This window comes from Oryza sativa, chromosome 12 (assembly GCF_034140825.1).
Source record: "Oryza sativa Japonica Group chromosome 12, ASM3414082v1".
In the NCBI taxonomy this organism is placed as follows: Eukaryota; Viridiplantae; Streptophyta; class Magnoliopsida; order Poales; family Poaceae; genus Oryza; species Oryza sativa.
This window is the reverse complement of record NC_089046.1, coordinates 20596899-20668090: the sequence shown is the minus strand read 5'-3', so window position 1 is coordinate 20668090 and position 71192 is coordinate 20596899. Positions and strand designations below refer to the sequence as shown.

The window sequence follows — 71192 nt, the reverse complement described above, 5'->3', positions numbered from 1 at the left end:
ATTAATTTGGAAAGAGCCAACTTGATTGGGGCGGATTTGGAGGAGGAACGGCGCTAGGTTTGCACGGGAGAGAGAAGAGGCCGTGCGGGAGGAGGAAGACGACCGGCGCATGGGCCCCACGCGGCCAGGCGCGCGGTCGGCGCACGCACGTGCGCGGCACGGGCGGGAGGGCGCCGCTCAGCTTGGGCCCGGAGGCGGCCCAGGAGGAGAGGAGGGAGAGGCAGGCCCGGGAGAGAGAGGGGAGGAGAGGGAGCTGGGCCGGGAGGGGGAGGGAAGAGGTGGGCCGGGAGGAGGAGGAGAGGCCCGGGAGAGGAGGGAAAGGGAGGGAGGAGAGGGAGACTTTGGGCTGGGCTTGGCCCAAAGGAGGAAGGAGGATTATTTTTAAGTTTTTCTTTTTAATAAACTTTGATCATAGTTGTTGTTGCTTAATAAATATTTCCGGTACTCTAAAAATTCAAGTAAAATTTGAGGGCTCATTTTAGACCAGGGAGAATTTAACAAAAATTCTCCGGGCCACATTCGAAATTTTCTTGTACGTATTTTAGTGTTTGCCAATTTCTTTTCGAATTTTAATTAATTCTATTATTCCTTTTAGAAAATGATTTTTATTTCGGGATGAATTTATCAGGACGTGACAGCTTGATTATTCGTCGCATAAGATTTAATAGTATAAGCAAACTCAAAGCATGCCTCCCGAGGCAAAATTATAACTAAGCCGATACCACAACCATGAGCACAAACCAACCCATCAAAAAGTAAAGTCCATGGCACAATCTCAACCGAGCCGATTGAATCATCACGATAGTCAACTATGAAATCGGCTATAGCTTGCCCTTTGACTGCCTTCGGCGATCCATACCGAAGATCGAATTCAGTTAATGAAAATATCCATTTTCCAACCCTTCCTTTCAAAATTGGAGCCGACAACATGTACTTAACCATATCGGCCTTACATATGACAGTGCATTCATTGGACAACAGATAATGCCTTAACCTCGTACATGAAAAATATAGGCATAGACATAACTTTTCCACAGAAGAATATCTAGTCTCTGCATCCAAGAGTCTACGACTTAAATAAAACACAACCCTTTCTTTTCCTTCAAGCTCCTGGATCAAAACCGAGCCGATTGACTTCTCACCGGCTGACAAATACAACCGAAAGGGAACTCCTTTCTGTGGAGAAATCAAAACCGGAGGAGAACTCAAATATTCCTTAATATTATCCAAAGCTTTTTGCCGCTCTACCCCCCAAGTAAATTGTTGATCGGCCTTTAATCGTAATAATGGCGTAAAAGGCTCTAATCTTCCAGACAAATTAGAAATAAACCTTCTAACGAAATTAATCTTGCCGATCATCTCTTGCAATTCTGTTTTATCCTTCGGAGGCTTAATTTTCTTGATCGCACTGATACTTCTTTGGGTAATTTTGATCTCCCTCTCATGAACAAGAAATCCCAAGAACTGACCAGCCGGCACACCAAAAGCACATTTTGTCGGATTCATCTTCAAGCCATATTTCCTGGTTCTCTCAAAAACCTTCCTCAAATCGGCTATGTGGTCCTCTATCTCTTTAGACTTAACAACCACATCATCAATATAGACCTCAACCAACCAGCCGATTAAATCATGATATATATAATTCATAGCTCTTTAATACGTTGCTCCAACACTTTTCAAGCCAAAAGTCATTACAACACACTCAAATAATCCGATTGCACCGGGACACCTAAAAGCGGTCTTATAAATGTCTTCTTCAACCATAAAAATTTGATTGTATCCAGCATTTCCATCCATAAAACTCAAAATCTTATGCCCTGACGCAGCGTCAACCAGTTGATCGGCCACTGGCATTGGATATTCGTCCTTTGGGGTAGCTTTATTCAAATCTCTAAAATCAATGCATACCCTAACCTTGCCGTTTTTCTTGATAATAGGAACTATACTAGAAATCCACTCAGCATATCGGCAAGGACGAATAAAACCAGCATCATATAAGCGTTGAATCTCAGCCTTAACAGGCTCCAGCATATCGGCTTTGCATCTTCTCGGCGGTTGCTGATTTAGTCTAACCCCGGGTTTGATAGGTAGCCGATGTTGAACAATCGATTGGCTGAGTCCTGGCATTTCATAATATTCCCAAGCAAAGCAATCTCTAAATTCTTTTAAGAGCTCTATCAACTTGGTTCTGAATTCTGCACATAAATTTTTACTAATAAATGTTGGTCTTGGCCGATCGCCTGGACCTATATCAATTTCCTCCAGATCATCGGCCGACATAAAACCTTGACCTTGTTTGTCATCGAGATCATCTACTGTATCCTTGGTGTAGACGTTCGAACCCTCCACGACGCCCTCAAAATAATAGCTTGGGTTCTTCATCTTCAATTGGCTATATATCAGAATCGGATACTTTTAAAAAATCTCCATTCCAAACTTTTCCAGATAAACAATCAAGGCCATCCATCTCCCAAAGAGCTAAATCGGCACTAGCAACATTAACTGACCTGTCGGCTGGCACGATCTCTATGTTGTCGCCTTGCCATTGAATCAAACATTGGTGCATGGTTGAAGGAATACAACAATTAGCATGAATCCAATCTCTTCCAAGCAACAAGCTATAAGAACCCTTCCCATCGATGACAAAAAATGTTGTAGGGATCGTTTTACTGTCGACTGTCAGTTCCACGTTCAAAACCCCTTTGGTTTCTGATGGATTACCACCAAAGTCTTTAAGCACCATGTTCGTCTTGATGAGGTCTTCGGCGTTCCTACCCAATTCCCTGAATGTAGCATAAGGCATCAAGTTTACTGCAGCCCCACCATCGACCATCATCTTAGACATCGGCTTCCCATTGACATAACCGTTTATATACAATGGTTTAAGATGCCGATTCTCTATCCCCTCAGGCTTCTCGAACATTGCTCGCTCCGGTGACAAAACCAACTTAGCCGATTCCTCTTCTATCTCATCTACATCGGCTTGATCAATCCCGAATTCGGCTGGCAATGTAAAGACCATGTTAACTGGTGCTGTTACAACACTCTTCCCTTTTGCCAACCTTTTTGCCTCTTCGACTGCAACATCATCGGCTACAGGAACCTAGCTCTTAACACGCCATTCCTGTCTTGGCTTTGCTTTCTTTAGCCGATGGTTAATTTCCTATTCAACTTCTTGAAGCTGCTCCCTGTTTCTCAACCTTTGAACCCTTCTCTTCTGGTTCTTTGTGAAAATACCAGAAGGACACCATTGATTTGTCCTAACTACCTCATCCTTCTGACCGCGACCTTGATTCACTAGGCCCAATCTTTGATGAACAGACACTCTTTCCTGCCTTAGCCGATTATTCCCATTATATGACTGGCTTGAGCTCTCAATGATACCATTGCACCCAGGGCAGTTTTCGATGGACGGTAACCTCATCCCTTCATTCCAGCAGAATCTAAAGAACTCACAACCCCAATGAGGATCAAAACCATCATCGTGTTCTTCATAATGCTTCTCCTGCTGCTTGTCATACTTCCTCTGATATTTGTTGATCATCTTAGCCGAATTCACTTGAAAACCCTTTGCACGGACCCTATCAGCTGTATGTACCATATTAATAGGAAAAGGATTACCATCGACCTTCATTGGTTTCTTCGAATCATCAAACTTGATTTTTCCTCCCTCAATAGCCATTTGGATTTGCTGCCTGAAGACCTTGCAGTCATTAGTCGTATGAGACCCAGAATTATGCCACTTACAATACCTCTTCTTGCCCAACTCTTCAGCCGATGGGATTGTATGTCCGGTAGGAAATTGAATCTGTTTTTCTTGAAGTAGCAAATCAAATATCTTATCAGCCTTGGTTATGTCAAAGTCATACCTTTCCTCTTTTCCTGAGCCCTTCACCCATTGGCATGGTATAACCTTTTTATTCCTGACCCACTCGGCTGCAGCTATTTTGGAATCATCATCCTCATCATCCGATCCATACATATAAGGATAGACATGATTAATCTTCCTAGAGTTCTTCCTAGCATCCGTGAACCTTTGTTCATGCAAAGCCACCTTCTGTGTAAGATGTAACAAGCTTTCGAAATCTTCAGATGAGAATTTTTCCCTGATCGGAGAAATCAACCCTTGAAAAGCCAAATCGGCTAGCTGGGCATCAGTCAAACTCAAGCTGTAACATTTATTCCTCATTTCCCTGAACCTTTGAATATACTCATGCACCAGCTCATCATGCTTTTGCTTGATTGACGTGAGATCAGACAGCTTCATCTCATGAACCCCACTATAGAAATAACTGTGAAACTGCTTCTCTAAATCGGCCCAACTGTTAATCGACCCATGTGGCAGAGAAGAAAACCAAGTAAAAGCCGACCCAGCTAATGACAACCGGAATAACCTAACCCTCAAAGCATCTACAGCCGATGCCTCACCACACTGAGCTAAGAATCGGCTGATGTGCTCATAGGTTGATGTAGTATTCTGTCCTGAGAACTTTGAGAAGTCTGGTACTTTAAACCGGTTAGGTAAAGGAACTCTTTCAAACCATTCAGGATAAGGTTGTCGATACAAATTCCCAGTCTCTTTTGGTTTAAGCCCAAATTGCTCCCTCATTACATCAGCTATCACGTCGGCCCATGGTCGCTGCTGAGGTGTTTGTTGTGGTATAGGCTCAAACTGGTTGTAGAATTGAGGCGGCACCGATCCTGTCTGTTGGTACTGAACTTGGGGTGATGGAGGCTGATATTGATAACTCAAATTGCCCCCTTGGCAATTGTGAAGGTTCGGCTGAATACCACGCGCCAAATGCTCAGGAATAACTTGAGCCACCACCGAACCATCCGGTTGCATATGATGAACCAAGTGTTCCGGGACCGCCTGATTTGCAGTGTACTGCACAGGCTGGACACCAGGCATTGCAAACCCAGCCGATGCGTTCATTGAGGCTTGCTACTGAATCGGCTGAATGACCTGCTGTCTCAACGGTGTCTGTTGAATCGGCTGTAAAGCCGGTTGCTTTGGTGGCGTCTGCTGAACTGGTTGCACGGCCTGCTGAATTGGGGATGCTTGTTGAATAGGCTGCACAACCTGTTGCCTAGACGGTGTTTGCTGAATCGGCTGCTGCTGAGCCGAATTAATAGCATTCTGAGGAGGTAGAAACATAGATGCAACCTGGTCTTGTGTTAGCTGAATCACATTCGGTCCAGGATACTGTGATTGCTCTCTTACCAATAATTGAGGATTGATTAATTGGCCTGGAGCCGACGACGGCGCTGCAGGTGCTGGAGCTGATGCTGGCGCCGTTGGCTGAGCTGATGATGCAACAGGAGGAACTCCCTGAGTAAGTGGATGAACATCGGTGATCAAAGTTCGATAATTTGGAAAAGTACCCCCTTGCAAGTAAGCTGGGCCTGCAGCTTGATGTTCAGCTATTGAGCCATCGGCTACCGATTTCATCATATTTGACAAGGTATTAGTCAACACTCCAGATTGATTAATCAAAGCACAATACACAGCATAGTCAACTCGATCTTGAAAGTTATTGAAAAAATCTTGGAATGCATTGTCATTCTGATTAAGATTTCCCCCTTGCGGTCCCTGAGTGCCGTCACCTTGAACCCCATGGTCCCCTTGAGGGTCGTCGCCTTGATCTCCTGGAGAGCCATTAGTAGCACCTTTGTTACTCGGCTGGGCTGATCCGTCTGGAATTTGTTTCTTTTCTCCCTCTTTAGATGAACCGATCCCAAAATCCTCAGGAACCACCTTCAACTTGTACTTCTGAAAAAATGTGCCCTTGCGAGTTTGCATGAATGAACTTAAAAATTGATCTCGTGCTTGCTGCATCATTGCATTGAAGTATTTCTTCTGTTCATGAGTGAACTTCTCCGGATCGATGGGTACAACGTTTCCTTCATGGACGTCAATCAGACCGAATTTCTGGGTCTTTTCCTTACCACTACCCGGGCTGGCCGACGACGGAGACAGTGGTGGTTTCTCAGCCATGAAGGAAGCTGTTCTTCTGACTTCTAATCAGCCCCACCGGGCGTGCCAAAAGCGTGTTGATGGAAAACACGAGGCCTGGGAGATCTGCTTAACTCCAATGCAGGTCCAAAACTCACCTTCGGATGTACGAGCGTGCCAGTTGATTTGATCCTACAATCAACAAGAAACAAAGATAAATAAACCATGATTAAATCCATAAATGATAGCCGATCGGCTAGATGCCGATGACATATCATTTATCTTTGAACCGATGTCATATGTGAATCGATCGGCAATTGTTAAGGAAACAAGACGGAACTAAATCTGCTCGATCGGCTGTAGATATCAATGATATATAATCCGTATATTGACATATACTTAAATCAAGTGATTAGGATAGATCGGTCACCTTGCCGAGACAGTATAAATCACTTAGATTGAAATATATATTAATAATGAGATTATACATATTCATAGCATAGCCGATCAAATAGATCTATCATGTATCGGCTAATTCTCCGATACTACTTTATATTAAGATATTAAAGCAAATAAAATATACTAAACAGAGATCTAATATACTTAAATGCCACAAGATCTTAACATGAAGGGCAGATCTAACATATTAATTGAGCATATAGAGCAAGAGCAACTAGATCAGATAAGATCGGCTGAAACTCCGATACTACCCTAATCGGCAACCAGTAGGCAGGCTAGAGATTGAAATTCTAAACACGACTTAATAGATCAAACTCAACTGATACAGCATTAAGTATGAAAAGAAGGACAATATCTAGACAATCAAGCCGCTGGATGTTTTATAGAGTGGTGGATATCTCATATAATCTAAGCCAACATCATTATTTAACCTAATCGGCTGTCTTCTGCTAGCAGATGTTAGCTGATTGTAGGTTAGATGACGATATTGTCAAAGATTATGTAAGATATATGATAACTTGACGGATTACATAAACAAGATTAGAGTATCATAAAGATAGAAGCACTAATCTCGAGAACCGATGCAGGTTTTACAGGTTTTACCTCTTGTTGAAGATCGAAACCGATGCAGCTCAACCCGAAAGCAAGAACTCGTCGAAATAAAACTAAAGCAAAAAGGGTGGCGATGCGCCGAAATTGTATTGAACGTGTGTGTGTTCCTCATTACATTGGGCTCGGGGACTATTTATACCCGAGAATTACAAGATATATCCATATTGGACACGACTCTTATCTCTAACAAACTCTAAGATACCATAAGTCTTTGCGGCAGACTTTTGCCCACATTTATCTCTAAGGAATTTACATAAAATATCCTAATTAATAGATATAATTGCCTTCCCAGGACTCTATCCTTGTGTGGCAATCATCTTGAAGCACATCAACTCGAACCCAATGTCGCACACGGGTCGTATTGTCGGAATCGGTTGTATCACTTAACCAGTCCAACTCAGACTTAGCCGATCCCAGTCGTAGCCGATCCGGACTCCAACCGATCCTTACTCTATTTCTGCAACAATCCTCATCTTCGATTCCGCTTCGATCCCATCTTTATCTCCGATACTGATATTACCAAATTTGGTCGTTAACACATTGTCGACAACTCGCAAGGGTGACCTCAGTGTTACAGAATATATCACCAAGATGAAATCTCTCGCCGATGAGATGTCCTACGCCGGAAAACTGCTTGACGATGAAGAGATGATGTCATATATTCTTGCCGGACTCGACGATGACTACGAGCCTGTTGTTTCCAATCTGGTTGGCAAGGCGGAAGCTGTTTCAGTCGCCGAGATTTACTCTCAACATCTGAGCTTCGAAGGCAGGGCGAAGCTACGGCAACAGGCGAGCGGCTCTTCTGTCAACAGCGCCAAACGTGGAGGAAAAAGCGGCGATGGTTTCAACAGCAACTTTGTCGAAACTAGATTTCGGCAATAATAAAAGGGGGTGGCTATCAAGCTGGAAAAGTGTATGGGTTTGGAGACAAAAGATTTATACAGGTTCAGGCCTTCTTATAAAAGAAGTAATACCCTACTCCTGTCCGGGGATGAATCCGCCGAGTGTATTATTAATTGTATGATTCGGGAAAAATCAACATCTGCCCCTAGAGGCGCTCCGGACCCCCCTTATATACGGGAAGGAGTCCGGATTACAAAAGATAATCTATATTCCTAACGGAATATGAAGATAGAGGTAAAATACAGTCGTAACCGACTAAGTCTCAGGGTGTTTCCTTGATACACAAGTTAAGAAACAAACCCGAGATACAGATAAGATATTCTATCTACATTAGGTATCTTGTACCCAGTTCGAATACCGTCGCCGTGTAGATATGGGATACCCATAATCTCCACAGTAGCCCCCGAGTCCTTTGCAGTCGACCATCGTAGCCTTCCCAAAGATGATAATCCGAGTACTTCAAACTCTTCAAGCCAAAACCTGCCGAGTGGACTGTAAAGGGCGAAAAGATAAAGAATATGGTGCATCGAATAGATGCACCTAATTAGGTGTAGCCCCCAACTATGTGATTAGTTAACAAACTAAACATATAGTTGAAAGACAAAATAATAACACAATTGTGCATTATATGACAAAAGCGTACGCGGCGCCTAAATAGGCATGCTAGCCGACTGCTTTTTAGCCGCAATAAAAGAAATCCGAGTGGTTTACACTCTAAAAGGTTCACGAATGAACACACTCGACAGGCATCCGAATATAAAAACTCTAAAGATTACCCATCAAGTATTATAAAGATCATGGTAATAATAAGTCGAATAGCCTAGGCCATGACTATTTACCATGAAAACAGGCATATAACACGCCAAGGAGATGACTATAATAAAAACAAGTCATTCCTAGTTAACCCAAACAGCTTTTGTAGCCTAAAAAAGCTCGCAAAAACAGCATAACGCCTTTCTGTCGGGCACCTTTTTAATTTGCATTGCAATAATTCCAAAGAATTATATGACCGCATAAAAAGGATTTCATCAGCATTGGGCAACACTGTTGTGTGCATAATATCGCCAAAGCAAAATATGCCTAAGTCCCTAAGGAACACAATGGGCCACGCTGTTAAAAGTATTGGGCTAAAGTACTGTTCAGGCCTAGGCCCATTAGCACCTCCGATACCCTTAACTGAAAAATCCGATATCCAAGCGACGCTTCGTCTTCCCCGCCGGAACTCTCGCCATTTTCCCCACTCCCTGCTACAGTGCAAAGCTGCGCCGGCGAACTAGGGTTCACAACTCCGGCCAAATCCACCTCCGAAAAGTGCATCAAAATCCTTCCCGTGATCCACCGCCTCAATCCCTCACCTCTCCCAAGCCATCCCTCGAATCAAATCAGCACATTTGAGTGAAACCGATGGCGGAAGAGAGAGAAAGCTTCGAAGGCCAATGGGCGTCATCCGACGTAACGGAGGAGGATCTTAAGGAGATGGTGGCGCACGGCGTTCTCCCTGCCAAGGAGATCATCGGGTGGCGACCAGCGCACGGTGAGGCTTTCCCGTCTCCGGATACTCATGAGATTGTGGTCTTCTCGCATTTCTTCTACGGCGGCTTTGCTCTTCCGACCTCAAAATTTTTCCGCGGGATCTTGAATTTCTATGGAATCAGCTTGCATCACCTAAACCCGAATTCCATAGTGCATATCGCCAATTTCGTCCATGCTTGTGAAGCCTTTTTGGGGATCAAACCTCACTTTGCCCTATTCCGCCGGATCTTCTTCCTCAAGCCCCAACCAAACAAGAACAAACCGTGTGTAGTCGGGGGGGCAGGATTCCAACTAAGGGGAACTCTGAGCCAAAAATATTTCTCGATGCCCTTCAAGACTTCGAACAAAGGATGGCATGCAAACTGGTTCTATGTTCAGAATCCCGAGCCTGCTCTCCCCGGGTACTCTTGTCTTCCTCCAGTGTACCAAGATACTTGGAACTCTCTTCCAATCGGAGATGAAGCAGTACAAGCCTTGGAGTTGTTGGATCGTATGTTAAATCTTAAAGAACAAGGCTTACAGGGAGAGCAGATCACTCGGCACTTCATCAAATGCCGACTGGCGCCAATCAAGGAAAGATCCCGCACAGCATTCGAGTTCGACGGCAAACATGATCCTAACCGTGAAGAACCAGATTCCCTGGATTTCAAAATCATGAAGGAGAGGATGTATAAAATCTTCTCAAATGCAATTGTAGTCAGCTACTCTCATCAACTGCCAGTTGTGCCATATAATGCATTCAATCCGCCTCCACAGGTATGTATCAGAAACCCTCAAACTGTGATCAGAACATAATTTTATCTTCATGCTGAGTTGACTAACTATGGAAGCATCTTGTTCAGGAATATGCATTGATGAAGTCAGATCCACCAGTCACTCAGCGCCGGTCTCCTCGCCAACACACCGCTCAGGGAGGTGGAGGGCCAACGATCAGACCAGATCCGCAACCTCAGACCTCCAAATTGACTGGTCAAACAGGTCCTCGCAAGAGAAAGCTGGTACTTGATGATGATGAAGGCGACGATGATAAATCTGGGGATAAGGGCTCGCCTAATAAACCCCCAAAGCGCACCATGCCCAGGAAAAAACTAGCTGGCCGTGCAATGCCAAAGATCAGAACATCTTCCAGGTATTAGATCTCTCGGTATGATTTCCGCTTCGGCATGTTTTCCGATGAAGATAATGCTAAATACTGAAAGAACACTCTGCAGGAAACCATCTGATATAGATCCATCTGGAAAAGACCCCGATCCTGGCATGACAGAGCAAAATATATCCAAGGACCCCGAGCCGACTGTTGAAAACCAGCCGACCACTGAAAGCCAGCCGACTGGTGCCCATGCTTCGGGCGATAGGGCCGATCCGAGTGACCTGCCGCCGACTGGAAACCAGTCGGCAACAACTGAAACGGCAACAACTCAAGAGCCCCCGACTGGAAACCAGTCGGACGCAGGCCCTGATCAAGAGATCCCCGAAGTAGAAGCGCAGACGACGACTTCGCAAGGACCAGAGGCTGGTAATGACTCGATAGCTGGGTCTTCAGGTAAAGAACAAAGATCACCTCACGCTCAGCTAGGTACATCTTCAGGTTAGTTGTCTTCTCAAACAATGGCGATTTAAATAACCTCAGTGTATCCGTCTAATGACTTGGAAACACATCAGGACCGTCAGGTGATGACGGAGAAGAAATCCCTCGCATAAAGGCGACCGACGACTCTCGTCCTCCTATCTTGATCAAATGGTAGGACGAGAACTCACAAGCCGCCGGCATAGTCATAAACCGTCAAAAAGAAGATGAAGAAGTGTGCCAGCTGAAGAAAGCGCTCGGAGAAGCCACTCGTATTGTAAATGTAAGTCTTCCGAGTGACGGCCTTCGGTAACTTTATTTTCTTTTTAGCAGAACTGAACCACGATCCATCATGCAGAGAATCCATCTTCGCAATGAGGCCAAGACTACAACTTTGGAAAAGCTGGTTCCTCATTTGGGAACCCTAGAAGCAGTTAGGGACCAGCTGCATGAGGCCAAGGAGTGCGCCAAAAAGACAGAGAAAGAGTTAAGGGACCGAATCGCCCAGCTCCAGGATGCAAACTTCGAACTAAGTGGTTCATCAAAAGGTAATCATCCAGATCCATTCCATTGATTTATGCTGTCATAATTGCATCCTCAACCATCTGGATTTCAAACAGCGCAAGCCGCCAGGGTGGAACAGATGGCGGAGCAAATTGAAGCCCTGGAGAGAGACAAGACAGAGCTGGCTGCGCAAAGGGACTCAGCCTTGAAGGAAGTCGAAGGTAACGCCAGCTAACAATCTGAGCTTCTCTCCTTATAATGCAACAGATGCTCATCATAAATGTGTTTTGCAGATCGCAAGATCAAATCTCAAGCTCAGTTTGACGTCCTGGTTGGTAAGATCAAGAGGCTTGAAGGAGCAAGGGATGACGTCGCCAATGCCGCTGCACCAATTATCCAAGCCATGTTCCTCAATAATGGTGGTCCGAGTGCACTCGACGCAACCGAAATATTTGACAAGCTGAGTGTTGCTCCGGAAGTATATTTCAAGAATATCAAGAAAGCTGGAAGTATGGGAGCTGGCATGGCCTTGGCGATGACAAAATCCTTGTACCCGAGAATTGAAGTCGACACCATTGATGGATTTGCAGACGGGACAAGTGAAGAAGCTGCCCTTGATCTTATCAGCAGTGCGCAAAATGCGGCTGACAAAATTGCGAGTGATGTTGTGGAGCAATTTCGCAACAACGACCTCCAGCCGAGTAATGAAGACTCTGATGATGAAAGGACTGATTCTGACTGAGTTTGAATGTAATACATGGAGGCTCAATTTGTACAATACTGGTGTATTTATGCTGTGCTTGATGATTCTTGCGAAGTTTTTGATTTCTTAAAAGTTTTTGCTAAGCTTTGTTGAGCCTAAAACCCAAAGAAGCTATTAAAAACTTTCAGTCCTCGCAAACTAAGTAGAAAAACCAAACAAGGCAATGATAAACCAAGTAAGCAAACTGAATTGATAAAAAATCACACTCCATTATTATGATGATAGCCCCCGACTGACAACTTCAAGGAAAAAACTTGATGTTTGACAGTCAAAAATAGGGAAATACAGTGATAAAGTTAAGCGTAGAAACGACGAAGATGTTCAATGTTCCAAGAGTTGTCGACGAGAGTGCCGTCTTCGCGCTTGAGTCGATATGAACCTGGCCGGGTAACTTCAGAGATAATAAATGGCCCTTCCCATAGAGGAGATAACTTGTGCCGATCTCGTGTGGTTTGAATTTTCCGTAAAACCAGGTCGCCGACTAGAAAGGCACGAGATCGAACATTGCGATTATGATAACGTCGCAACCCTTGTAAATACCGAGCTGACTGAATCAAAGCTGCTTCGCGGGCCTCTTCCAGTCGGTGCAAGTCGTCCACTCGGTCTTCTTCATAGCGTTCTTCACGGAAATTACGGAAGCGCAAAGATTCGAACTCGACTTCACTCGGCAACATTGCTTCTGCCCCGTAGACAAGGAAAAAAGGTGACTGGCCTGTGGCCCGACTGGGGGTAGTACGCAAAGACCAAAGTACTGATGGTAACTGTGACACCCATTTGCCGGCATAGGGTTTAAGCCGGTCAAAAACTCGAGCTTTAATCCCCTGAAGTATCATGCCGTTGGCCCTCTCCACCTGTCCATTGCTCATTGGGTGCGCTACTGAGGCATAACAAATCTTTATTCCAAAATCTTCACAAAAGTCTTTGAAAACTCCGCCGGTGAATTGTGTGCCATTATCAGTGATTATCCGATTGGGCACTCCAAATCTATGCACGATGTTGATGAAGAAATCTCGAGCATTATCTGCTGTAATCGTGACAACAGGCTTAGCTTCGATCCACTTGGAAAATTTGTCAATGGCCACGAAGAGGTGCGTATAACCGCCGACTGCCTTTTTAAACGGGCCAACCATGTCGAGCCCCCAAACCGCAAACGGCCAAGACAGCGGGATAGTTTGCAACTCTTGAGCTGGTAAGTGAATTTGTCTGGCAAAAAATTGGCAACCTTCACATGTGCGCACAATTTTGTCGGCGTCGGACACTGCAGTAGGCCAGAAAAAACCCTGCCGGTAAGCTTTGCCGACAATGGTGCGCGCAGCAGCATGGTTTCCGCATATCCCAGAATGTATGTCTTTCAGCAATTGTCTCCCTTCCTCTAAAGATACGCAGCGTTGCAAAATTCCTGAAGGGCTTTTCTTGTATAACTCAGCTTCATGCATAACATAAAGTTTGCTCCGCCTTGAAATCCGCTCGGCTTCATCTTTATCTTGAGGGAGCTCTTGAGAAGTTAAAAATCGTATGAAGGGCTCTCGCCAGTCGGCTTCAACCATAGCGATATCATGAGTGCCCGCAACTTGAGCGGTATCTTTGTGAGGTACCGTCGGCGTATAAAGGTGTTCGACGAAAACATCAGAGGGCGCCGCCTCACGCTTGGATCCAAAGTTGGCAAGCCTGTCGGCGGCTTCATTGTTGTGTCGAAGAACGTGACTAAGCTCGAGTCCATCGAACTTGTCTTCCAACTTGCGTACCTCTTGTCGATATGCCATCATATTGTCGTCAATGCAGGACCACTCTTTCATAACTTGGTTGACAACCAACTGTGAATCACCTCGAACAATTAGACGCTTTATCCCTAGGGAAATTGCGATCCGTAGCCCATGAAGGAGCGCCTCATACTCGGCGACGTTGTGGGACGCCGAAAAATGTATCCAAAGCACATAACTTAGTCTTTCCCCAGTCGGGGAAATTAAAACCACTCCAGCTCCAGTGCCCGAAAGTCTTTTTGACCCGTCAAAATGCATGGTCCAGTGCTCTATTTTCTCCACGGGGGTATCCTCCTGGCACTCGGTCCACTCGGCGACAAAATCAGCTAACGCTTGAGACTTGATTGAAGTGCGGGGCTTGAATGATATGTCCAAAGACATCAACTCCAAAGCCCATTTAGCAATCCGCCCATTTGCTTCGCGGTTGTGCAGTACATCGCCGAGTGGAAATGATGTGACCACCGTTACCGAGTGACCTTGAAAGTAATGAGACAGCTTCCTGGTAGTAATTAAAATACCATATAACAGCTTCTGAACCTGAGGGTACCTTGTTTTGGAGTCGGCCAGGACCTCGCTGACGAAATAGATTGGTCGCTGAACTTTCTGGACATGACCTTCTTCCTCACGCTCGACAACCAAGACTGTGCTCACGACCTGGGAGGTGGCTGATACATACAGCAACAACGGCTCCTGCGGGTGTGGTGAAGCTAAGACCGGTGGCTTGGTGAGGAGTTGTTTGAAATCTTCGAAGGCCTTCTGTGCTTCGGGTCCCCATTGGAAATTATCTGTTTTCTTCAGTAGCTTGAAGAAGGGCATCCCCCGCTCGCCAAGTCTTGAAACGAATCGGCTGAGCGCCGCCATGCATCCAGTCAGCTTCTGAACATCTTTCTGGGTGCTTGGCGGTTTCATGTTGAGGATAGCAGTAACTTTCTCCGGGTTGGCTTGGATGCCCCTATGAGACACCATAAAGCCAAGCAGCTTCCCTGACGGTACTCCGAAGGTGCACTTTTCAGGGTTCAATTTCATCCTGAAGGCGCGGATGCTCGCGAAGGTTTCTTCTAGATCCAAGATCAGGTCATCCTTTTGCTTGGTCTTGACGACTACATCATCCACATAGGCTTCAACGTTGCGGCCGATCTGTGTTGAGAAGCATCTCTGAATCATGCGTTGATAAGTTGCCCCTGCGTTTTTTAGTCCGAACGGCATGGTGACGTAGCAGTATGCCCCAAAGGGCGTGATGAATGAAGTCTTCAAGCAGTCGGATTCCTTCAGTCGGATCTGATGATACCCCGAGTAGCAATCCAGAAAACTGAGAAGCTCGCAGCCGGCGGTTGAGTCAACTACCTGGTCAATGCGAGGCAACCCGAAGGGATCTTTAGGGCAAGACTTGTTGAGGTCAGTGTAATCAACACACATGCGCCATTGCCCTGTTTTCTTCCGAACTAGAACCGGGTTTGCCAGCCAGTCGGGATGAAGGACTTCTTTGATGAAGCCTGCTGCTAACAGCTTGGTCAATTCCTCCTTGATCGCGTCCTTCCTGTCTTGTGCAAATCGGCGGAGTCGTTGTTTAATAGGCTTGGCGTCTTCTTTGACATGTAAGGAGTGCTCAATCACCTCTCTGGGAATACCGGGCATATCCGAAGGTTTCCACGCAAAGATATCTTTATTATTTTGAAGAAAGGTGATGAGCGCGCTTTCCTATTTACAATCTAACTCGGCGCCTATTACAGCAGTTTTGGTAGGATCAGAAGGATCTAAGGGAATCTTTTTAGTCTGGGCTTCGGTTTCCCCACTTTTTGAAATCTTGGCAGCGGGCACTTCTCCTTCGCTCACCGTGGTTGCAGCCAGTCGGATTTCCTCTCGGGCAGACGCCATCTCGCGGGTTTGGGCCATGTCGCAACTCTCCTTGTCGCATGTGACAGCTTGCTTGATGTCGCTCCGTAGGGTTAGGACTCCTCGGGGACCAGGCATCTTCATCATCATGTATGTGTAGTGCGGGACGGCCATGAACTTGGCTAACGCCGGGCGTCCGAGTATGGCATGGTATGCTGTCTCGAAATCGGCAACTTCAAAGCTGATATTCTCTGTGCGGAAGTTTTCCCGAGTACCAAAAGTGACCGGGAGAGTGATCTGGCCGAGTGGAGTTGCGGATAATCCTGGAATTACTCCATGAAAAGGCGCATTGCTTGGTTTTAACTCGGAGCGAGGGATCTGCATATCATCCAAAGTCTTGGCGAAGAGGATATTGAGTGCACTGCCGCCATCAATGAGGGTTCTGCGAAGCTTGACGTTACGGACCACTGGGTCTAGTACCAGGGGGTACCGCCCCGGGTGGACCACTCGGTCAGGATGATCCGAGCGGTCAAACCTGATTGCGATCTCTGACCATCGAAGATATTGGGGCGTGTCGGGCTGAACAGCATTGATCTCCCGTTCGGTCAGCTTTTGCTTCCTTTTAGACTCATAAGCCAGGGGGCCGCCAAAGATATGGTTGAGCTCCTTGCGGTGGTCTTGAAATCCAGCCGGGGTGTCGCCGTCGTCCTTCTTCCTTGACGTGCTTTGTTCCTTGTCGGAGTTCTTCCGGGTAGACTTGGTGTACTGCTCCGCGAACTGCTTGTAGATGAAGCATTCTTTGGCCACGTGGTTGGAATTTGGATGATGCGGGCATTGGGAGTTCATGATCTTGTCGAAGGTGTTGACGCGCGAACGCTGTCGAGAAGAGTGAGTAGCGGTTGCAACAAGTTCCTCAGGCTTACGCTTGCGGTCCTTATGATTGTTACTTCCACCTCCTCCCGTAGCCGGCGTATTTTTCGGCTTCCAACTGGGGCCCGACTGCTTTGATGCGGTGACGGCGTCTTCAGCTTTGGCGTACTCGTTGGCTTTTTCAAACATGAGCTTGACTGTTCTGGGAGGTTTGCGCCCAAATTTGCCGACCAATTCTTCGTGGCGAATCCCTTTGGTGAATGCGGCGATGATGACGTCGTCAGTGATGTCGGAGATCTTGTTACGTTGTTCAGAAAATCGTCGGATATACTCTCGAAGGGATTCTCCGGATTTCTGGATAACGTTGTAAAGATCATATTGTGTGCCAGGACGCTCGAAGGTGCCTTGGAAGTTGGCGATGAAGTGGTCGCGTAATTCGGCCCAAGATCCGATCGTACCACGGGGCAGTCCATGGAGCCAAGATCGGGCGGAATCTGCTAAAGCCACCGGTAGATAGTTCGCCATGGCCTTGTTATCTCCTCCTGCTGCGCGGATTGCGAGACCGTAGACGGTAAGCCACGATTCTGGATTAGTGGTACCGTCGTACTTCTCTATTCCAGTCGGTTTGAAGCCGGCTGGCCAATCCACTCGACGCAGGTCGTCGGTGAAGGCTGCAACTCCGTCAAGGTCGTCGTCGCGGCGATCCGGCGAGTGATGGTAGCCTCGAGCTGCTCGGCGCTGTATGATTGTGTCGCGAAGATCGATGGGGCGGCGACGAGGTGGTGAGCGAGGCCGTTCCACTCGGCGCTCCCTATGAAGTTCGGGAGGCGAGTGAACAGACCGCTCGTCGTGGCCCCTGCTCCTGCGATTGGATCCTGCTCCAGTGATGCTGAGGCTTGGATGACGGTAGTCATGAGATCGGAAGTGGGGGACCCGGCTGCCAGTCGGCGTGTGGACGCTTTCGGAGTTAACTGGGACCGTTGCCGCAATCATGGTCTTCGTCTGATTCAAGATGTTGACGACGTGGTCGGATTGATTGAGCTCGTTTTGGTTGAGGAGGGTGTCGAGAAGGGTGATCGCGGCAACCGCATTCTGTTGAGGGGTGCGGAAAACCGGTGTCCCTTCGACATCTTGCTGGCCGATGAGATCACGCGCTCGGCGCCCTGCTTCCAAAGCTCGCTGACGTCGATCTTCAGCCTCCTTCGCTGTCCGCTCACGGTCCTGCTGCTCGCGCCGTAGCCGTTCTTGTTCTTGTGCTTGATGCTCCTCCTCCAGTCGGCGTCGTTCTTCGGTCTCCCGGGCTTGGCGTTGCTCCTCCGTCTCATTATTGGCCATGAAAACGCCAAAGTAGAGAGGGGTGTAGTTGTCATCTAGGCTTCCGTCGAAGTCGTCGAAGTCGTTGAAGTCGTTGTATCGAGAACTAAATTCGTCGTACTCCACGATGTCAGTAGGACGTGAGTCGACGGTGGGAGAGCTGTTGTAGTCATCCAGCTGGTCCGTCGAAACCGTGCCGAGTGGTTGGAGGATGACGCCGACTTCCCTGAAGCTAGGCGAAATCGGTGTTGAAGCCGACTTCCGCCTAGGCCTACGGGATGAAGGCGCTGTCGTGGTGAAGACGGCCGCTAAATCGTCGGGGAGCTTCATCAGGACCGGTGGGTAAGCCCCATCATCTTGATCTGGTATCGTTGGAGAAGATGCGATCTCGGCCGAGTGGTTTGAAGCCGACTCGGTTGAGATGGTCTTGAAGTAGCTTTCAGCCGCGTTCGGGAATCCAAACGGGACCGAAAGCCGGTTCTCTCCCGACTGGTCTGATTCCGAGTCGAGGAGAGAAATCTTGCCGAAGTTGTTGGTGATGAAGTCGAGGCTGCCGAACCGAAACGTCTGCCCGGGTGGGAAGACGAGGTCGTCGATGCCGGAAAAAGGACCCATTGCACTGATCGGCGAAAAGCTTGACGCTACCCCTACCTGGCGCGCCAACTGTCGAAACTAGATTTCGGCAATAATAAAAGGGGGTGGCTATCAAGCTGGAAAAGTGTATGGGTTTGGAGACAAAAGATTTATACAGGTTCAGGCCTTCTTATAAAAGAAGTAATACCCTACTCCTGTCCGGGGATGAATCCGCCGAGTGTATTATTAATTGTATGATTCGGGAAAAATCAACATCTGCCCCTAGAGGCGCTCCGGACCCCCCTTATATACGGGAAGGAGTCCGGATTACAAAAGATAATCTATATTCCTAACGGAATATGAAGATAGAGGTAAAATACAGTCGTAACCGACTAAGTCTCAGGGTGTTTCCTTGATACACAAGTTAAGAAACAAACCCGAGATACAGATAAGATATTCTATCTACATTAGGTATCTTGTACCCAGTTCGAATACCGTCGCCGTGTAGATATGGGATACCCATAATCTCCACAAACTTCAACAACAACACCGGCTTCAACAACAATATCGCTAACGTATCTCGCGGGCGCGGTGGCGGCGGCCGTGGCGATCGCGGCGGTCGGGGCCGAGGAAACGGAGGCGCACGTGGCTTCAGCAACAGACCACGCCCCATCTGCCAACTCTGTGGAAAAACCGGTCATGTGGTGGCCGATTGTTGGCACAGGTACGTTGAAAATTTTGTTCCAGACTCCAGAATAGCTGCTGTGGCATCCTATGGTGTAGATACAAATTGGTACATGGACACGGGAGCTACAGATCATATCACAGGCAAGCTGGAAAAATTGACGACTCATGAAAAGTACAATGGCAAGGAACAAATTCATACGGCGAGCGGTGCAGGTATGGATATTAAGCATGTTGGTCATTCTATTATTCATACCCCTGTCCGCAATATTCATCTCAAAAATATCCTCCATGTTCGAAAAGTTAAAAAGAATCTCATATCTGCTCATCGCCTAGCTGTTGATAATAACGCTTTTGTTGAAGTTCACTCACGTTTCTTTGCTATCAAGGATCAGGTCACGAGGAATCTTCTTCTTAGATGGCCATGCCGCAATGGATTGTACCCTTTGCCAACATCTTCGTTTTCCTCATCCAAGCAAGTCCTCGGAGTCGTCAAGCCTACCTATTCGAGGTAGCACAGTCGTCTGGGTCACCCATCTCTAGCTATTGTTCAAAAGATTATTAGCAATAATAAACTCCCATGTTTAGGAGAGATTAATGAATTAGGAGTGTGTGATGCCTGTCAACAGGCCAAGGGTCATCAGCTTCCCTATCCCAAGTCCTCTAGTGTGTCAAGTCATCCTTTAGAGCTTGTGTTTTCAGATGTGTGGGGACCTGCTCCTGTGTCTGTTGAGAGTAGGAAGTATTATGTCAGTTTCATAGATGATTTCAGTAAATTTACTTGGATTTATCTCTTAAAGAACAAGTCTGAGGTGTTTTCCAAGTTTCATGAGTTTCAGCAGCGTGTTGAAAGGCTGTTTAACCGAAAGATTATTTCTATGCAAACTGACTGGGGAGGAGAGTATGAGAAATTACACTCCTTCTTTACCAAGATTGGTATTTCACATCATGTCTCTTGTCCCTACGCTCACCAACAAAATGGTTCCGCAGAACGCAAGCATAGACACATTGTAGAGGTTGGGTTAGCTCTCCTAGCTCATGCCTCAGTGCCGCTAAAGTTCTGGGATGAGGCTTTCCTAGCAGCAACATATCTCATAAATCGCCTTCCTAGCAAAGTTATTCAATACTCCGCCCCTTTAGAACGGCTCCTTGATCAAAAACCTAATTACTCTGCTTTGAGAACGTTTGGTTGTGCTTGTTGGCCAAATCTTCGTCCTTACAATAAGCGCAAGCTTGAGTTTCGCTCAAAACAATGCGTTTTTCTTGGTTATAGCAATATACATAAAGGTTTTAAGTGCCTCGATGTATCTACTGGCAGAGTTTATATTTCAAGGGATGTTGTCTTTGATGAGAATGTCTTTCCTTTCTCTAAATTGCATTCTAATGCTGGAGCTAGATTGAGATCAGAAATCTTACTTTTACCTTCTTCTTTGATTCCTAATGGGGTTGGATATAGTAATGATCACATGCTTAATACTCCTGAACGTTCTAATGGTGTGTCTGAGCATGTTACAGATCAGCATGAGCACTTGAATGATAATTCAGGAAATATGGAGAATATTGCTTCAGGGAATACAGAGGTTTTTGAAGAAAATGCAGAAGATCCAGACGGCACAGAAGATCCTGATCATGCATCAGTTATTCAGCCTAATGATGTAAAATTTAATAATGACTCTCTTGTACAGTACCATGCAGATGAGGACAGTTCTACTGCACATGATGGTGCTAGCTCTGCAGCTGCGTCACAGGGAGCAAGAAGGCCCGCCGACTGCCACATCGTCGGCACAGCATAGTGCGCAGCAGCACTCGCAGGCACAGCATAGTGTACAGCAGCACGGCAATGATGGCAATGATGGCGCAGAGCAGCAGCAGCAGATGGTACAGCGTCCAATGACTCGGTTGCAACGAGGTACAAGGAAAGAAAAGGTATATACCGATGGAACTGTTCGATATTCTTTTTTAGCTATGACTGGAGAGCCAAATAATCTAGCTGAAGCTTTAGCTGATAATAATTGGAAACATGCTATGGATGCTGAGTTTACTGCTCTTCTAGATAATAAAACTTGGCATCTTGTTCCGCCTAGTAGTGACAAAAATATTATAGACTGCAAATGGGTTTATAAAATTAAAAGGAAGTCTGATGGAAGTTTGGATCGCTATAAGGCTCGCTTAGTAGCTAAAGGATTTAAACAACGATATGGAATTGATTATGAGGATATGTTTAGTCCAGTTGTTAAAGCAGCAACTATTAGAACTATTTTATCTATCGTTGTATCTAGAGGTTGGTGTCTTCGTCAGCTTGATGTACAAAATGCTTTTCTTCATGGTTATTTGGAAGAGGAAGTTTATATGAGACAACCATCTGGATATGAAGATAAGAGTAAGCCTAGCTATGTTTGCAAGTTAGATAAGGCTATTTATGGATTGAAACAGGCTCCTCGTGCTTGGTATTCAAGGTTAAGCACAAAGTTGTGTAATCTTGGTTTTAAGGCATCTAAGGCTGATACTTCATTATTCTTTTATAGCAAGGGAGATGTTACAGTCTTTGTTATTCTTTTATAGCAAGGGAGATGTTACAGTCTTTGTGCTTATCTATGTTGATGATATAATTATTGCTAGTTCTACAGAAGGAGCAGTAACTGCATTGCTGACAGATTTGAGGCAAGAATTTGCACTCAAGGATCTAGGAAATCTTCATTATTTTCTGGGTATAGAGGTGAGTACAGTGGATGATGGTATACTCTTAAAGCAAGAAAAGTATGCCACGGATTTATTAAAAAAGGCAGGTATGTTGAATTGTAAGCCAGTCAATACTCCTATCTCTACCTCAGAAAAATTGTCAGCTCATAGTGGTACTGTTCTTGGTGAAAGTGATGCAACTAAATATAGAAGTATAGTTGGAGCTTTCCAGTATCTCACATTGACTAGACCCGATATTTCTTTTTCAGTGAATAAAATCTGTCAGTTTTTGCATAGTCCAACTGTTGAACATTGGATGGCAGTAAAGAGGATATTGAGATATATAAAATTTTCAGTTGATCTAGGTTTGAAAATAAACCGGTCTTCATCTATGTTGGTAAGTTATTTTTAATTGCTGATTGGGCAGGATCTGTGGATGATAGAAGGTCAACTGGAGGTGTGTTTCTGGGATCCAATTTAGTGTCTTGGAGTGCTAGGAAACAAGCAACAGTCTCGAGATCAAGTACAGAAGCAGAATATAAGGCAGTTGCTAATGCAACTGCAGAAGTTATGTGGATACAAACTTTACTTAAGGAAATTGGGATTAATGCACCTATGACAGCATGTCTATGGTGTGATAATCTTGGTGCAACGTATTTGTCAGTTAATCATGTTTTTCATGCCAGGACTAAACATATAGAAGTGGATTATCATTTTGTCAGAGAAAGAGTTGCTAGAAAACAACTGGTAATCAAGTTTATATCTTCAGGAGATCAAGTGGCTGATGGTTTCGCTAAGCCGCTTTCAGTTCAGCAGCTTAGAAATTTTAGGCACAATCTTAACTTAGATAAGTTATGATTGAGGGGGGAGTGTTAGAAGAGTTTGTGCATGCAATAATAGCATATATTGATAGGAGATAGAATCGGTTTCTATTTTCTTTCTTATTTCACAAGATATATTCTATCTCTGATTGTCCCAGTTTGTACACGCCACGATGAGGGCTTTTCTCATCTATATTAACACGTAACACGGCCTCGAGAGAGGTAGAACGCTTCTGCCAAATTACAAACACATGCATTTTCAGTACTCAAACATTGATTTGATAGTCTGAAATTACATCTTATATAAGTAAAACTTTGAGCTGAAATGTATCTTTCTAATCACCAGGTTTCAAGTCAAGAAAAAGTAATTCTTCCACAATTTTATGACTATTATCTTATTTGTTACTGTTGGGGCATTGATATCTTCCTTCATGTGCTGCTTCAGCAATTCCGGTCATTTTTGCATTTTGTATATCTATCGTAGCTTGCATCCTCACCAAAATTTGGTACGCTCTCTATTTTTCATGCCTTCATTGTTACGGGATATGCTGCATTTCATCAGTTCATTTTTACATAAGGGTGTGGAACTACGATCTGTAATTGCCTTCCTGTTCTTTTCCTTTTGGCATTGGTTCAGATTAGCAAAGTGCTGCAGTTAAGAAGCTCAAGAAAAGGTTCAGTTCTTCTCCTTCCAGTTCTTCTTTTGTTTTCGAAATTACTATCAGAAAAATATGCAAGTGCTCATGTAGCTCTCTCTCGAGTCTCGCCAAGAACGCTGCTCTCAAACTGATTAAATGTTTTCAGACATGACCGGTAACTGAAGAAAGGTGGAGATGTTCTTTTCCTTTTGGCATTGGTTCAGATTAGCAAAATGCTGCAGTTAAGAAGCTCAAGAAAAGGTTCAGTTCTTCTCCTTCCAGTTCTTCTTTTGTTTTCGAAATTGCTATATCAGAAAAAAAATGCACGTGCTCATGTAACTCTCTCTCGCCAAGAACATTGCTCTCAAACTGATTAAATATTTTCAGACATGACCAGTAACTGAAGAAAGGCGGAGAGAGGTTCTTCTTCTGTTTCTTGGTTCGCTCTCTCTGCCCACAGTGCAAGAGTGCCACCAATATCGGGCAACCCTCACCGTGTGACCTCGTCTCATCTCACAAACGGCATGATTCACGGGGTGGACCAGTCATTGGCTATAGGTTCACGGTGAACCCACGGCGGCAGATCCAGCACCACTACGGCAAGATCTGGTTAGTGTATGGAGGACCAAGCGTGGCTGCCCATCAGAGATGCTGCTCTGCTGCCTCTGCATCTGCGGTTTCCTCACCAATGCCGTGGCCCTCCAAGGTATGGATTTGCCGCTTTATTGGGCAACCTTGATTTTTAATTCCTCTACAATGAACTACAGAAGTTCAGGAGAAATAGTTGGTTTAATGAATGAGAAAGATAGGTTATTCCGATTTGCACCCACCTGGAGTAATTTGTTATCACCACCTAGATTTGTGCAGGGTGCACCCTTTTACTATTGTGCTCTTAAGTTTGGAAATCTTATTCAATCAATCAGTAAAAATCCTCAGGATTTTTTTTGAGTAAAAAAAATACATAAGATTTTGCCAGAATGGTTGATACTTGATAGCAAGTTGGTAGTTTTATAAGCTTTTTCTATGACTTCGTTTGGTTGATAATGAAGAGTTTGTTTTTAGTGATTCTTCCATTTCGGAATAAATACAAATCAACATGTTCCTGTACATGATTTTAACTGTGTCAAGAAAATATTCTCCTTTGTCAACCATTCAAAGTTACTGCATGTAACAGTTTCTACACCTCTGTAATTAGAGCAATATTGGCGAAAAGAGTAAATTGCACACACGGTGCATCAACTTGGCATATGGGTGTAATTTGGTGCATTAATTTGAGAAATAAGCGTTCTAGTAACAACATTAAATGTAAGTGCAATAGTATAAAAACTTTATAAGTGATCGTGTAAATGCAACAACTTGCAAGGTTGGTACGATTTTGATACAATAAATTAAGTTACGCGACATTTTAATTATTTGGAGCATTTTTTTTATATAAATTCAATTTTTAAGTACTTATTTTGACAATATACTTGCGTGGATTTGTATAAGCATATTTATTTATTTTTAAATAAATCGGATGTAGAAATTATTATATTTCGGTTGATATTTGAGAAGGTGAAGATAACAAAAAATTCTTAAAGATTATATTCAATATTATAAAGTAATATCCGTAGGATTATTATGTAATGGCATGTTGACATCGTGAAAAAAACTCACCTAGCATATGCATAGCCAAGTTGATGCACCAAAATACTAATTGTCAAGTTCTTGCACTAGAACGCACCCACTTGTCAAGTTATCACACTCGGACGTTCAATTCTTAAGTTCTTGCACTATATCGCATCCACCTGCCAAGTTGTTGCACCGTAGGTATAATTTACTCTTGGCGAAAATTAGGGTATTGCACAGTATAGGCAAGCTGCAAGATACACTGTACACTTGTTGTAATAATTTCCTATTGTTTTAGATTCAATGGATCCTTTCATGTTTTCATAGGGTTCCGTAGAATATACTCCGGACATGGCATGAGTGTGTGTTTTTACAGGATTCCATTTTACTTATTTATTTATGTTTTTACATAGTAGATATTTAGCCATTAATTTTGGGGAAGATTTGTGTTGAAAGCGTTATTCCACACAAATTTCAAAAATAATGTGTGTACAGAAATTTTGATGCATATTACTTCTATTGTAAGAGTTGGATATTAATACAATTCATCTAGCATAATGTAACTATTCATGTACAAGAATAACTGGTGCTTCGAACAGATGGTTATTTTGCAATTTGCTTGTCCTTCCATGCTTCTCTTTTTTCCCCTTTTTCATAAATGCATGATCCAATATTCCAAAGTAGTTGCTAACAGACCATCATTGTCATTGCTTACCAATACAAAGGAAACTAATGTTCTTACCAATACAAAGGAAACTAACCTTGTCATCAGTTTCTTTTAATATCTCTTAATATGATCTTTTCTGGACTATCACCACCACAAAGGAATTCCAAATGAAGCACTACTGATTTATACTATTTTTAATACAGCTTGATTGCTTCTTGTAATGCTTAAACAAACTTGGTAGAAAGCCCATTGAAACTAACAACCGAGATTCTGTTTTTTGCTTTACTGTTGACCTGTCGTTATTCTTGTATTCCTGGCACATAGGTCAGTGACATGTTTGCATAGCTTACAATTTTGCTTATATATGGTGGTGACACATTATGTCTTGTTCTATAATCTATAGAGATCACCCTGAGTTTGCAACTTTCAACCTTTAGCTTTATAATTATATGCAAAATTTGTAGTTGAAATTCACCATTGAGAGACTATTATTGTGGTTGATTTTTTTTTTACAACTTAGTTTTTCCTTCAGTTCATTGGGGGTAGTATGACGCGCCATCCTTCAGTTCATTGTAGGATGGTGAAAAAAAGGCCTAGATTCTGATGTTAGACAATCCATAATCAGATAAGGGAATTTGGTAGGAGTACAATTTACTCTGCAAGAAACAGAGATTTATGCTTGCTAATCCCTGTAGATCATTGAGCCATCACTTTCTTTTACAGCAGTAACTTCACTCAAGAAAATGTTTGCCTTTTACTGAGTTTTTTTGTCCTCGCAGTGCGACCATCGTCACTGTCGACATGCCCCGCAAGCGCATGGCTGAGGCCATCTGCATGCTCCATGAGCTCAAGCTGTTGTCCGTCTCTGGTACGGGATGGATATTGCTGGTCAAGGTAGGGCTGATGGTTAGGGAGGTTGGAGCCGAGACCGAGTTAAGTGTCTGTTCACGCATACCTCTAACTTGGTTTTGAAATTAAAAGTTTGATCTGAATGCTGATATTTTGGTAGTTGTTTTAGTAATCTACCTTGCTCCTTGTTGTCTTCTAAAGCTCCATAAGATGTAGATTGTAAAGGGCATTTTCCACCCCAAAAGCTAGCCATTGAGGTAAGGGGCTCCCCCACTAATATCTTAGGTCCTTTACCCTTCCACAACCAATGTAGGACTATTCAACAATCTCCCCCTTCCACAACCAATGTGAGACTATTCAACAATCTCCCCCTTCACACATTGGTGTCCCTCAACCCTTAACTGTATACGGGCCCTGCCCACGGTCCATCAGGTATACGAGCCCCGCAAGCACCCACGGTCCATCAGGTCTTCACACACTGTGTCCATCGGGCCAGAGATGTTAAACTAGCCAGGCTCTTATACCAATTATAGGATCGTAAAGGGTCTTTCCCACCTCAAAAGCTAGCCATTGAGGTAAGGGGCTCCCCCAATTATATCTTAGGACATTTGCCCTTCCACAACCAATGTGAAACTATTCAACATAAGATAGTATTATAAAGTTTATAAGAGTGTTGAACCAAAGGTCTTTCCAGTTTCCCTCATGACAAAGTACATATTTCTCCGTGGTTTATTCCACCGAGTATTAACTAACATTGTAAAGCCAAAGTTATAAATTAAAATGTACTCTTAGTTCTGAAACATAATGATATGTTTGGCTGTATGACGTAATTGAGTTTGAACCGTAATTGAGTTAACATATTAATATTAACTAGTTATGTTCTCAACCGTAATTGAGTTTGAACCGTAATTGGTTCTCATAATGACGTTCTGAAAATGTATCTACTCTATTCAAACTCAATTACGGTTGAGAATGTCATATGTTCTGGATCCAACCTTACCTACGCTTTCTTGTTTTGTTCATGCAGATTTCATCTGTGGCATACCTTCAGCAAATCTGGTGGTTTGAAGTGGTTGGAAAGATCGATTTCAGCTTCCCTGTGGGAACCTACAGCTTATACTTCAGGATTCATCTCGGAAAGTTCTACAAGCGATTTGGACGCCGAGTTTGAAGCACTGAGCATGTCCATGGTTGGGACAAGAAGCCTGTTCGCTTCCAGCTCTCCACCTCTGGTGGGCAGCACTCATTATCTCAGTGCTCTGCTCCCTGGGTGAGCCCGGGAGCTGGGTACTTTACCATGCTGGCGATTTTGTGGTCTCAAAGCCTGACCAAACAATCAAGCTGATGTTCTCGATGGTGTAGATTGATTGCACACACACAACAGGTGGTATTTGTGTCGACTCGACGTTCATATATCCAAAGGGCTTTCAGTAGGAGAGGATGGTCAGGTCTCAGAAATGTAGATGTTGAGAAGCAACTTACATTAGATTGTACACAAATGCAGCTTGCAGCCTAATTCTATTTTTAATTTGGGCTCATGTATGCGCGGCGAAAGGTGTGTAGGCTTCAACTTTGTGTGATCGGTAACATGAATGTTCTCATATAATTAGCGTCTCCTTTTGATTTTGTTGATGTCTTTCAGGCGGCGCGCAAAGGCATACCTGGGAATGGATTCCATGACATCGGCATTAATATGACATTGGTGAAGAATATAAATAATATGGTGACAAAATTTCGTGATGATTGGATATTTGGATGCGAACCTTTGATTTGGCACACACCTCTTAACTCCCTTCTCCTTGTATCTCTTTCATTCTGCACTTGAACACATCCTTTAGGAACCCATGCTATACTCTCTCCCTCAACTTTTCTACACTTTGTCCAACTGTTTCTTCTACTAATTTGATAAGCTATGTGAGTGTCTCGGTTGGCTACCATTGCCCACAGAGTTCTTCGGCGAATTCTGATTTGTTACTAACTCTGTCGGAGATGCCTCTCGCTTCATACTCACATGATGTAAATTTTCTAGTTGTTGCACACGTGTATGCCCCCGAGGTTCAATTATCTCCTTTTGAACCAAGGTTGTTTCTACACTCAGACGTGCGCTAGCAGCTAAGCCCTTTTCTTGACCTTTAGACTTCGGTACCTAGATTTGCTTCCTCATTGAACTACCTCCCACCTGTGCCGAAGACTTCTTCTTATTAGAGACCACCTAGACTAATTTATTTTATCCAAACGATCATCCTTGGCATGTGACTTTCTTGAAGTTGCAAAATGCAATCGGCCTTCATTAATAGCCGATTGTATTTTCTGACGAAAAATATTATAATCACTAGTACAATGATTGAACGAATTGTGCCACTTACAATAAATTTGTTCTTTTAAATCTGGAAGCGATGGCATGACATAGTGATCAATTAATTTGATCAAATCTTTTTTTAGCAAATCATCAAAAATATGATCGCACATAGTCCAATCAAAATTATACTTCTTTTTCTTTAACCGACACTTTTGTGGAGACGGTTTTAAAGCTAAGCAAGCGAATGATTCAGATTTAATGTCTACCCATTCGGCTACACAGTTGCTTATATTTCCCTTATTCAATGATTTAGAACTATCCACTTTATTAGCATCAACCTCATTAATATATTCTAATTTTAGTTTTGTGTCTCTAGCTCTAGATTGATTATAAGCAAACCATGTAGACATAAACTTTGGCAACGATGATATAGAAAATTTAAACACTTTATTATTTCCAACAAAAATATTAATCTCGCCAATTGATCCCTTAGAATTATTCATGATGACATTTCTAACGCATGAATTATTTGCAAATTTATGATCAAATTGGGAAATAAGTAAATTACTAGTTGCAAAAGGGCATGTAACCTAGTGGTTATAAGAGCCTCAGTAGTACCTAAGATCCTGGGTTCGACTCCCCATGGGAGCGAATTTTCTAGGATTTAACGGCGATGTGCTTTAAGTGGTAGGCGACGTAACCATCGACAGCGAGGTGCCTGTGGTTGTGAGTATCTGCGTTGTACTGTGTGATTAAAAAAAAGTAAATTACCAGTTAATATTACTTATCAGATGTGTTGGAGATGGAGGACGATTTCTTCACCTGAACGATGTCTTGCTTAGCCATCTTATGGCCATCCAACGTCTCCTCCTTGTCTGCGTTGTTTTGTGCTACATCGTCTTGATCCTTGTCAACTTCCTTGACATGAAATTCAGCTGGCAAAACAAAAGCTCCTATGTCTCCAGAGAAATCAAACATAGCTACCTCTATTTCATTAGCCGATAATTCTAAATTTATCGGCTTTTGTTGTTGAGCAAAAGTTAGTTTTGACCCTTGCTTAAAATATATGCATTGATTTCTCCTTCACATCTCTACAGTTTTTTCTATCTATCTTTATGATATGGAGGGCTCTCCATACGACATATGCAATGCGGGGATCTCAACACGTGCTTTCGGCAATGAACTATGAGAATTGCCGAAAGTCTGGGGAGATTCATGTGATGTACTATATGCAACAAAATCAGACGGAGTTGTATGTATACTTGTTGAATTTTCATTAATCTAGCCATAATTCATAGCGCATGAAGCCGAATTATAAGCGTTTTACACTATACAAGATGAACGATTAGCATGAAAAGAAAACTCCGATTGAGAAAATGCCGACGCTTCGGTGCCCAACGCGCGCGCGTGCGGATCGGGCGCCTCGCGTAGCGGTCCCACACGCCCCGCCACGCGTCCCTACAACAACACGCCACGTGTCCCCACCACACACTTCGTTGCAACGAATCTCCCACATATTATGGAAACCCTCTTTTAAAGGAATCTGTCTCATTTTTTATTTCATCAAAAATATTTCACCTAGTGTACTCATGATGTTTTACTATGTATAGATCAAATGTTGCAGTGAATTGAAACATTCTTTTGCAACAAATCACCCACATATATTATGAAAACCCTCCATTAAGGGAATTTGTCTCTTTTTTTTCCATCAAAAATGTTTTATCTAGTGTACACATAATATTTCACTATGTATATATTGCAATGAATTGAAACATTCTTTCGCTATTTACTGAAACATTATTTTTCTTATATAAGGTGAAATAGCGCCGATTTTTTGGCAAACCGTTGTTTCATAGGTTCTAGCAAAATATTTTTTCATCGGATTATATCCATGTGTGGTCTTGTTGTAAAGATTTAATTGCAATGGATTTAATAGTGCAATCGGATCATGATTTGGATAAATAACTTAAGAGAAAAAATAGTTTAAAGTTCGCTTAGAAAATTTTGTATGCATGCATGATGATGTGGGCACCCGATTTTTCTCAGAAAAAATCGGCCACCCGATCCATAGGTGAGTCCCATTATTTGGCATGGCATGTAATGAATTAATAGAATCAACTAGATAATACATACTGCCATGGCCATATGCCCATGCATGTCTTTCATCGGCAAAATTTATTGTGTAGTAATAGGTTCCAAAATAATTACCGATCAATTAAAAGGTGTGTGAACATATTGGATATCTTGAATTATTAAAATTTAAAGCTGCGACATGTTATTTTCATCATAATTCAAAGATCTCAAATAATTATTTGAGCAATCATTAACCGATGCAGATATCCATTGAAATTAGGTCTATCAACATCTATATGAGAATTCACAATACTCGAAAAATAATTTGAAGACACTGGCAAAGTGATTGTAGATTGTACCTCGCAATTAACATACAGTGGTGTCGCGCTCCGGTACACGTCGATGTATTTTCAGCACGGAAGCTTGACTCTTCCTGGTAAGATTTGCGTGTATACCTAAAAAACCAAATAGATAAACAAGCACATACAGATTGAGCGTGGCTTCTTTATACCTCGGTTAGCATGCGTAGAAGTGCTTTCCCAGTACTGCCAAACGATTTCACCACCAAACAAATACTCCCAACATCCCAAAATATAACAACTTTTAATCCTCAAGATTTATCCTAAAATATAACAAATTTTTCGTCAACATTCTCTTCCCAACTAATCACAATCCTCTAGGCCTCCACCATTCACTTATCTCACCTATCTCCACTACTCATCTAATCACAACCCACCACTATTTATTTTTATCTATTTTCTTAATAACTGTGTCCAGCTCTAAAACTTATTATACTCTGTAACGGAGGGAGTACAAAAATAAAAATAAATAGATAATCGGACTGATGGCTGGCCGACGCCGCCGAATAGATTAATTCGGCAGCCAACAAAGAGCGGATTAGATTGATTTCGGTCTAATCGCGTGACCGAAATTCTCTCCCTAGCGGAGTTGCTAAAATATGTTAACGCTTTTTAGGTCAACATAAGATCACCTAATAATTTAGGGTGTAATCAACAGAGTCGTCAAAATCGATAAATCAAAACCGGCTAGTGAAACTGATTTCGAGATTAATTCACTTTTGTGGAATTACATGACTAATTAGTAAAGAAGATAATATCTTACTTACATGACGACGAACGACTAGTTTCCGAGCAAACTATAAAAGGATAACCTTCTCGCTTTCATGACTAATTTATGGAAGGTTTTCAGGACAAACATACAAAGAGGTATCACACTCTCGCAGCGGCGGCGAACGATTTACAGCGAAAATCGACAAAGATGGACAAAATAAAAGAAAACTAAAAGCAATATGAAAAAACGATTCTATTATTGATTGATTGTTGATTGTGTTTTTACAATGAACCGGCCTTGTCTCTTATATAGGGATTGGTCTTGCCCTCTACAGGCCCTCCTCCACGTTCAACTCGGGATAGAAACCAAAGGAAACCCGAAACATGCCTTCCCAAGTAAGGAAAACTCGAGACCCGATGAAACATACTAGGGCTCGGACTCTGCCGGTCAGACCGGCCACACACCACCAGTCTAACCGGCCCACTAGAGGTGGTCTGATCGGCTGACACACGGCGGTCAGACTGGTCCTCTTAGAGAAAAACCGGCAGACTTCCAAATTTTGACAATTTTCCTTAATTTAATTTTATATGCCAAATTTGGGTGTAAACAATTACAACCTCATTTTGTGTGAAACATTTAATTTTTATCTTCATCTTCATCTTCAGAATATTCAAAAACCACCTCTGTCTGCTCTGATTTTTCTATCCGGTGACTGAGAGAGGGAGGAAGAATGTGAGTTCGCGAATTCGCTCTGCTTTGGTTTATCCGCTCTGTTTCTGTCTTTTTTTTTCCTTCCCTGTTCACTCGGCTTTATAATTTTTCTCTCTCTTTTTATATATTTTTAGAGGGATCATATATAGTCTCCATGTACTAAAATAATTGTTGATCAAAACACTAACAACTTGATACTCATTAATTGTATGTATACCTATAATTATTTGGTTTTGTTAAATAGGGGTGACTACTAATGCTATTTTTAAAAATAGAAAATACTACTACTTAAAATGACAGGAAGAGAAAAATAATAATAACTGATTTTAGTATAGCCAAAAACTTGCGGCCTGCTTCTAAGTGGAGCGCGCGCGCCGCACATGAGGCGGCCCAGCAGCGCGGCGCCCTGGGAATAGCGCTGGGCCGACGGGGGAGAAGCTAGGACCAGCCAATCTGATAAGATGTTCCCGATTGATCCCGACTTAGACAAAAATCCGACAACAAAAAATCTAAAAAGAAAATCATTTTGCCCATCTCCTTCCTCACTCTTGTGAAAAACGATGGTGGCGGCAGCGATTTCGGTGGAGCGAGGACGCCGAGGCACCCGTTAACAGCAAGCTAAGGCCACGCACATCTCCGATGGGCTGCGACGATGCACAGCACGAAGCCACGGCTGGCCGAGTCACTGAGAGCTCGTTCGCCGCCCGAGCCCGATCTGCTGCTCTGTTCTCCTCCGAACGTAACCAAGGCCGCGACGAGCCTCAACCCCAGGCGGCCCATTAGAGCCAGACTTGTGATGATAAAAGAAATATATCTTACATTAATTTTTTATGAAGGGAGCAATATTTTTCAACTCCACGCATTTTCCTTCCATATCAGCACACGACTATATTCCCACATTTCACTCATTTCCGTTAGACTTATCTACTTAAAAAAATATATCGATATTTTCTTTCAACACACAAAATTTTATCTACCCTATCGTCGACTACGTGTTGGTTATTCATGCCGCCAAGTTGACGACAGCTAGATGTGTTATCCCAATTATTATATTTGCGTGATTTACATGAATAAAGGAGCAACACCGGTTTCGACTAACAGGAGTAGGCCTATTACCTGCTAGATAAGGGGCCCGAACCTATATAAGGGTGTGTTCAGATCTCCCAGTTCCTAGCTCCCCACTCTCATTTTCCGCGCGTACGCTTTTTAAACTGCTAAATGGTATGTTTTTTGCAAAAAGTTTATATACGAAAGTTGCTTAAAAAAACATATTGATCCATTTTTGAAAAAAAAATAGCTAATACTTAATTAATCACGTGATAATGAACCGCTCCGTTTGACGTGCGAAGGAAATGAGTTCCCAACCGCCTCTTACGAACGCACCCTAAAAATTCTTGTTTCTGTCTCTTTTATTTCAATCTTGCATATGCCCTGGTACCATTATCTCTATACCATGCAAATACCGTAGTCGCGATCTCAAACAGTGATAAACCGTAGAAAAACACTGTAAGAAATTACATATATTGCTGGTTTAATATAAATTTTCAAACATGTGAATGTACTTTTAAAAAATATAATCAGCTTAGGAGAGAAAAGGAAAAAAAATGAGAGGATAAGCAGCATTGGTGATAGAGTATAGAAAATCACAGTAGGGAATTACATGTATTACTGGTTTAATACTAGTTTCAAACATATGGACATACTTTTCGAAAATATTAATAAGAGGAGGTGACAAAGTGTAGAAAAACACGGTAGAAAATTACATATATTGCTGGTTTAATATGAATTTCAAACACATGGATGTACTTTTATAAAAAATATAATATAATCAGCTTAGGAGAGGAAAAGAAAAATTTGGAGAGGATAAGGAGCACAAAACAGATGGGTGATAGGAATCGAACTCCCATCATAGCGGCCACAAGTTTCATTGGCTAACCAACTGAGAATGTCAATGGTTATGCCATAATGTGTTGCTACACAATAGGGATGTTTAGGTCAATAGTAGTAAAGTTTTGCCATGTCACATCGAGTTTTATATAGGATGTTATATTGGGTGTTCGGGCACTAATAAAAAACTAATTACAAAATCCGTCAGTAAATCGCGAGACGAATTTATTAAGCCAAATTAATCCATCATTAGCAAATATTTACTGTAGCACCACATTATTAAATTATGGAGGAATTAGGCATAAAAGATTCATCTCGCAAATTAGTTGCAATCTGTGCAATTAGTTATTTTTTAGTCTACATTTAATACTTCATACAAGTGTTTAAATGTTCGATGTGGCAGGGTGAAAAATTTTAAGGTAGGATCTAAACAGGGTCAATATGACTATTCAACGGTCAGTCAGGCCACGTCTATGGTAACAAATCGGAGTCGTTACACGTACGGACGAAAATTAATGGAACCAATTGCTCGTGTGGATAAAGCGGACGACAGACGAAATTTTTTATGGAAGCCCTTGCGTATTTTTTAGTTAGGTATTTCCAACCAAGCCGGTAGTAATATTTTACTTGGGACAAATAGAAGGAGGCGTGACAGGTCCGTGTGTAGAAATAAAACGAGAAAAGCGGACAAACGTACTATTTCTAGCGCTGCGCGCGTATTAGCGCTACCGAATATTTTTTTAATTATTGTCATTATTCTAAACTAACTCGGTTAGATAGGCCTTGTTTAGTTGAGGAAAATTTTTAGGTTTGGTTGTCACATCGGATATACGGACACACATAAAGTATTAAACGTAATCTAATAACATTTATTAAGCCTAATTAATACGTCATTAGCAAATGTTTACTGTAGAACCATATTGTCAAATCATGGCGCAATTAAGCTTAAAAGATTTGTCTCGCAATTTACATGTAATCTGTGTAATTGGTTTTTTTCACATTTAATACTCTATGCATGTGTCCAAACATTCGATGTGACAGTGTGGAAATTTTTTTGTTTTGGAAACTAAATAGGGCCTTACAGGAGAAGAAAAAATGCGCGCCGCCACTTGGTTAGTTACGGGAGAGGAGAAAATGCGCGTCGGCGTGTGCGCGTGCGGGGATCCGGTGGGGAAAAGAAAACAAAGGGCCTGTTTAGTTCACGAAAAGAAAATTTTTGGGTATCACATCGATGTTTGTCTGGATGTCAGAAGGGGTTCTCGGATACGAATGAAACAACTAATTTTATAACTCGCCTTGAAACAACGAGACGAATCTTGAGCCTAATTAAGCCGTTATTAGCACATGTGGGTTACTGTAGCACTTATGGCTAACCATGGACTATTTAGGCTCAAAAGATTTATCTCACGATTTTTCTTTCTAATTGTGCAATTAGTTTTTTTAATCTATATTTAATATATTTAATGCTCTATGTATGTGTCAAAAGATTTAATGTAATGTTTTTAGAAAAAAAATTTAGTAGCAACTAAACCAGGCCAAAAAAAAAGAGGAAAAGTGAAAACGCGTGGATCCAAAACGCGCGTGATTTCGGCTGTGTTCGTTTGGACGTTTTCCCGTCGCGCTACAGTGTTTTGCCCCCGCGCACGCTTTTTAAACTACTACACGGTGTATTTTTTTGCAAAAAGTTTCTATACAAAAGTTGCTTAAAAAAATCAAATTAATCCATTTTTGAAAAAAAATTAGCTAATACTTAATTAATCACGTGTTAATGAACCGTTCCGTTTTCCGTGTTACTGTAGCGCGCTGGGGAAAACGTCCAAACGAACACAGCCTTCGTTTGCTTGCGCGTAGCAATTAGCGAATCCCAGCGACTTTGACCATACATTTGTTTTCTACTTAATTGACCATACTCCAGTCCTACTCCGGTGCGTGCGTTCTCGTGTCCGGCACAGTAAGGTCAAAGTTGGTCCCTGGACAGGCATCTGCGCGGCACGCTCGGCCACGGAACGTCGGTCCTCTCGAGCTGAACGTTGGTAGACAGACTCGAAGTGGGTCTCCTATCTGTGGATCTGGCGTGCTTAAAAGTTAAAGTCCAAGTCAAAGCCATACGACGTGCCGTCACTCAGTCCAAGTCCACACCTACCGTGCTCTTGCGTTTACACTTGGCGTGCCGTTACTGGGTCCAACCGTCCAAGCACACACTACCGACCACCGCTGCTGTTTTACATCTCCTGAGCACATGACTGAGCGGCATACTGCTTGCTTCTTCTTTTTAATATAAATACATAGGAGTAGTGCCATGAACTAAACGGGGGCTCTCGCACACTGAAGATAATACACTCCCACAAACACTACGCACGCCTTGCTATTCCTGTATCGAGATGGTGAAAGCAAGTATGAAGCCTTATTTTGTCGCCATCATCGTTCAACTGATCTACACTGGCATGTTTGTGATATCCAAGGCTGCTTTCAACCACGGAATGAACACCTACATCTTCATCTTCTATCGCCAAGCAGTTGGCTCCCTCATCTTGCTGCCTGCAGCTCTTCTACAAAGGTATTCCCTCCGTCCAATTTAGGCTATGTTTATATTCAAGGTGAAAAGTTTTGACGTGTCACATCGGATATACGGACACATATTTGAAGTATTAAACGTAGACTAATAACAAAACAAATTACAGATTTCGCTTGTAAACTGTGTAAGCCTAATTAATCCGTCATTACAAATATTTACTTAGCACCACATTGTCAAATTATAGAGCAATTAGGCTTAAAAGATTCGTCTCGCAATTTACACGCAATCTATATAATTAGTTATTTTATTCATTTATATTTAATACTCCATGCATGTGTCCAAACATTCAATGTGACAGGGTGAAAAATTTTGCCAGGTGATCTAAACAGGCCCTTAAGTGCAACCATGATTTTCTGTGCACAACTTTGATCGTCCGTCTTATTTATTTTTTTTTAAAAAAAACTAAAAACATAAGTCATGTATAAAGTACTATTCATGTTTTATCATATCATAACACTAAAAATACTAATTATAAAAATTTTTAAATAAAACGAACGACCAAAATTGGGCACCATGGAGCACAAAATAAATTATATATATATATATATATATATATATATATATATATATATATATATATATATATATATATATATATATATATATATATATATATATCGCCACTTCGTTTAGTTTGCTATATTGTTTGATTTGCTGAGAAATAGAAGTCCGTTTGATTATATTTGTAGGAAAAGTGCACGACAGGTCATGACACTTGGGGTGCTCATAAAGCTCTTCTTTTGTGCCTTAATCGGGTATGCACTCATCTTTGCAATCTCTAATTTATTGATACAAAAACAAAACAAAAAAAACGATCGATTGTATACTCATGATATGTCAAGAGTTTAATTAGTCTCTGCTGGTTTACCTGCGGAAATTGCTTTTCAGGATTACGCTTGGGGTAAATCTGTACCATGTAAGCCTCAAGTTCACCTCTGCAACGGTGGCATCTGCAGTAGACAGCTCACTCCCAGCCATCACCTTCTTCTTGGCAGTGCTTTTGAGGTTTATCATCATCGATATCATAGTCCACCACCTCTTAAGAGCAAGTTTAATAGTAGAGCTCACTACTTACTATTAGTCATTGTGAAAGCTAACATGTATAATAGGTTAACTATAAGGTTATCTTTATTTTTTTCATCCGGTCTTTTTCTCTCCTATGAATTTAATGCATGTTTCTTGGAGCTTGTGTGCAGTTAGCTCTTACATGAGAGCCAACACTCCCCACTTTTGTTTATCCTTCTCTTCCACATAAGCATATAGCTTGCTTATAGCTCACTATTATTTTTGCTCTAAACGAGACATCATTAAAGCCTAACTTGAGAATGTACCATAAATAGATTCAAGTTAGTTGTGAAAACATTAATTATAAGATGTTTTGACATTAATCATAAATTTTGATATACATATTTAGATATACACTATATCGACACACATAATTTGAATGGATGGAGTAGTATATAATACCAGGATTGAAATGTTGCTTGCCAGGACGGAGTATGTGAAGCTGAGGAGCTCTTCAGGCATAGCCAAGGTCACTAGCGTAGCACTCTGCCTGGCTGGAGTCTTCACCATCGCCTTCTTCACCGGCCCATCCATAAGCCCTATCAACCATCACCGTGCCTTCGCCTCTGACGCAGGCTCTAAAAATGTAGTTCCGAGGGGTGTGTGGATCAAATGGACATTCCTTATGGTGATCGCCAACATGTGCTGGTCTTTGTGGATCATTTTTCAGGTTCGCATGCATATTTAGTTATTTAAAAAAAATCTGAGCTGTTCTTGCATGCTTGTCTGCATCGATCCACATCTGCAATTGCTGATGAATCGAGGTCTCCACTCCTTGTCTATTGACTGTGCAGGCAGCGGTGCAAAAGGAATATCCAGATAAAATGATTGTGACTTTGACTCAATGCTTGTTCAGCACGGTGCAGTCGTTTGTCGTCGCCGTGGTCGCAGAGCGCGACTTCTCCAAATGGAAGCTAAGATTCGACATCAGCTTGCTTGCCATCCTATACTCGGTAAGTTCTGTACATAAAATTTTCAGTCATCCTCTTCCACTAGCGTATTCACTATTGGCATGGTCTTCTGCACACGCATCTGACTATTAGACGACTGGTGGTTTGCTTCAGGGTGTTATGGTGACGGGAGTGTCCTACTACCTGCAAACGTGGTGCCTAGAGATGAGAGGCCCCATGTTCTTCGCCTCCTGGACGCCACTCTGTTTCGTGTTCACAATATTTTGCTCATCCTTCTTTCTTGGAGAGATTGTTCACCTCGGCAGGTAAGTTAAATCATATGTACTTGCTGTCAACTGATCAAAGGTGCAATATTCTAAAAACACTCTGAAATAAACAAACTTTCATTTTCCGCTCTTCCTTTATTGGCAGCATCTTGGGTGGAATTTTGCTGGTCGGAAGTCTTTACACCATGCTGTGGGGTAAGAGCAAAGAGGGCAATGAGACTGACGATGTCACCGATGACGATATTGAGAAATCTACACATATCTACCCCAGAGAGCAACAACATACTACAACAGATCAGGACAAAGAATCGACGTTGACAGGGTCGGCAGCTTTGCACGTCCAAGAACTATAATTTTTTTTGGCATGGCAGCCCTTTTATTTAGTCACCTTAAATTAGGTGACATCGGCCTATTTGAATTTGGCTCATGTGTTACTGTGTTATGAGATCGTGGAATTAATTCCACCTTAGTTGTTATGGGCGGGTTAGAGTAATCTATTGTAACACCCTAAAAATTTCGAGTTTGAAATACGGAAACAAAATTCGGAATAACCAAAAATCTTTTTCTAATTTCCTTCGTGCCGAAGTTTATTGGATCTGACTATCCGTTTTTGTTGTGCTTGGGACACAAGGACGGAAATCTAGGAATAAAATCTATTTTGAATTAAAATATTATTTATTAAGGAACCATGATTATGAAATAAGAAAGTATTTGTGAAAATAAATCATTTTCCTAAAAACCCTGTCTCTATAAATTGGAACCCCTTTTTGGGTATTTGTTTTATGAGTATTTATAATCACTAAATATTTAAAGGAAACCCCTTTAGGGATAATTCCCGGAGGAAGTTATTTTATCTAATATTAATCGATATCTGAAAATCATTTCTAAGAATTAATCTTTTGTATTTGTTTACTAGTGAGAATTTGCCATCAAAACTCTATTTACAAACTAAAATATTAAAAGATCCTATTTCGAAAGAATTCACGTCGGTTCGCCCGCCTCCTCCGCTCGCGTGCGCCGTCGCCGCCGCAGCTCCCTCTTCTCTACCGTGCTGCCGCCGCCGCTCCCTCCCAATGAGCCGTCGGATCTCCTAGTAAGGAGGCCGGGGCCGTCAGATCCGGTGACCCCGGTCTCCTCACCGGCGGATCCGGCGCCAAGACGCCAACCTCCGCTCGCAAGCGTCGTCGCCGTCGCCGTCGCCGTCGCCGCCGCAACTCCCTTCTCCTCTACCGTGCTGCCACCACCGCTAACTCCCAATGAGCCGCCAGATCCGTTAAGAGGAGGCTGGGGAGGAGAAGGGGAGTCGGGAGGGACACCACCGCCTGGAGCGAGGCACACCCCGGCCGCGGCCGCGACCCCGCATCCGTCGCCCGCTGCGAGCCGCATCTCTGCCCCGGTCTGTGCGGCGCCAAATCCGCCTCGGGACCATCGGCTGGCTCGCCGATGTATCCGGCTACCCAAAGACGACGGAGGTAAGCCAGCGTCATAGCCCTTTTCTTCTTCTCTCCCTCTTCGCCCCACTTGATGCGGGTTCTTGCTCAGGGGCCACTCCAGTAGAAGAATGTGGTAGGAGCAGTTGGGATCTCCTTTCTCCCTTCTGTGACCGGCGGCGGCGCGGCGCCAATGCTCCTCCGCCTCCTGCTCCTACTCCTCCTCCTCCTCCAAGGCCTTTCCAGCGCCGTCGTTTTACCCGTCATCTAAGAGTGCTCCCCTCGAGTGTATGGTCGTGGCTGCGCTTGATGGAGGGGCTCAACGGCGGTTTCAACATCGCCTCGAGGTCGGGGACCTAGCGGCGTCGTTGGAGCCTCTAGCTGAGGGATTTGGCTGTGGCTGCTGCTGCTGGAGGTCCCAGCGATTTGAGGTTGCTGCGGCTCCGCAACAGTTTCTTGGAGGTCTTCGGCTTGGTGACGACGCATCGAGTTCTACGGGTCACTGGCGCAGCCTGCGGCTAGGTGCGTCCGTGCGTGGATTAGCTCCCTGTGTTTTCACCTTTCATCAACGGGCGTGTGGTTCGAGCAATTACATTGATTTAAATGTGGGTTTCGAGTTTGGACTGTGTACTGGGTACGGCGATGGCGTAGAGGAGGATTAGGATGAGAAGAAGCTGTCCTCTCTGTTGCCTCTCCTGTATAGCCCACCATAATACTATCATATTGTCTGCAGGTGAGTTTTTGGAGCAAATAATTAGTGCTCTTTTTTTTTGGGGGGGGGGAAATAATTAGTGCTCTTTGATTGATATTTTGCAAATAGGTGTGTGCCAAAGAGGATCGCTTTGCACTGAAAATTTGTTCTATCTTGGAGCAAACATGGTGCCTAATGAAATGATTTATGTATTCTGTCATGCAGCTAGCACATGCAGAAGATTACGGAGTGGCAGGATGAGGTGGTGGTGGTTCTTCCCCAGACCCTTCACTGCTCTGGTTGCATTTACTAGCTTTTGGGTTGTTATCCTATGAATTGAGCCTAATTAGTTGATATTCTGCGGGTTGCTCAATGCCAAATGTGCCGCTGTTCCTAGGCTAATTAGGCTAAAGATTGTTGACGATGGTGCTGCTTGCACAGCAGGAGGTCAGGTTTCGCCGATGATGCGCCATGGATTTGGGCCTCCCGGACCTCAAAATCTTCAAGGTCATTTCTATCTCCCAGCCAAGGTCACTGTTCAAATGTGCTCCTCCATTACTCCTTCCCCAGGTCAGCAGCTATGCCTCCTTTCTCCTTCTCACATTTATTCTCCTTTTTATGAACAACAGCTGTTTATATCTCACAGAGCCACAATACCATCCCCCTCAATCGGATGATGGGTTAGTCATAAATTATTTTTTGTTCGATTTTTACAAATTCACTTATCCCTGGAATTAACCTGTTAATATTAGCTGCAGGTAGACATGTATCATGTGTTTTTGTATGGTCTGGAGAAGGCATGCTTTAGCCATGGTATGTCATATTTGCCAACTCTCTCACACAAGATGTAACATGCACATTTTGATATTATTATTGGTTTTATATTTCTTGGTTGATTGCTGGTAATACTACTCTCATGATGTACACGCAAACCAATGCGCATACTAGCAAAATAGATCAGTGGAGGAATGATTGGTACACAAAATTAGCAATTCACTTTATTACTGCTGCTTTCTCTCTGTGTGTTCGTTCTGCAAGTATAATAGCACTAGCATTGGTGAGGAGGTGGATAGCATCGGTTGGCCTGTGGACATGGCCATATATATATTGGCATTCTTTGTAAATGAAATTTGCTGTCATCATCTCCTTACTCCAATGGTTGCATAGTATTGCCTTGCTTTCCTTCTTTAAAAAAATAGTTCTTGCTTTATAGAAAATCCACTGCCAAGGTATGCTATATGAATTTCTAGCAATGTCTGTCATTTTGCATAATTGACATGGCATGCCCTTCAAGGACTATTTGTGCTTGCATTGGAGTTTCAGTGATGAACCTAGGCTAATGTTCTGTTTTATTTCAGTAATATGCTCAATCCTTTATTTATTGTGGTGTTCCTGAACCTGTAGGATAGTATAGCCTACTGGGAATCAATAGTTTGTGCCTGCAGAGCTAATGATGAATAGCTAAACTAATTCTAGAGCTCCCAATTTGCATGTTTCCAACATGAAACAAGAGTTATCCATTCATTGGTACAACATATCCATAGGTAAGTTTTGTTTGAGACTTCCAGTTTTGCCCAAACAAAATGCTATATGTAATTCTGCATGTGGTTGTTCTCTCATTTTTGTCTATACAACCTCTGATAAAACATACAAATTACTGCCTATTTCTCACAATGTTCCACATATGTTTTGATCGCTTGATAGGGCACTTATAATTTGCAGTTGCCCCATGGTGGATTATTTATTTAGTACCATGACATGGAGATTTCGTGATCCAAAATTTTGGTAGCTTTAGGTCTCCTACATATGGATTTCTTTGCATGTACATTTTTCACACCTTTTCTTACAATGGAGAGACATTTTGCCACGCAATAATATCATATTATTGTAACAATCACTGTACATCCTTTTCCCCTTGCTTCATTATCTACCTAGCTCTGTTTAATTATCTACTTATTCCCGTCAGCCAATATTGTTATCAAACTTATTGGTTTTTCTGTGAGAAGTTCCTTGGATTGTATGATTAGCTTACCAATAATTTTATTAACAATGGACCGTACTACTGTTAGCCACTCACAAGCTATGGAATGTCATTGTGTTTTGCTCTTAATTAAATATTCACAAGGATAATAGTTACAAATTGATTCTATTGTGGTCAATCTTCGCGGTTCTAAGTTCTGTGCTAACCAGTCAAAATGCCACCGCTCCTCTCTCACCGCGCCAGTAGACGTCTAACACTGTGGTTCTTCAGTATTTTGTAATACTTATGTCATTCCTTTTTTAATAATAAGATTTCTTTGTGATTTTAGATTAAATTCGATAAATGTTGCCTATATAAAATTATGTATATGTATTCTCTAAATGGTTCGTCTACAGTATAGTTTGTTTGCAAATTTGGTCAACATTATAGAGTAATAGTGCTTATGTAGAAAAACCTGATTATCATAAATGCACACTGTGATGATGGTCAAAGGTTATTTCACTCCATATATGCACAACTCTATATATGAAGGACAAGCAGACTCTTTGTGCATTTTGATCAATTCATATCACACGCGGCGTAGCGCGTGTTTCTTTCTAGTACTATCAATAACAGAACGAATCCCTACTGGGAGTGCAATTAGCATCGATCGATCGAGACTCCGATTCGACCATGTATCCCGAGCTTGATTCGACCCTCTATGTATTTCACACCAACAAATTTCATGGCTTCATGCAAGCTTTCGTTTCAATCACCATCATCCATGGCTTCATCCAACAACACGCACGACGTGACGCCGCCGGCGGTGGACGCCGACATCATCAGCGAGCTCAACGACGACGTGCTGCTTCACATCCTCGGCTTCTTGCCGTCGGCGAGAGACGTGGCGCGGGCCACCATGCCGTCGAAGCGGTGGCGCCGCTGTTACGAATCTGCTTGCGAGTTTGGGAGTTTTGGGATTAGAGGAGCAGATTCGAACAGAGAGAAGGGGTAGGAAGAAGGGGAAGAACAGAGGAGAGAACTTGGAGCAGGGGAAGATGCAGTAGTTAGGGAGGAATAGTTTTTCTGTTCACTTGTTCGATGCCTTTTCCCCTCTGCTCACTCGTGCTTATATACTCGCACGTTTACATTCTGGACCTAAGTCCATTCCGGCCCAGTTACTCTTACATTAGGCATGCGTTCTCTTGCTGGTCGCGTCTTCACTGGATTACTTGCCGTAGGCATTGTCGGACCTGGTACAGTACCGGTGACATTCCCCTCTTCTTCAGAAACGGCTTGTCCCCAAGCCGGTGCTTCAGGGAAACGCGCACGCAGTGCAGCACCATCCTCCCAGGTTGCTTCAGCGGACGTCTGACCAGACCAGCGAATCTTGAGTTGTTCCACAGCTCCAGCGCCTTTCTTGACTGCACGACGAGCAAGAATTTGGACTGGTAGCGCTTCATCTTCAGTTAACGCTGGCAGGTCTTGAATCGACGAGTCAGGAGCTGGTGAAGAAGCCTGACGGAGCTGTGAGACATGTACTACTGGGTGAATAGCACAAGTTGTCGGTAGTTGAAGGCGATAAGCCACACTTCCAATGCGCGCCAAGATCTGAAAGGGGCCAAAATAACGGAAAGCCAATTTGTGATTAGAACGTCCTGTCATAGAGAACTGAGCATGCGGCTGTGCCTTCAGGAACACCCAGTCACCAACTGCAAACTCACGATCAGAACGTTTCTTGTCAGCCTGTAACTTCATACTTTGCTGAGCTCGTAACAGATGTTGTCGCGGCAAACTGGTAATCACTTCCCGTTCCTTCAACCAGTCTTGCAAATCTGGAACAGCACACTCAAAGCGATCGAACACACCAAAATGCCGAGGAGAATGACCATATAATACCTCAAATGGTGATTTGTCCAGAGCCGAATGAAAGGCAGTATTGTACCAGAATTCCGCCAAAGCAAGCCAACGATACCACCTCTTTGGGCAAGCGTGCACAAAACATCTCAAAAAGGTTTCCAAGCACTGATTAACCCGTTCGGTCTGTCCGTCCGTTTGAGGATGATAAGCAGAGCTCATTTGCAATTGAGTGTCGGCCAACTGAAAGAGTTCCTTCCACAATGCACTGGTAAAGATACGATCTCGATCAGAGATCAGATGCTGAGGCAATCCGTGCATCTTGTAGACATTGTTGAGGTAGGCCAGAGCCACGTCGAAGGCTGTGAAGGGATGAGCAAGAGCAACAAAGTGAGCATACTTACTGAATTTGTCGACCACCACAAGTATACAATCAAAACCCGATGAGCTGGGTAAGCCTTCAATGAAATCCAACGAGACTGTTTGCCAAGCATGCTCGGGCACTGGAAGAGGCTGTAAGAAACCTGGGTACCGAACCCGTTCTGCTTTGGCCTGTTTACAGATGGAACAAGCCGACACAAACTGGCGCACAGCTTTTCTGAGTCCAGGCCAAGCAAATAACTTATTCACTCGACTGAAAGTTGCCTGAGTACCAGAATGACCCCCAATTGCTGCGTTGTGCAGTGCAGTCAGAACTTTAGTCTGTAACTCCACATTGTTACCCAACCAAATCCTTCCCTTATGGTAGATAATGCCATTCTGTAATCTGTACTCAGGGAGCGCCTCAGGACTTAAACGAGAGTTTAGTCAACAGTTGAGAGGATACTTGATCCTGAGCATATCCCAGCTGCACATCTGCCAACCAAACTGGAATGCAGGAAGACACCGCACTGAGCTGAAACACATCGGTTGACTGATTGCGTGACAAAGCATCGGCAGCTTTATTTTCCAGTCCCTTCTTATAGACAATTCTGTATTGTAAACCAAGCAGTTTGGTCAGAGCACGCTGTTGCCAAGGTGTTACTAATCTCTGATCATCCAAATGAATCAAACTGCGCTGGTCAGTACGGATTATAAACTCTCCAAACTGCAAGTAAGAGCGCTATTGTTCCACAGCGAGGAGAATCGCCAAGCACTCCTTCTCGTAAGTGGACAGCCCTTGATTTCGAGGCCCCAAAGATTTACTGAGAAAGGCTAACGGATGGCCAGCTTGCATCAACACAGCGCCAACACCCTTATCAGACGCATCGGTCTCAATTTCAAAAACTTTGGAGAAATCCGGTAGTGCTAGGACAGGAGCAGAAACTAGAGCTTCCTTCAAGGCATCAAAAGACGCTTGATGCTCCGACGTCCAAACAAACACCACATTCTTCTTTAGCAGATCAGTAAGGGGCCTGCTGATAATACCAAAAGAGTGTACAAACTTCCGGTAGTACCCTGCAAGACCCAAAAATCCTCGCACTTCCTTCACATTACAGGGTACTGCCCAGTTGTGCACCGCTTGAATATTCTTCGAGTCAGTGGCCACACCTTCTGCACTAATAACATGCCCAAGATATGGTAAACTTGCACGGGCGAACGAGCATTTGCTTCTCTTGACCTTAAGTTGATGATCAGTTAGCAATTGAAACACCCGTCGCAACAAAGCTACATGGTCATCCAAATTTTGACTATAGATTAAGATGTCATCTGTGAACACCAGCACTCCTTTGCGAAGCAATGGAGCTAAGATCTGATTCATCAGTACTTGGAAGGTAGCCGGGGCACTGGTAAGGCCGTAGGACATAACCCTGAATTCGTAGTGTCCATTGTGCGTCTTAAACGCTGTTTTGTGCTCATCTTCTGGGCGCATCCGGATCTGATGATAGCCAGCTCTTAAATCGAAACTCGTGAATAAACAGGATCCCGCTAATTCATCAAGCAACTCATCGATAATTGGCAAAGGATATCGATTCTTGACTGTAATTGCATTGAGATGGCGGTAGTCAATACAGAATCGCCAAGTAAGGTCCTTCTTAAGCACCAGCAGAACAGGTGATGAAAAAGGACTAGAGCTGGGTTGTATGATTCCCTGTTGGAGCATATCCGCAACTTGCCGTTCAATCTCATCTTTTTGAGCTGGATTATATCAATAAGGTCGCAAGTTAACAGGTTTTGCTCCTGGCAGTAAAGGAATTGAATGGTCAAATACTCTGGCCGGTGGTAAACCTTTTGGCTCATCAAAGACATGGACAAATTCTTTCAACAACTAATCGACAGCCTGAGGTACTTCTGTATTATCTGTTTCATTGATCAGAGAACACAACTCAACCACTTGCATCACAGCTTCCCGATGAATCAGTCCTTGAACTTGATTGACAGATAGAGATGTACAGCTGCTGGTATCAGCTCGAACACCTCGCAAACAAACATCCTTTTGTGCATGTTTGAATCTCAGAGTCTTAGCCCTTCAATCAATTTGCATAGGACTGTGTTGCTCAAGCCAATCCATTCCAAGTATCACATCATAACTTCCGAGAGGTAACACCTTCAGGTTGTTCTGAAAAGAAACACCCTGAACCAGCCAAAGACAATTCTGCATTTCTTTGTTACATTGGAGTATTCCCCCATCAGCAACCCGAACTCGAAAAGCTTGCACAGTTTTCTGATTGCCTCTTATCTTGCTTGCCATTTCTTCAGATATAAAGCTATGAGTGCTGCCAGAGTCTACAAGCATCATTATCTCATACTGTTGTATTAATCCTTGCAGCCTCAAAGTTCCAGAAGATTCAGTCCCTAGCATAGCTTCTTTAGATATCTGACAGACTTCGCTAACAGTTTCAGAAGCCTTTTCTGTTAGCTCATCAGTTCCAGCGGATTTGGCTTCCCCATCCGGTTCCTCAAGCAGGTCGAGTAACTCCTCCACAACATGTAACTGCACAGTTGGCCCACACTTATGTTCCCTACTCCATTTTTCCCCACAAGTGTGACACAATCCCTTAGCCTTGCGATAAGCACGTAGTGCTGCCACTCGATCCTCCAGAGGCTGAGTTCTGTCATCAACTCGCCCACCAGCTCGCCCAGGAGTAAAAGCAACATTCCCCACAGGGCGTTGTCCGGTCCGATGAGAAAAACCTCCATCAATCCGATGCGAATCCCGTCGTCCCGCTTCCAACACCTCTTCCTGTAAACAAGCAAGGTCCACAGCAGTATCCAAATCGTTTGGACGATGTAAAATTACTGCTGAGCTAACTTCAGGTTTCAGTCCATCAAGGAATTCAGTAATGAAGAATACTGAATTCCAGGACGGGTGATGAGCATAGAGTTGATGCATAAGCTCATTGAATTTTTCTACATAACTAAGAATGGTTCCCTCCTGCCTAAGCCTCTTGAACTGTCTAATGAGACTCTGAAATTCCTCCCTCCCGAACTTAGCACAAACAGCCTCAGAGAAATCATTCCACCCCATCAATTCCACATGAGTATTGGTGGATTGCAACCACACAAGAGCACTTCCCGAAAATTGCAAAGCAGCAACCCCAACCCACACATCCGGGCTAATCCCACTCACTCGGAAATAGGTTTCGCATTTCATTTTCCAGGCTCTAGGGTTCTCTCCTTCAAACTGTGGGCAATCTACTCTAGCATTACCCCCATGGAACCCCGAAGCAAAAACTCAATTCGAACTCTCCCCGAATTCGAAAGGAACACGAGATGGAGACTGAAATTGACACGTACCCTTGGCCGGGAGAGACGTTGGAGAGAAATCATCTCCAGACGCCTTCCCCCGATTCATCGTTGCAACGCCATGGCCTAACGGCCCTGGACTCGCGTCCGCCCCTTTGGAAGCCGTCTCCTCCTCCTTCGGCACCGAGATTTGAGGCACCGTCGGCGTGGGTAGAAGAGGGGGCAGATCCGCTGGCTTGACGGCGAGAATCGGATTGCGGGATATCCGCTCCACTTGCTGACGCAGGTCGCCGAGGTCGTCCCGCATCTCCGTCATGGCCTTGTCCACCGCTGGCTTCCAGCTCGCGAGTTCCACCACCATAGGCTTGATTTCCTCCAAGGATCCCATCGAAGCTTGGATGGCGGTATTCTGCTTCTGGATTGTCGCCATGGCCGCCGCGAGTTCCGCCAATTGCTGCTCCATCTCTTGGGACTTGAGTTGCGCACGGGAATGGTATCTAGGTTTGTCGAGGTACTCCAGGATGGATGGCTCTGATACCTATTGTTACGAATCTGCTTGCGAATTTGGGAGTTTTGGGATTAGAGGAGCAGATTCGAACAGAGAGAAGGGGTAGGAAGAAGGGGAGGAACAGAGAGAACTTGGAGCAGGGGAAGATGCAGTAGTTAGGGAGGAATAGTTTTTCTGTTCACTTGTTCGATGCCTTTTCCCCTCTGCTCACTCGTGCTTATATACTCGCACGTTTACATTCTGGACCTAAGCCCATTCCGGCCCAGTTACTCTTACATTAGGCATGCGTTCTCTTGCTGGTCGCGTCTTCACTGGATTACTTGCCGTAGGCATTGTCGGACCTGGTACAGTACCGGTGACAGCCGCCTCTGGCCTCTTCGCCGTCGGGCCGGGCTCCTTCGCGGATGAGCACGGCGAGCTCGACCAGGAGAAGTTCGCCGTCTCTCGTCGTGACGCTGCCCGGCGGCTCATCGCCGCCGTGGACGCCACACTCCTCGCGCGGCGCGCCGCCGCCGGCGAGGGCAGCGACGAAGTCGATGTCATGGAGATCTCCCTGGTGTACAGCTCCGAACACAACTGTTTGTGTATTTACGGCGTGGTGAGGAGGTACTACTTCCACGACCATCGCCATGAAGCCGACATCACGCTGTCGCGCGTCGACGGGTGGCTCCGCTTCGCCGAGCGCCATGTGAAGGGGAGCTTCATCCTCGAGTTGCCGCTGGTGGCGCCAGTGGCGGCGAGAACGCCGAGAAGAGGAGAGGCGAGGTCGCAAGCCGCCGACACAGCAGCGACGTCGGTGACCGACGACGGCGAGGCGGCGGCGCCGGCAGATGAGGAGGTCGTCGTCGTCGAGTTGCCACGCTCGACGAGAGCGGAGACGATGAGCCTGACCCTCGGATACGCCACCGCCAGTGTCCCGGCCGCCGCAGTCGCCGGCGCGTTCCGCGCCCTCACCGAGCTGACGCTCCAGCACGCCATCATCGACGACGACGGCGGCGACCTCCGGCTCGGCCACTTGCTCTCGTCACCCTGCTGCCCGCGGCTGCGGAGGCTGAGCCTCAGGCACGTAGGCGGCGTCGCCACACTGCGCCTCGACGCGGCCGCCGCGCTCGAGGAGCTCCGGCTGGTGCATCTGCCCGACCTGCGATGGCTCGACGTGGACGCGCCGGGGCTCCGGCTGCAGCCGCGTCGGCGACTGCAGCCGCCTGCCCTATTCCGATTCCTCCGCCATGGCCATCTCGGCGGCGAGGCTGGAGGTGTTCTCGTGCGAGAGCCTCGTGGACCCGGAGCGGCTGGAGTTCGACGGCGCGGCGGCCGTCCGGCGCATCAAGAAGCTCCGGCTCATGTCGTTCGGCGGCGGCGGAGGCGACGATCAGTACGATGCTAATGCCGCCGCCGTCTGGCTCCTCAAGAACTGCAACGCCGTGGTTCACCTAGGGGTGAAACTAGATATTTATGTGGACGAAGGTACGCACATTGCTATGCTTCTTTGTATAACGTTATATTCTACTCCATCCGTTTCACAATGTAAAACTGTCTAGCATTGCACACATTTATATAGTTATTAATGAATCTATACATATATGTGTTTAGATTCATTAACATCTATATAAATATAGACAATGATAGAAAGTCTTATATTGTAAAACGGACGGCATACTAGATAAATTAAGGTAACATAATACACACTATAGTATCTCTTAATTTATCTTCCATATGCAGCATGAACCATGAATCAGCGCCGCATCTCTTATAAAAAGATGAAGTAATATCCGTGTCCCACTTATAAAAGAAAACTATCGTCGTTTTCATTATGTGCATTGCTTCTATACATATATATATATCACTAGTACACAAGTACACAACCAGGCATCTTTGACGGAGGCCAATGACCCATCATATATACACATGACGGTCTGAAAAAATTCCCCATTGAAGATTGGCCCTCATGACCAAAACCGTCATTAATGGCCTCTCTATTAATTTGACGGGTTAAATTTGTAGCTCGACATGGTAGTATATATTAGTACTAACTAGGTGATACCCCGCGCTTTGCTGTGAGATTAACGAATGAGTATATGTTAAAATATTGATGAAATGATGAAAGTTTAAATGTTGAGAAAATAATGTGAGGAAGATGATTTGACACATACTTGTTGATCTCTATAATACAATATTGTAGATGATATGTCATGCTTGTATGAGATTTAAAATAGGCTAGAATAGTAATTGCTAGTGAGTGAAGATGTGGCATGCTTGCATGTTGAGCTTTAGTTTTAGTGGGTACCAAATATATAGAAAGTATAGATATCCTATAATTTTCTCGTTTGCAATAACACTATAGTTTTGATTAAAATATGATTGTGGCATGCAGGTCACGAGGACACCATAAAGGATGTACCACAACTTCCCAGTGTCACAAGTTTGACAATAAAAGTGAGTTCGATTTTCGACGGGCATGCCGTAGGAGCTACCGAGCTAGTCTAGCCAAGTTCATCGTTAAGTGCAACAATATTCAATACCTTCACATTGATTATTCACTATGGGTATGTAAGATTTAGCTCTTATATGAATCTTCTATAAAAGAGGATTTCTACCGTCTAATCAAACTTGAAATGACTAACATATATATTGTTTTCTGTACTGGTGTTATTGCAGTATGACTTGTATTGTTTAAAATCAGGCTGCCTTGTCACCAGCCAGAGGATTGGGAAGACCAAATGATATCATTGAAGAATCTAAGAGTGGTAGATATCCGTAAGTTTGCATCATTGGATGATCAAATAAGCCTCATACAACTATTGTTCGCGAGTTCACCGTCTCTTGATACGATGACCGTGGAGCTTGACTACGAATATTTATTTCATCGTCGTCGGGTGGAAGGCAAAGATTATCAATTTGACATGCCTTGTTACCAAGGGTATTGGGGAACCTTGTGCTTGGGAATTTGGTGTTCATAGGTTCAATGGTGGTACGAAGTTTAAGTGGACACGGGAAAGGCATACCAAGGAATAAGAAGTGCATCGAAGGCAATTTTAATCCTTGACGATAAAAAGCTGGGCACAACATATATATTATTTCCATGTAGAAAGGATTAATTTTGTTAGTCGATCAAAAGCAGGGGAATGCTAGCTTTTTCTCTAACAAAAATAATTTGGTTAGTTATTCATTGTTTCAATATGCTTTAGAGTTTGATAGACAATTGTCATTTGCTCTATTAGTTTAAGATGAGTGAGAGTGTGTGTATTATTATGTCAGTCAGTGTGAGCTTTGGCCACCGGCTGATCGCCGGGGAGAAGATAATCGCCTCGAGCTCCCTTCTGTAGAAGTCTTTCGCACCATCCCCGTCCAACTGTTACCTGGCCTTTTTCTAATCACTGGTATAAATTTCACTTTGCATATTATAGTTAATTGGTATGCAATCATACGAATCGAGCATAGTTCAACTGGTTAGGTTATTTATAATGAAATTTGTTCATCCGTATTAATTTACATGGATGCTCGCATTTCCGACTGCTAAAATACTGTCGCCAAATTTTTCGCTTGGTTACAATCAATTTCTGTATCTCACTTGATCCCCTCCAAGATTCGTGCTGTGAAAATATACGAGATATGAACCAAGCATAACGCTATTATTATATAAACACTATTATATGTGTATCACTATCCCACACCTGTGATACCGATGTTACCTTTCTAAATTGTGTTGTACATGCATAAATGGGGACCACTGGAAAGGGACAAAGAGAAGATGGACATAGCTAGACTGAGAATGCTAGCTGGATAGTACTAAAAAGAGACACTCTTCTTTCAAAAAAAAAAGCTACTACTACACTTAATATCTATGTATTTTTTTCTTCTTAGAGAAGTTTCTCTTAAATTACTTATCTGATTTATAATCCGATTATACTGTTGTGTTCGTTGCAATTAAATCTTTACAACAAGATCTTACATGATTATATTCTGATATATATATATATATATATATATATATATATATATGTTATAAATTACTTTTATTATATATGTAAGTTACTTTTATCATATGCATAAATTACATTTAGATTTAAGCTCTTTAATAACTTATATATTTTAAATCACGTATTATTTTCAAGATATATTTGCATCATTATACTCTACATAAAATATGTGATAATGCAAGATCCATATTGGATATATTCAAATATTTTATTAATTTAAAAGTAATGTATTTAAATTGTAGAAGTAACTTAGCTATACAATAGAAGTAACTTAGCTATGCAATAGAAGTAACTTTCTGTAGTAGAAGTAATTACATGCAACAGAAGTAACTTAGTTATGCAATAGAAGTACTTCCTCTGTTTCATAATGTAAGTCATTCTAGCATTGCCTACAATCATATAGATGTTAATGAATATAGACTTACATTATGAAACCGGGGTAGAATTGATAGAGAACATACCCATTAGTACGCCCTGATTTTCCTGGGCCTCTTCCGCTTGGACATGGTTCACTTGTCCGCGTCCAAATCCGGTAGCGGTCCTGTTAGTTTGCGGAGTCTTGAATAGACCTCGTCCGGCAGCAGGGGTAGTAGTTCCACGAATAGTCATTGCATTAGCACCAGTACGGACAGGAGTTTTGCGTGGATGAGGGCAGTTGTTGGCGTAGTGCCCATACTCCCCGCAGTTGAAGCAGTCCACATTCTTCTTGGCTCCAGGGGTAGCCAGAGTTGGTGTAGGGGTGTGGTTCTGAATCGCAACCAGCCTGTTGAAATTGCTAGGCGCGGCGGGACGGTTGGTTGCCACAATAGGGGGCTTCCACCCAGACGAAGTGGCTCCCTTGAGTCGCTGAGGTCCCTGAGGTGGGCGATTCATAGCAAGCCTCCTCTTGCGGTTGTGCTCTACAGTCCTTTGATCGTTCTCCAGCCTAATGACTTTGTTGATCAGGCTCTGGAAGCTCTCATGGTCTTGCCCAATCATAGGTCCACGCAATTCATCATTCAGCCCTTCTATGAACTTGTCGATCTTTTCCTCTTCATCTGCGAGATCTCCGATTGCGTAGCAGGCCAACTGAGTGAACCGGTTCAGATATTCTTGCACCATTGTGTTTCCTTGTCGCAGCCTTCTGAACTTATTCTTCTTCATGCGCATCACCGCAGCAGGCACGAAGTTCTCACGAAAAGCTGTAGTGAATTCTCCCCAAGTGGGTTCTCCAGCATCTTCTTCCCGAGCTTCCTTGTAAGTATCCCACCAATCGCCAGTTGGTCCCTCCAGTTGGTTTACTGCGAAGATCACTTTGTCAGCTTCGCGCACCCGGACAAGGGTCAGTTTCTTCTCTATGATGCGTAGCCAATCTTCTGCCTCCATAGGCTCATCTGCCGTAGCGAAAGTGGGTGGCTTAGTCCTCATAAACTCTCCAAAGCTCGATCCTCCGCAGTTGTCTTGATTGTTTGCAATGGCTTGCAGAAGTTGGGTTTGAGTGGCCATAACTCTGGCCAGGGTGGTTAGGTCGGGTACTTGAGTTTCTTCATTGCTGGTTGACGCCCTACGTCGGCTTGCCATCTGTGTAGGCCGATGAGGTATGTATCCTATTTTCCTAACTAGCCCTTTTGGTTTTATCCCGTTAAGGGAGTTGTTTTGATTGTGAACTTTGTTTTGCAAGCATGGTGGAATAAACTCATTCATAACACAACAGTAATAATATGATAAATAACATCACAGAGTTCCATAGATAGTACATAAATCATGATGCAACCGACTGCACATATACGCAGTCCAAATAAAGTTCATCCAAAAGATACATCGAACTAATCATCAAGCTACTCGTCAATTTAGGTAGGGGTGTGTGTGTCTCGCATGCTATCCAAAAACCATCTGAAGCGAGATCGAAGCTGCAACAGTCCTCCGGTCTAATCATCCAACCATCCGCAGGATCCTGGGCAGGTAGAGGGTGGTCGCTGGCACGGGCAAACCTGAGTCCCCACGGCTCGGAAGTAGTGGCCTCTGGATCTGGCTTGGGCTTCTTGCCCGGAGGTCGTGTGCTCTTGCGAGCAGTGCTGAGGGTACGAGGGCCTCCGACAAAGGTGATGCGGTGGGCAGGAGTCTCATCCTCTGAAAGATCAGTGATGTCCGGCTCTATCTCTGGCTTAGTGTCGGTCCCCTCTGTCTCGGAGTCGACCTGGATTGGAGTCTCCAAACTGGAACCCAGCTGTGGCGAAGGTGTAGGGATCAGTGGAGTGTGCACAATCTCCGAGACAGGTGGCTGTGTCACTGTCGGGTCCACCAAGTAAGGTGCTGACTCAGTAGCCAGCATACCAACCTCTCCCAAAAGAGCGTGGAACGCTGGTGGGTACGGCGGGGTGAGGAAGAAGTAGCGGTCACGCCCTACTGCTGTGGAAGTAGAAGCTCCTGTGGTGCTGGCTGTAGCTGCTCGAAGCTGCTCCTCAAGCTGGCTGACATGCTCCTGACTCTCTCTCAGCTGCTCCTCGAGTGTATCCATCATCCCGCGGCAATCATTGTGATGATCGGATAGCTGCTGAAACTGGTCACCGTGGACCTGAAGCTGTACCTTTAGTGAGTCTATCTCACTGCCCCAAGCCAGGTGCTCCTCCTCTAGCTGAAGCTGCTGCACTGTGAGGTCAGTCACCTCAGTCTCTCTAACTCTCCCACACGCCTCTACTGGTCGTCGATCTCTAACAGAGCCTCCTCGTAGAAGTCGTCTACTGCCTCAGCCCATCGGGACAGTCGAGTCACTGTCGGGTTGTAGCAGCAAGGTGTGTCCTGGACTGTGCAGACGGAGTTGCTCTCCTCTCGAAATGGGTGGTGAGCAAACTCGGTACTCGCTAACTCAGCTCGGTGAATAGAGCTAATTCGGAGAAAGGCCTCTCCGGTAAGTCGCGACGGTGGCGTGTCGGAAAGTTGTAGTCTGACTCTGAAGGAACTCGTGTATGAACCTCAACCCGAGCCTCCCAAACGGGTCCACACTGTCTCACTCGGTAGATCGGAAATCTGGGGTACCGTAGGCGCCTCATCAACCGATGTAGCTCAATGACGTATCCCTCTGAGCGGGGTACGCCCATCTCCCAGGTAGTGGGTGAATCCTGATCTGCCATCTAATTTTAAGAAAAACCCAAAGTCAGCTAAGAGTAAAACTTGTTTTGTGAAGAAAATAGTTAAGAGTAAGATGAAAATCGTATAGAGTTTTGTAAACATAGCGTTTTTATTTTTGAAAGTATTACTAAATGGGAATTTCTCCTTTGACCAACTAGAAAAGGGGGTGGGCGCCTTTTGGTCTTTTCCTACAGTCGTATGGCTCTGATACCAGCTCTGTGGACCCCCGTTTTTATAACAGGAATCAATCGTGTAAACAGTACCATTTCCTTGGATCAAGTAGTCTGGTACACACGAATTTGTAGCTGAAATACCAAATGCACATACACGAAAGTCTAGTGTGAATTATTACATCATAAGCCCACAGGCATAGTCTTAGATCATCGGACCGAGCGGTCCGGAATACATTCCAAAAGTAGAAGTAGATAAGGCAGCGGAGTTAAGGCAGCGGCACGCCATTGCCACAGGCAACGACCGTAACTAAGACCTACTGAGCGCCATCGTCTTCATCACCCTCCTCGTAGTACGCGTAGGGATCCTCCGAAGCTTCGTCTCCGGCCTCTGATTAAGTTTATATATTGCAAGGGTGAGTACCAACCGTACTCAGCAAGCCATTATAGCAACAATGCACATGATAGGGGTATTCAAAGGATGGCTATGGTTCCTTGCGCAAAGCCAGTTTTGTAATTCTTTTCACAAGCCTAAGACCTAGCATTGACTGATCAAATTTTAGTACCAGTGTTCACATTTAAACAACGACGGTTATGTCCACCATCCATTGTGATCTCAAGGATAGCTTCCCACCATTGAGTCGTCATGGTTTTCTGAGGACGTCCACCTTCCCTCCTCTCAGGAAGTGGCTCCAACAGCATAAAAATCATCATGCAATATCCCATCCCACACAAGTTAAGAATTTAGAGTCTAGCCAAGTGTAATACATGTCCCGGTGCTCAATAACCGCGAGCACGGCTATTCGAATAGATTTGTTTTACTCACACTGCAGTGGGTGTACACTTTACCCGCGCTCCACGACTGCCCAACACATGAGCCTCGTCCCAACACATGAGACGCGTCACGGCAAAGCTTTTCGATAACCTCGCATTGGCAGTACCCGCTCCATGAACTTTACATCCTCATGCACTCTAGGCGTACACGGTTTCTAGCAGTGAGAAGAGTTCTGGCGCACCCGGGAAGGGAAGACTCACACATGCATTAAGTTATAATTATGTTTAGATTCTCACATGGCAGTCCTACCGATGGCGACACAATGGTAGACACCCGCCTTGCGGTCCTACCAATGGCTGCCCTACCGTAGAGCCCCTGCCTCACACGTCAAGAAACCACTATGCATGGATACTGCCTCCGCTCAGCTATCTACTCCGCTAGGTCTATACCCATACGAGAAGTGCGGTTGTACGGGGGTCGTTTCATGCTTAACTTCATGACTCGGTCCTTAATTGACCAGGGACGGCACTAGCCTTTTCCGGACACCACCCAAATCCTCCAGCCGCCCCAGTCGAAAACAGTTGTTTCATTTTAGTTTCCTTTCACAGATCATGTCATCAATATCATGGCAATGTGGCGCTCATGTCTCCACATGCCACATCTCAATTACCTTCCCAAATGTAATTGCCCAAGCATATAGCATTTGATAAATATGAGTATGCATGATTCTAGAATAGCATTTCTAAGCAATTGTCATAATTGACTAGGGTCTCATACGTAAATATGGACGTAAATATGGTTACGAACGTATAAGGGTAAACAATAATCAAGGCATGGCATAATCACAAGTAGGATGTTCATCATTGCATGCAATTTTATTTGTAAACGAAATAATTTCGCAATTGGGATCAACATGTTCAAGGAATAGTGATGACTTGCCTTGCTCAAAATCTTGCGGGTCTTGACCTTCGCTCGGATCCGCAACTCCCTCGGGCTCTACAAGTACGTGCGAAGAATTGATTTGAATTCCATTAGAATTCAAATAAAATCCAATAAAGACCAAATCGAAAAGCGAGCACGAGAGACGATTGTTATATCCACTATATTATTTGCGAAATAGAACTATTCCTCAACCTAAGACATTTTGTGTCTCCTAAGTAATTTTCCTAAGAATTCAACACATTTATTTTAGTTCTTAAATAAATCTAAATTCCTACCGCAAATTGATTACTCATAGAGGCTACCAAAATATAATTAAATTTCGCAGTTTTACGACTATAATTAATCTACGATTAAATTCTAATTATTTTAAATTTTCTAAACCTCTAAATTTTACTCAAATGCCTATTTATTTTCTTCCTCTTTCTTTCTTTTTCTTTTCCCCTTTTTCCTTTTCTTTCTTTTCTCTTTTCTTTTCTTTCTTTTTTTTCTCTCTTCTCTCCCTCCCGGCTCCTTTCTCCCTCTCTCTCTCTCGGCTCCTTGCCCACCCCGGGCGGAGGCGGCGGTGGACGCGAGGGAGGGGGCGGCTTACCGACAGCGGCGGCGGTGGCGACGATGGCGACGGCGGCGCAAGTCGCGGCACGGCGCGGCGGCTTCGTGGCGGTGGCGCGGCGGCACGACGACGGCGGCGCGTGGGGAAGAGGGAGAGGGAGAGGGGGAAAGATGGAGAGGATGTGTGTGGGGTGGAGAAGAGGAGGGGTCGGGCTTTATAGGGCGTGGAGCGGGGCGAGTGGCCTTATGGCGACGCGACGGGCGGCGTGTGGCGCGGCAGGCGGCGATGGCGACGGGCGGGCGGTGCGGCATGGGGCTTGGCGCGGCGCGGCACGGGGCTCGGCGCGACGGCGACGGCGATGCGATGACGACGCGGCGCGGCAGCAGCCCGGGGCGCGAGGCGGAGCGCGGGGCGCGAGGCGGCGACGCGACGGGCGAGCGGCGCGCGGGCGCGGGGCGCGAGGCGGCGACGCGACGGGCGAGCGACACGCGGGCGCGGGGCGCGAGGCGGCGAGAGGGCGGCACGCAGCGACGGGACGGCGACGCGACAGCGACAGGACGACAGCGCGGCGACGGGACGGGCGACAGCGGCGACGGCAGCGCGCGGCGCGAGGCGATGGGACGCACGCGCGGCGACGGAACGGCGATGGCGACGGCGCGGTGCAGCGATGGCGACGGCACGCGGCGGCACGGGGCGCAATGCGGCGAGAGGGCGGGCGGCAGCGGCGACGTGACGGCGGCCAGGCGCGTGCGGCAGAGGAGGGGTTAGGGCTAGGGAACGCGATCGAACACTTACAGCGCAATGAACAGTTAACTTTTTCTATTTTTTCTATTTGGTTGTTTTTCCTATTCAAATCTTGTCCCAATATTTCTAATTTTTGCACAAATCAAGTTTACACAATATTTGTGTTGCTCTAACCTAGATTAACATTACCCATATTTTATTTTTATATATAATTTATTCAAATTTAATTAGAGTTTATTCTTATTCCATCACATTTAAATTTAATTGATATAAATATGGTCGCGATAATGTTTTATTTATTTCTATCCTCACATAATCTTTATTTTAAATTATATCTTAATTATTTCTCTTGCCAATCTAATTTTAGGGTTTATTCCTAATTAACTATTCTTTATTCGTGATCTATGAACTCCGAAATTAAAATCCAATGAAATAGGTGAACAAAATCGGCATGATACAATTTATTTAAAAAATTTTTGAAGGTCCATATTTTTGGAACTTTGATTTTTGTTGGTCAAATTTTTAGGATGTTACAGAAGTGGAGAGAGTGAGGGGGGTGGGAGGGCGCCGCCGCCGCCGCCGCTCGCTGGGGGGAGGCCGCGCCGCCGCCGCTCGCGGGGGGAGGGCGCCACCGCCGCCGATGCTCGGTGGGGGAGCCGCCGACGACACCGCCGCTCGCGGGGGGAGGGCGCGGCGCCGCCACCGCTCGTGGGGGAGGGCGCCACCGCCGCCGACGCCGCCGCTCGCAGGGGGAGGGTGGTGCCGCTGCCGCTCGGTTGAGTTTCGGGAGGGAGGGGGGAATGTATTCTAGGGATATGTTTTGGGTATTTATTTAGGTTAGGATCAATCTAGACCGTTCATTTGATCAGACGGCTCCAGCTGTTCCCGCATCGGGCTGTCGGCCTATTGGGCCCCCACATTACTGGGCTGCCGAATGGACCGCGTGATTGCATGAGGACGTAAAATGAACTTCAACGGAGAAAGAATAGTCCAGATACATAGGATAGGCAAAAGGGCGGTAATATAAACTTTTCCATATTCGGCCCAAACCTAAAAGGGAGGATTTTTATTCTTTTTCCACTTAAATAAATGTTAAATGATGTTTGTATTATTAAAATTAGCAATTAAGCTCTGAAAATTTAAATAAAATTCCAAAGAGCATAACTAATCATGGAGAATTTAATAAAATTAAATTTAACCATGTCATTTTATTTCTCACACTTACTTAACCATGTCATTTTATTTCTCACACTTACTTTACTTGTAAATTAATTTAGTTTTACACCTACCTACTTAAAATATTAAATATTTCAGAAAATTTGTATTTTAATAAATTACTTAGTGTAGATTTTTCTTAACTTTTTCTCAATTTTCTGGTCTATACACTTCCCGTTGCAGTTGCAACGAGCACTTTTGCTATAATTTCAAAGAGTGTAATTAATATTTCAAAAAATATATATATTTCATTAAATTAGAATTTAATATGTTTTAATTTAATTTTTTCTTTCGTGATGCGAGCTAAACAGGAATATTTTTATCCATCTTGATTATCATTAGCGCAATAAACAATTTACCTATATTGGAACATTATTATATACATGTTAACGATGTACTTCATAGAATTTAACCGTTCCTTTACCCGTAGCGAAGCACAAGCATTTTGCTAGTAAATTTATATTTGCAAACAAACCAAATACCCCAATAAATTCGGAGACGACTCCTGCTCGGGCGCCCGATGCAAGCAGGTTAAAATACATGCAAAACTAATTTAAACTGATTTTTCTCTTAAATTACTTATCCAAATCATGATCCAATTACACCATTAAATTTGTTGCAATTAAATCTTCAAAACAAGACCACACATGGATATATTCCGACAAAACAAAATAGCTTATTATTGAATTATTTTTAAATATCGCACGATGTTCCACCAGGTATATTGGAATTGTTTCACCAGGGCCGGCCCTAGGGGGTCAGGCCGTGCGGCCGCCCGAGGACCCCAAAATCTAGGGGCCCTATACACATATAGTACATATACTGTATAATTTTAAGTCCATAGGCCATGGGCCTATATTAAATTAGACAAGTGAATAGCCCAATACATAAAACAGATTTTAGTCCATCGTCAGGCCTGTTGCAGCGAAGCCGAAGCGATCTTTATCTAACTCCCATCGATGTACCTCGATCACATCACGCACACCACTCGCATCGCGCCACCTCGATCACGTCACGCCGCTCGCTGCTCCTGCGCTCTCGATGACTTCTCGGCGTCTCGCAAACGGAAATGGCAAGTCAGCACATCGCGGCTCGCCAGTAGCCATGCTCGTGTGTGTCGATCGTCCGCTGGTCGCCTTCTCTGCTCGCCGCCCCTGCCACCTGTACTGCACTCCTCCAATTCATTCATTCATCTGATTTCAAGGTCATACACTCCTCCAAATCCAATTCATCTCATCTGGTAAATTTCTCTATCTTTTTTTCCTCTTTATAAGACTATATAAATATGTATATTAGTTTATGTATATATATAGGGGTCTCCATATAAGTTTTTGCCCTGGGCCCCAAAACCCTAGGACCAGCCTTATGTTTCACTAAGTAGATTAAAAATGTTTCACTCGTTTAAATCGGGTGTTGTTTCACCTTATATAAAAACAATGTTTCAGCAAATAGCAAAAGAATATTTCAGTTCACTGCAACATTAGATCTATACATAGTGAAACATTCTGAGTACGCTAGGCGAAATATTTTTCGGTGGAACAAAAAATAAACCAAATTCCCTTAATAGGGGGTTTCCAAAATATGTGGGTGTCGTAGGCTCTCCAGACCTTCCATTATAATTGAGAGATGAAATAAATAATTCAAGTCATTCAACAAGCAAAATGAAATATCCGACGCCTCGAGAGAGGAATATTGGAGACATTGCTGAGCCTTTAGCCTGCTAGTCAACTTCAGCCTGAGATGTGCCCGCCAAACCACTCGAAGGCAGCGACCAGATGTGTTACACAATTAGGAGACTTGACAAAATGGCTAAAGATCTACAACATCTAAAATATTCTTAACTTATACTCATGTGAATCTAGTTCCCAGGATGTGCACTAGATTCACACTTTCATCTCAAGCATGGTTATACATAGCAAACACAAATAAGATGAAAGCGATTATAAACTACATCTACTTTAGATACACCGGCCGACCGGCCAAATAAATAATAGAATAGCGGAAGCTTGTCTACCCAATCCACAAGCACACCGACTAGGGGTTTACCCCATTAAATTCAAATCCTAGAAGAAGCAGTCGATTACCCACATCACTCAAAGACTAAGACTAAAACCTGCAAGCAAAAGATTAATTCAATAGCAAGAGTCAGTACATTATTAAATAATGTACTGGCAAGCACCAAGACAAGCCTAACACCCTACTTGCAAGGCATATAATCAAGGAAGGCATAATATGGTTCTTTTTAGCATAAAGCAAGTTTTATTTGCATAAAACATTTCTAAATCAGGTTTACTTTCAAATAAATTTCAGCAAGCTAGTACTTGACATATTGGGCATCAAGGTAGGCATTAATCATGTATAAATATGCACCTCATTGCCTTCCGTGGCAGCAAGGAGATCATTCTCAAATCTCAACACAATTTGAAGGTAAATTTCAGCACTTAGAAGAATAAACATAAGTCTATACTCAATAGATATCCACACGCCGCTCATGACCGCGAGCACGGCTAATCGATTAGTTTTTACTCTGCAGAGTTTGTACACTTTACCCTGATGCGAAATAATAATCATGCAAAAGCATGGCACGCGATACATAAGTACCCGATTTATTACCCGCAACAAAGCTTTACCAAAATTCATGATTTAGCCTTACACCAGCACGATACATGTTACTCCATCCTAAGCCATACACGTTATATAACCTATAACCGTTAAGTGGTGGGCCCACACCTTAAACTTAACGCCGTGGTGGCGGACACAACGGGAACCCACCCACGTGGCACAATACCGTTATATTGGACAGACTTAGTCACCTAAACTACCACGTCGGGGTAAATAGGAAGTTCCTCTGAGTTATCCGAACTCATACACACCGGCCTACCAGAATGTAAGGCTAAACCATAAATAATTTACTAAGCTTGGGCTATCCCATACTAGCACATGTGGTTGTACTGTATACGAAATGAACTGGCATTGAGTGAAGTCCTTAGGTCGGTTTGGGCACACTCTCCCCCAATCGGTACACAACTAATCACCATATGTGCACCACTTGAGGCCCAAACCTAAAATCCATGTTTTCCATCATTTTATTTATTAAAATCACAAGTATTAAAGTTCTGTCCAGATTATTTAAAAATCAATCTTCATGTTTGTAATGAGCCCATAATGACTAGGAAGACCATTCTAAGCATGGCTAAGCTTTATAGTAACCTAGTGTCACCAAAACTCATATATAAAGTGGTATAGTCATATTGTTCCTAAGGTTAGGAATGAGGAATATGGATATATGTGGAGTTAAGGTGATAATGCAAATAATAGGAGTTTATCTAACAAGTTTAACAAAATTTTAATTTATTAGTGTACAATCGACATGCAAGATTTGCAAATATTTTCAATAACCTCCAAAACGGTTCAAAGTGATCAAAGAGAGGGAGGTGGGACTTGCCTTGAATCAGGAAAATGTCAGCACCTAAATCACTTCTTCACCGTTTAAGCAATCGTCTCTACAAAGTACACGTTATGCAATTAAACACCGAAATATGCGTAAAATCCAAAATGCTCTAAAATGGATTATTTGTGCACAGTGAATAGGTACTGGTCTAAAATGAATTTAGGTGGAAGAATTTCTATTTTATCTCTTTTTATTTAGGAGTTATGAATTTTACAAGTTTCATTGTTATAGTATAGGATTTATTTAGGTACTATTGTGAAATGCTGTTGTAAGGTGATTTTTATTAAGTTTATGTTTGCTGAGTGAACATATGTGTTTTCTAAGACTAACACATTTGGTTTCATAATTTTTGGAGTTAATATGAATTCTTTATGTATTTTACAAGTTATAACGTGTTACAGGTGTATAGTGTTATATAGGTTCATGGCTTTAGAGGTTTAGGTCCAGAACTTGCCTCATCTAGCTAGTGATGTATAAAATGAGTATTTTAGTTAACTAATCTAATCTTAGTTCATAATTTTAGAGTTTATATTATTTTACTACACATTTTATAATTAGGGATGTTCTATGTTAGTTACTTAACACATCAACCTAGAAATTGTTATATGAGTTAAGTTTGCTAAGTTTTGGTGGAAGGGGATGGAACTATGCATTCACTGGTCTAACAAGTTTTATTTGGGTTTCATTATAGCTAGAGTGTATTTCTATATACATTTATATATATACATATTGCTCAATCGATACTATGTGATTAGTACCTCCTATAAATTTAAAGTTTAGAGCTATAACCTGTACAGAAGGTTCCATATTTTATTCTACTATGTTGAAGTCCACTGTTTGCTGGTTCTATAGATATTTGGTTCACTTCATTTAGACTAAAGATGAAATTTCTACAAATTTTACAATTTAAGGTTGCTCTATGTTGGTTATTACTTACATAAGCATTTAGAGGCTTTTATCATACAGTAAGTATATAATTTTATTTTATAATTTGGAAGTATATGTTTTGGTGATTCTACAGAACTTGGGTTTACTAAAAAAGGATCTAAGATGAATTTTATATGAACTTCTAAAGTTCAGCTTATATAAAACTAGTTATTTTTAAAGATAATAGTTTTAGAGGCATTTGATGCAAAATGTGTAGATGTTTTATTTTACTTTTTTTTAGAGAACATGTTGGTGGATCTGTAGAAACTAAGTTTGCTCTGAAATTATTTGAAATGAATTTTGTATGCATTTTATAAGTTTGTGCATGCTTTATGTGTGATTTAATTTGGATAAATTTTAGAGGCTAAATTTGTACTGTGAATTCAAGTTTTTATTCCATAGCATCAAATTTCCCAATTTGATGAGTTCACAGAAATTTGAATCATCTTAAAATGAGCTAGATTTAATTTTATATGGATTTTACAAGTTTTAGTTACTGTTCTTTTATAATTTCAGATTTTGTTCCTAGGGGTGGATTGTCAGTCCCAGGCCAATATGCAAGAAGGCCCCTAGAGTTTCAGGAAATCAACCCGCAGTCCTATGACTGTTCTGTGTGTCTTGATCTTTTGCAGAAAGGACCCTATATTAACCTAAATTCTTGTGAGGAGGTCCCTGGTTCGAGCTGAAGCAGATCAAGCCATGGCTGAGCTCGATCTCAAGCTTGCCAGCGGCAAACGGTGGCTCGTTTGAGGGTGCGACCAAAAGACAAAATGAAGATCTTGCTATTTCGATTCCATTCCTCTACTTTTCTCGGTCAGTGGACATCGGAGTAACGCCGGCGGCGAGTCCGAGCGGCGGCTGTGCTTAGGCTGCTACTGCATGTTGAGTTCGTGCTCGATTCTAAGTGAATGAAATGCATGAATGCAATCCTATGGCTCAAGGGTGCTCACCGAACCTTGAATGAGGCGCGGGAAAGTCTGGACAGCGGCAGCGGTGAAGAAGATGGTCCGGCGACGGTGTAGAGCTCCGGGAAGACGGCAACGGCTCGATCCAATCATCGAATTGACATGCATGTGTTTTCATTGGGTTAGTGAGGTCCCAGGGATGGTGTATACGCGAAGAATCGGACAATGGCTCACCGGAGGAGGCGGAATCGACAATGGCGACGGCAACCGGAGGTGAAGAAGACGGTAGCCGATCTCCGCACTCGTAGCACCATCCTTCGAGATTCTTGACGGGAAATGGAGAGGAGGTCAAGGCGAAAACGCTGGCGCGACAGCTTGGCCCGGCTTGGTCCAGATAAGCGGGAACGGCGATGATGTCGCTGCGGCGGTGCACAGAGCACGCTCTAGAGCGACCATGACATGGCGGCGTTCCCGTTGCTGTAGAAGATGAAATGGAATGGGATCAAAACTAAAGTTGTTCGGCATGGTGAGATGAGAATGGAACGAGTATGAGTTAGAGATGGAGAGAGCTCGACGATGGTTGGCGATGTCCCTCTTCTTGGCGGCCGGCGACAAAAGAGAGGTGGAGAGGGAGAGCTGGAGCTTCCTCCCTCGGTTGGATCGGCACTGGGATGGTGGGTGAAGAGTGGCGACGCAGCTGGGTGGAGGTGAAGCCTCGGTTCGGCGCTGCCACGTCGAGCCCACGCGTCGTACACAGCCGGCGCCAATCTCTCTCTCTCGGCTGTCTCTGGTTGGCTGGAAGATTTGCACAGGGTGAGGATGAGCCAGAGTGGCTGCCAAGTGGGTCCAGGTCATGGCAAACTAAGCTAGGGTGAGAGGGTTGGGCAGAAACGTGGGTGAACAAAAGGTTTGAATGATTTTCAGGATTATTTCTCTCTCCCACTTTAGTAATTCAATTATTTAATTTGTGGGTAGAATAATTTGGTGTGGATTTTTTTGAAAGTAGATGAAGATACCTAGATTCCATTTTCTTTGGTTGCACTTAAAATTTATGGATAGATTACTCACAGAAATTAGAGGAATATAGGTTCTTTGGAAATTAGTTCGAATTTTTAGGAGACCTAAACAGAGAAGATAAATTCTGGAAAAATTATTTTTATTCATGATAAATGACCTAGTATTTGAATAAATTATTTTACTTATACACTTTTATGCAGTTAAATGCACTTTTAGACAAAGTATGATTTTAGCCGATTAAGAACTACAGTTAATCTAGTTTTTATTAGTTTGACTGATTTATTTGAGGTACCAAATTTAGTTATTAAATTATACCAAAATTACAGTGAGTTGTATGTGTCGAGTAGAGCCTACATGAATTTTCCCATGATTTTATCTTGCACGAATTATTTTAGATAATTAGCAAGACTTATGTCTTATATGTGCTTCCCTTTCCTAAATGCATCTAAATGTTTATAAAAGTTATATTTGGACTCTCATTAACCTGAGGTGATATTGATATGTTAGAATTACAGTTTACCTTACACATGTCATAAGCTCCTTACCTATTTAATGCATAAGTTTACTTTAGTATTAAATTAAGAGAATGCTTATAGAGATGATTAAGATAGAATATACCCTATATGATATAATTTATTTGTTCACTTTCATGTTCATGACAAGTCTTCAGATGGATGTCCAAATTAGTTTTGTGAGGTTTGACATTAGCCATGTTGATATATTTTAAGGTGTATGGTTTCTATTTTAACTTCCTCTAGCTATCACTACGCCCTAATGGTTTAGTTGTTTATTTAGATCTTAGTTAATATTCATGAGACCTATTATGAAATGCAAATCAAAGATTCAAATGCACATGAAGGACTCAAGTCAAAATATGATTTATGCGAGTAATGCATGCTTTCACTTGGGTTTATATTTTTGTCCTAGGTTAAAGATGAAAAAGTTTTAATTTGTTCTCAAATTTTATTCATGCAAGAGTTAAATCAACTTCACCTAGGTTTAAATATGAAACTTTTTGGTTTACAAAATTGAAGAACTTTCCCTTCAACTAGTTTTGATGGAAATTCCTTAATCCTAGAATTCGGGTATGTTACAGTGGTTTTTTTTTTATTGTAATGGAATGTTTCATTAGGTGAAACATTTTTTATGGAACAAAAAATAAACCAAATTCCCTTAATAGAGAGTTTCCAAAATATGTGGGTTTTTTGTTGCAAAAATAAGTCCTCTTCTCCACCCACTCCACTCTCCCTTCCTTTTCTTTGGCCCAGCCCATGTCGCTCCTTGTCCGGTGCAAGCTGCCCCGCATCCGTGCTGGCCCCCCTCGTCCGGTAGACTGAGGCCTCCCACAATGACAAGAATCAATTCACTTGTTAACCTCTTCCATGAAAATTTGCTCCATTGATAGGATTTCCTCCACTTAAGCATTTCCTCCCGCCCCTCACCTTCCTCCATTCCGCCTGCCTGCAGCCATCGCTTGCCTCGTCACGCCCCATGGTCGTCGCCTGACGCCTGCCTTCATCGCGCCCTACCTCATTGCGCTTGGCCACCACTCGCCGCGCCTAGGAGCGGCCACCGTGGGAAGCCCCACAACCGCCGCCCCACCGGAGACTCGCCGGAGCGCCGTCCCACGCTCGCTGCCGCCGCGCACATGCCCGAACTGCTGCCGCCGTCTATAGGTCTAGGGTTTCGGGTGTCCACAGGCACAGCCACACTCAGTGGGGAAGAGAGGGATTTCATCCCTATCCATTCATTCAGGGGTAGAATGGTAAATTATATTCCATAATACTCTTTTTAATTTCCATTTGTGTTTCTTTAACACATAAATGTGGGACCCACCAAGTGGGCGTTACAAGTGGGGGCAAACGGTTGGTTCGTAGTGAGGGTAAAATTTCAAACCATAAAAAGTAAGGGTAAAACAACAGTTGGGATTAAAAGCGGGGATATAGATGCAATTATCCCAAACATCATATATGAAAACAAGTTTTGGAAGAGTTTATTTTTTAAAAAATTCAAATTCAAATGATTTAGAAAATAATAATAACTCTTGACCAACAATGTGATAGACTACTTTAGGCTTTGTTCTACAGTGATGATTCAGAACCATCTCTCTCTCTATGACAAAAAAAAGTTACTCACTAGCGCATGATTAAAATTAGCACATGATAAATTAAGTATTAGTTAAAATATTTTGAAAAATAGATTAATATTTTCAAAGTAACTTTGATATATAATTCTTTTTGTGAAAAAAAAAAGTTTCATTGAACAATTTAGGAGGCATATGCATGCGAAAAATAAGGAAGTGTATGTCGAGAAAGTGGAGTGCCCAACTCAAGCTAAGGCTCCCTTTGAATCACAAGAATGAAAAAACGGAGGAATAGGAAAAACATAGGATTCTCACAGGAATACAAGTGTAAAACAGAGGATTACAAAACACAGGAAAAACATAGAAATGACCGTTTGATTGAGCCGTAGGAAAAACACAGGAATTTGAGGAGAGATAAAAGACTCAAAGGATTCTTAACATGAGATTCCACCTCATGCTAAATTTCCATAGTATTCATTCCTTTGATTCAAAGGGCTATATAGGAAAAATTCCTATAGGAATGAAATCCTTTAAAATTCCTATGAATTTCCTTTGAATCAAAGGGGGTCTAAAGCGGCTTATTTCCATATAAAATACAAATTGACAGCTCATCTCCATTTCCATCCACTGTACCCGGTTTTTCTCATAGATTCATGTGCATTATTAGAATCAAGAACAAACGAAGAAAGATACTTTGCAAGATATTTAGGTTTTGCTCTAAATCAAACTTCTTTAAATTTAATCAAATTTATAGAAAAATGTAGTAACATCTATAACACCAAATTGGTTACATTAGATCTACCATGGAATATATTTTCCTGGTATAATTATTTTGTGTAAAAATCTTTTTTCTATAAATTTAAGCAAACTTGAAAAAGTTTGACTTACAGACAACCCTAAAACATCTTAACACAGGGAGCAAAGTATAGGAATGTCATGACTTGTTAAACGGCATTCGGAACAAAACCAAAGAGAAGCCCGGAAACGGAAGGATATCTGTTTCATATCATGCCACATCTTCATAATTCAGAGCATCTGAACGTTTTGGATGGATTACTACTACATTCCTTCAAACTCTTCCAAATGGTGTAGTTTCATCATATGAAATGCTTAATGGATGCAAGTACTGTTTGACAATCTCATCATGAAGACATCATAGAAGCAAAAGCAGTCTTGTTCAAGGGTGAATGGTGGTAAGTGAAGTGCTCTAGCAACCTGACGACAAAGCAGCTTGGAGCAGCTTCTTGTCCAAACGGGTCTTGAAACTGATCTGGAGTTCATACTGAGCACCAAGCAGGCGCAGGCGCTTCAACCAGAACAGCTTCTTCTGCAGCTCGTGCGTCTCCGCCTTCTGTACCAGAAATTGTTTCTTGACATGCATCGAGAACTGCTCCCTCGACTTCTTGTCTATGTGAGGCGATCGTAGCACGGTATACAAGGATCGTGATTCAGGCAATCCAACCTTCTGCGCGTATGGAATAACCCCTTCAACTTTGTTAGCTTGGCTCATAAAAGATTTCATCACTATGCGTATCTTGGCGGCCATGGCTCCACAGCTGAGGAACTTTTGTCACTGATTGCAAATGCCCTTCACACCAGGAGACTGTAAACGTTAGCTTTCTCATGAAAACATGATGCTTTTAAGAGTTTTAGACAGCAAACGGAAAATCTGAAGAAATTTAGTAAGCACTAAAAACTCTGAAGAAATTTAGACAGTTACAATTAGTATTTAATGTTTACATGAGCAATAAGATGTTGT

The 71192-nt window shown here is 43.3% G+C and overlaps 4 protein-coding genes, 1 long non-coding RNA gene, 1 other non-coding gene and 1 pseudogene across 56 annotated transcripts in view; 4 read left to right on the top strand and 3 right to left on the bottom strand.

Moving 5' to 3' along the window:
* The first annotated feature begins 7657 nt into the window (after positions 1-7657).
* LOC112937526 (small nucleolar RNA Z247) lies at positions 7658-7796 on the top strand. The gene has a single exon (XR_003240191.1). It is a non-coding gene; the product is annotated as a small nucleolar RNA Z247 (small nucleolar RNA).
* A 29132-nt stretch (positions 7797-36928) lies between these two features.
* On the top strand, positions 36929-40023 carry LOC4352357 (WAT1-related protein At5g64700). The gene is made up of 7 exons (XM_015762681.3): positions 36929-37194; positions 37902-37967; positions 38101-38217; positions 38704-38947; positions 39072-39230; positions 39342-39493; positions 39600-40023. The coding sequence occupies exons 1-7, from the start codon at positions 37019-37021 to the stop codon at positions 39805-39807; spliced, it is 1122 nt and encodes a 373-aa protein (XP_015618167.1). The 5' UTR covers positions 36929-37018; the 3' UTR covers positions 39808-40023.
* Positions 40024-40412: 389 nt separating this feature from the next.
* On the top strand, positions 40413-43637 carry LOC4352356 (uncharacterized). Of its 49 annotated transcripts, none has more exons than XR_010738402.1 (7): positions 40413-40926; positions 41801-41874; positions 42020-42082; positions 42205-42255; positions 42334-42388; positions 42980-43119; positions 43280-43527. XR_010738402.1 is itself a non-coding variant. In XM_066306262.1 (6 exons), exons 1-6 carry the CDS (start codon positions 41175-41177, stop codon positions 42982-42984), a joined length of 465 nt encoding a protein of 154 aa, XP_066162359.1. In that variant the 5' UTR covers positions 41031-41174; the 3' UTR covers positions 42985-43527. The 49 variants fall into 49 exon arrangements, 7 of the variants coding, with proteins under 7 accessions (XP_066162359.1, XP_066162363.1, XP_066162361.1 ...); XR_010738379.1 differs by having other exon boundaries at positions 42020-42145; positions 42222-42255; XR_010738394.1 differs by lacking the exon at positions 40413-40926 and adding an exon at positions 41064-41406 and having other exon boundaries at positions 41801-41895; positions 42020-42145; positions 42222-42255; positions 43298-43637.
* Positions 43638-44693: 1056 nt separating this feature from the next.
* LOC112937443 (transposon Tf2-1 polyprotein) lies at positions 44694-49521 on the bottom strand. The gene is made up of 4 exons (XM_066306088.1): positions 49110-49521; positions 47985-49007; positions 46592-47510; positions 44694-46182 (listed from the first exon to the last, which is right to left on the bottom strand). Exons 1-4 carry the CDS (start codon positions 49519-49521, stop codon positions 44694-44696), a joined length of 3843 nt encoding a protein of 1280 aa, XP_066162185.1.
* A 232-nt stretch (positions 49522-49753) lies between these two features.
* On the top strand, positions 49754-52327 carry LOC136354589 (uncharacterized; annotated as a pseudogene).
* Positions 52328-62634: 10307 nt separating this feature from the next.
* Positions 62635-67013, bottom strand: LOC136354638 (uncharacterized). Its single transcript, XR_010738200.1, has 3 exons — positions 66384-67013; positions 64496-64553; positions 62635-63163 (listed from the first exon to the last, which is right to left on the bottom strand). It is a non-coding gene; the product is annotated as an uncharacterized lncRNA (long non-coding RNA).
* A 3401-nt stretch (positions 67014-70414) lies between these two features.
* LOC4352353 (small ribosomal subunit protein uS10m) overlaps positions 70415-71192 on the bottom strand; it is a 2021-nt gene continuing 1243 nt past the window's right edge. For 2 of the 3 annotated variants that reach the window (XM_026022235.2, XM_015762838.3), the window contains one exon: positions 70415-71021. In XM_026022235.2, the coding sequence (XP_025878020.1) occupies positions 70641-70979 (339 nt within the window). In that variant the 5' untranslated portion in view covers positions 70980-71021 and the 3' untranslated portion in view covers positions 70415-70640. Of the gene's footprint in view, positions 71037-71192 lie in introns of all 3 variants that reach the window. The other variant, XM_015762839.3, reaches the window with a different exon arrangement.

Coding starts and splice junctions, on each gene's coding strand:
- LOC4352357 (XM_015762681.3), top strand. CDS start 37,019: ATGGTGAAAGCAAGTATGAAGCCTTATTTTGTCGCCATCATCGTTCAA. Junction 38,218..38,703: donor TTCTTGGCAGTGCTTTTGAG/GTTTATCATCAT, acceptor GTTGCTTGCCAG/GACGGAGTATGTGAAGCTGA. Junction 38,948..39,071: donor CTTTGTGGATCATTTTTCAG/GTTCGCATGCAT, acceptor TTGACTGTGCAG/GCAGCGGTGCAAAAGGAATA.
- LOC4352356 (XM_066306262.1), top strand. CDS start 41,175: ATGGTCGTGGCTGCGCTTGATGGAGGGGCTCAACGGCGGTTTCAACAT. Junction 42,106..42,204: donor ATTTCTATCTCCCAGCCAAG/GTCACTGTTCAA, acceptor TATGAACAACAG/CTGTTTATATCTCACAGAGC. Junction 42,256..42,337: donor CCCCCTCAATCGGATGATGG/GTTAGTCATAAA, acceptor AGCTGCAGGTAG/ACATGTATCATGTGTTTTTG.
- LOC112937443 (XM_066306088.1), bottom strand. CDS start 49,521: ATGGAGCAGCAATTGGCGGAACTCGCGGCGGCCATGGCGACAATCCAG. Junction 49,008..49,109: donor AACGTCTCTCCCGGCCAAGG/GTACGTGTCAAT, acceptor ATGCTAGAGTAG/ATTGCCCACAGTTTGAAGGA. Junction 46,183..46,591: donor TTGATGCAAGCTGGCCATCC/GTTAGCCTTTCT, acceptor CTCTCGTTTAAG/TCCTGAGGCGCTCCCTGAGT.